Genomic DNA, 63,505 nt, shown 5'->3' with positions numbered 1-63,505 from the left:
AGTGAAGTGACTTGAGGAGAGGGGTGATATGAGTATATCGGTCAAGGCGGAAGATAAGACGTGCGGCAGAGTTCTAGATGGACTGAAGGGGGAATAGGTGGCTAAGTGGGAGGCCGGTGAGGAGTAGGTTGCAGTAGTCAAGGCGAAAGGTAATGAGAGAGTGGATGAGAGTTCGGGTGGTGTGCTCAGAGAGGAAGGGGCGAATTTTGCTAATGTTGTAGAGGAAGAAGCGACAGGTCTTGGCTATCTGCTGGATATGCGCAGAGAAGGAGAGGGAGGAGTCGAAGATGACACCGAGGTTGCGGGCAGATGAGACGGGGATGATGAGGGTGTTATCAACTGAGATAGGGAGTGAAGGGAGAGGAGAAATGGGTTTGGGTGGGAAAACAATAAGTTCAGTCTTGGCCATGTTCAGTTTCAGGTGGCGGTTGGACATCCAGGCGGCAATATTGGACAAGCAGGCCGATACTTTGGCCTGGGTTTCCGCAGTGATGTCTGGTGTGGAGAGATACAGCTGGTTGTCGTCAGCATAAAGATGATACTGGAAACCATGAGATGAGATCAGGGAGCCTAAGGAAGAGGTGTAGATTGAAAAGAGGAGGGGCCCAAGGACAGATCCCTGAGGAACTCCAACAGAGAGCGGGATAGGGGAGGAGGAAGATCCATGAGAGTGTACTCTGAAGGTACGATGGGAGAGATAAGAGGAGAACCAGGAGAGGACAGAGCTCTGGAACCCAAAGGAGGACTGTGTGTCAAGAAGTAAGTTGTGATTGACAGTGTCAAAAGCGGCGGATAGGTCGAGGAGGATGAGGATGGAGTAGTGACCTTTGGATTTGGCGAGGAATAGGTTGTTGCAGACTTTAGATAGTGCCGTTTCTGTCGAGTGTAGGGGGCGAAAGCCGGATTGAAGCTAAAACAAATGGGGGAGGGGAGACAGAGAGACTTACCCAGCTGGTGTAAAACAGCAAATTTCACCTTGTCTGGTCCAGAAAACAAAATGAGATAGGCACTGTCTAATAAAAAAGGAAATGTCCTCTGTGTTTAAAAATGCACAACTGCTAAAAGAGCATCTATACAATAGAATATAAAATCTCAAAAAAGAACTACTTACATGCTCACGTATCTGCAGGCATTTGATAAAAGTTCAAACAAACTTGCTATGACATCCTAGCTTATATGCCTTAAGATGTCATGCATGCATAATTATTGTAAAAAAAACAACAACAGTAAACCACTTCTTAAGACAAAAAAACTAATTTCTAGATAAAAGCCAATGTGAACCTTCTAAAAAGCAGCTAATAGACAGTGCTTATACCATAAAAAAAATCTGGTAACATTGAATTTAAAATGCTTAAAATGACCAGACTAAAAATGCTTAAAAACAACTTGAGATGTTCTAGAATCCATAACCATCAAAATCACTGTCTCCCCTCCCCCATTTATTTTAGTTGTTTTTAAACTGAGATAAGTGATTCCTGCATAGTTCTTTTTATTTTGCTATTATTTATTTGTCTTTATTATGCTTTCTTATGCTTTAGTATATAGAAGTAAAGCTGGTCACCGCATCTCAAAAAAGATATTGTGAAACTAGAAAAGGTACAGAGAAGGGCGACGAAAACGATGAAGGGGATGGGATGACTTTCCTATGAGGAAAGACTAAAGCGGCTAGGGCTCTTCAGCTTGGAGAAAAGACGACTGAGAGGAGATATGATAGAGGTCTATAAAATGATGAGTGGAGTGGAACAGGTAGACATGAATCGCTTGTTTACTCTTTCCAAAAATTCTAGGACTAGGGGGCATGAAATAAAGCTACAAAGTAGTAAATTTAAGACAAATCACAGAAAATGCTTCTTCACTCAACAAGTAATTAAACTCTGGCATTCGTTGCCAGAGAATGTGGTAAAAGCCGTTAGCTTAGCGGGGTTTAAAAAGGGTTTGGATAGCTTCTTAAAGGAAAAGTCTATAGACCATTATTAGGATGGATTTGGGGACGATCCACTGCTTGTTTGTTGGAAAGGCAGCATAGGATGTATTGTACTGTTTTGGGATCTTGCTAGGTGCTTGTGACCTGGATTGGTCACTGTTGGAAACGGGATGCTGGGCTTGATGGACCTTCGGTCTGTCCCAGTATGGCAACACTTATTTACTTATGTACCCCGGAGGGAGTGGACATCATGAAAAGTGACCTGAAAAAAATTAGAGGAATGGTCTAATGTTTGGCAGTTAAAATTTAATGTGAAGAAGTTCAAAGTGATGTATATGGGGTGTAGAATCCCAAAAGAGCTTGCTAGGAGGCGAGAGGTTAATAAGTACACCTTGGGGTAATAGTGTCAGAGGATATTATGGGGACAAAACAGTGTGAAAAGGTGTTGGCTGTACCCAGAGGGAGAGAGACATATCTAGTAGAAAGGAGGTGTTAATGCCCATGTACAAGTCATTGGTGAGACCCCATTTGGAGTACTGTGCTCAATTTTGGAGGCTGTATCTCAATAAGGACATCAAAAGACTTGAGTCAGTTTAGAGGCATATGAAAAAGACTTGAAGACCTGAAAGAAGGAATGGGGGGATATGAAACAGTCAATTAAATACTTAAAAGGAATTAATATGGAAACTAATCTTTTTCATAGATGAGAAAACACTAGAACTCGAGGTCATGACTTGATAGTGGATGCATGAAGGCTATTCTGCTACTTGGATAGCTGATTGCATTACTACACAGCATCTATCCAGATTCCAGATTCATACTTATGCATCTGTGGATCCTCGGCTCTTATCCCAGGGTTTCTTGATTTCTGTTTCTGATTTTGCCTTCATGCATCCAATATGCTTTCTGTGAAGAAATATTTCTTAATGTTAGTCCTAAGACTAAATGGCATTGTCTGTTTTCGGTAGATTCGTTTTCAAGTTTCCATATGCAACTCAATACCAATTCTTCCATTCCCCCATATCCTTTATCCTAAATCTGAACTTATCTTATTTCATTGGCCTCCATGTTTATCCGAAGCATGCCCAAAATCTATTAAAGTGATGGCCTACACCACCTCCCCTGTTAGGTTATTTTAGGTCTTACCATCTTCTGCTTTGCTTATCATACAAGACCTCTAGTAAGGGAAGTTCTCAAGCTACTTTCTTTGTCTTATAACCAGGATTTCTAATAATCCCCACTGCTGCCCAGGACTGTATTTATCAGTAGGCAGAGTAGATAAGTGCCTATAGGCCGCCATCACAGTGGGCAACCACCTCGCCTGTGTACGTCACATGTTATATGATTAAATATGTCACTCCATCACTGGGGCTGTTGGTCTTAAGAACATAAGAACAGTCCTCAGCCATCCCTGCATGTCCCGAGACAGCAGCTTTTGTTTTCTCACTTTTCTCACTTTTTGATTTTGAGATGCCCCTGGAGAGGGCCTCCAGACTGTGGCTTCTCAGCAGCAACAGTTACTGACAGGAGAACAGCTGCAGGCAACTGTACTAGCTCTCCAGGGCCTGAAGGGAGAGTCTGCTGCTGCCCTGGGCCAAAAGCTGGCTCTTTCCGCACACATATCCAGAGCAGACTGAGTGGAGAGGGCAGCTGGGTCCTACAACCTGAGAAAGCACAGGATTGTGAGTACACAGAATGTACCGTATATTATTAACAAAAACCATGTTGAAGTCTCCCTGTGATAATGGCATTCTTCCTGTGAGAGTAATAGACAGAACGTTCTGGCAATGATAGAGTCTCACTGTATTCTATATTCTTTACTGATTATTATGTTCATGGTATTCACAACAGTGAAGAGAATGAGGACCTTTAAACAACTTTAGACTGAGAATCACATACTTTAGGTGATATTTAAGATCAGAAAAAAAAAATACCCTGCATGAACAGCCGCTTTGTTATTGGACCTGTTAGCTTTTTCTGTCTCTGTGATATATATTTTTTTTTGGCCATGCATTTTATTATTTGCACTGTTACATTTTAGGAATTTTGCGTGTTTTAACCTGCCTGTATTATGAGTTTCACTATTTTGTTTTTGTTAACTGTAGTGCTTTGATATGCTAAGGGAAAGATTCAACAATAAACTAAACCAATTTTACACCACAGTACTAGATTTTCTCACCTTCAGCTGGTGATAAAAGCCTCCTTATAACACTCATCAATTTGAGTGATGGCTTTGTGTCCCTGCCATCATAGGAGCCAACTTTTCAAAATTATAAGGGGGTGCTAAGTCCAATGGAGCTAACCCCTTCCTGGACACATACAAGGAATTTTCTCAATTTCGGGGGTGCTCAAGCACCCACAGAGCTGGCTCCTATGCCTATCATGAGACTCCTGGTTCACATCTCTCTCTTTTTCCAAGCAATTATTCAGATAGTCTCCCTCACACAAGGACTACCACCGCTTGCAAATACTGTACTATAGAGGACTTGCTAATCCACTCCTACCCTAGCTGAGATCATTTTCATGTACCTTTCTGGCTCCATGTGCAATTTGCTTTAAGTTATACCCCTTATTCACTATCTAGCTCCTGTTACTCTATCTTACATTTCTCTGTGTCTCAGCTTCGCTCACACTCTATGCTGTCTATTAAGATGTTTTAATGTGTGTTATGTCAACATTCTAAGTAGCATGCTATGTCATAATATGTACTGATATTTGAATATTTTTCCTGTTGATATTGTCTATTGTCTATGTCCAGCTTGATCTTGTTGTACACTGCCTTTGTTGAATTTCTCCTCAGATCTAAGGGTTGTATGTACCAACATGCATTAACCGATTAATGTGCATTAATGCATGTTAATTCGAGTTAATCACACAGCAAACAAACCCCATAGAGTAGGGATGGGCAATCTTGGTCCTCGAGGGCCGCAACCCAGTTGACTATTCAGGATTTCTCCAATGAATATGCATGCATTTACACCAAATAACTTATCCTTGATTCCTTTTACTTTTTTTACATATCTTTATTCATTTATTACCTTCAAAATCTTAAATTCACACAATCTGTAAAAACTCCCTTATGCTCACTGCTTCACACACATTGCATTCATACAACACACTACTTTCTTTCTCTACTTTACTCAATACACAGTAGTACAAACTGATTGCCTTTGAATGAAATCGAACCTTTACATATACAATGCTGTCTTTTACCGTGGTCCTAATGACCCCCTCTATTCATAAAATAGTTCTTAATGTGACCTTAAAGGCACATGAAACTCTCCTGTATGTTTATAATAGTCTCTTATCTATAGTTGTTTTTAATCTCCCTGGGGTTTTCAATTGCCTCCTTCTCTGAAGTTCTCTTTCTGGGTCATAAGATTTCCAGCCGAGGGCTGCTGTTTCTGCCGTTTCACTTTGCTCACTTTTGCACTGCTGTTTGTGCTTTTGCTAAGCAGTTCCTCGTTTCTCAATGTCACTGCTCATTTTCTACATCACACTGTGTTCTTTGTTAATCAAGCCCTTGAATCAAGCCCAGCACAATTGTGTTTCGCTCTAGGCATCCTCAGGGGCGAAGGCTGAGATCAAACAAACAGTGAGGATTCTTCCTTTGCTTCATATCAATTTACCCTCATAGATTTGTGAATCTGTCTAAACAGCTAGAACAGGCAGTGACACAAATGCAAATAGATGACTCACTAATAATATCTAGAGCAGATAAGGGAGGTGCAGTAGTAGAGCAAGACAGGGAGAAATACTTAAATGAGGCAGCAAGACAATTGGATGATAAGGGGTTCTATGACAGATTGGGAGAAGATCTGACCGGCATACTTCAACGAGAGAGATACGCTCTTTGTTGATAGTGGCAAGTGAGAGGGGTATAATAACTAACAAAGAATGTAAATACTTGTTTAAACAGTTTCCAACAATCCCCAGAATCTCTTTTTTTCCAAAAATTCATAAAAGCTTAGAGAGTCCACCGGGTCGCCCAATAGTCAATGGAAGGGGGTCCCTGTTGGAGCCCCTGTCCCAATATGTAGATTTTCATTTGTGGAGAGGTCCCCAAAATCAAATCATATGTAAGGGATTCGTCACACTTGATGCAGAAGTTAGATTAACTTCATCCCATTGACAGCTTCATTCTAGTGACTCTTGATGTAAATTCATTATATACAAATATACCACAAGGGGCGGCCCTGAATTTTATAGCAGACACACTGGAAGGGTTAGATTTATCATCAGCAAAGATAGAATTAATTAACAACTTAGCCCGGTTAGTAATCACGAAAAATTATTTTTGAAGATAAGTTTTTCTTACAAACGAAGGGAGTAGCAATGGGGGCTACTGTTGCCCCCACTGTAGCGTGCCTGTATATGGCACAATTTAAAGAAAGATTCGTATATAAAAGCAGGTATGCAGGTCAAGTATTCCAATGGTACAGGTTTATAGATGACTAGTAAGAAAGGCCCATTTCTGAGGCCAATGAAACGGGCGCTAGCAAGGCGCTTTCCTTACCATCCCCCTCCCCTTGTTGCTGGACTTACCCTCCATGTTGATCGCGGCGGATCAGGTGTTCAGATGGCACTACGTGTGGGGGGGGTGGAGGATCTGCGTAGGTCGCTGTTTTTCTGTGTTCGTCAGGGGGGTGGAGCGTCGGAGGGCGGTGGAACTGGGGATTCGTTGAGTGTCATAGCCCCGCCCCGAACATCATCACGTTGTGACACGAGGGCGGGGCAAGCACTCATGGTGGAAAACTGATTTGGACCATACTACTACTACTACTACTTAACATTTCTAAAGCACTACTAGGATTACGCAGCGTTGTACAGTTTAACAACAAAAAGGACAGTCCCTGCTCAAAGGAGCTTACAATGACAACTTAACTTGAAATGCAGGGTAAGTTTGCCTCATAGAACATTGGTGGTGCGTTTTATAGAGAGAAGATATTTTTCTCATGGGGGCAGGCAACCTAGAAGAACTGAGGGAGTTCTTAGAATATCTGAATAAATGTGATAGTAATATCACTTTTTTCAACATGCGTGGGAGGAGAACATTGTGAATTTATGGATATGAACATCAGATATACAGAAGGGTCTTTCACAATGAATGTCTTCCGGAAGCCCACTGACAGAAATACCCTGTTACACTACACAAGTCACCACCCGACTCCACTAAAAAAACGGCATCCCGATAGGTCAGTTTCTTCGGATTCGCTGAATTTGCACCAATAAGGAAGACTTTTTAGACCAGGCAGAACTGATGTGACAGCGGTTTAGACAGCGGGGTTACCCTAAAAAAACTGTACATAAAGCATTTAAAAGAGCATATGATGTACACCGGGAGTGGATGTTTGAAAAGGGGCGAGAAGCCAGAGAACATAGAATATCATGTATCCTTCCATATGTAGCTAACATCGAGGGAGTAAAGAAAATTGTTCAAAAGCATTGGACAATGCTGGGGGGTCCATAAGATTTTTCAGAATACTCCACGATTTACATACAAGAGGGGATGGAATTTGGGAGAGAAACTAAGAAAAGGAAGAAATATTCTAAAAATAAAAGGAGGTCATCGTAAATGCATAGGATGCAGATATTGCCCTTTAGTTATAGAAGGGGATTGGATTGAGGTTCCTAATCAGGAAAAAGAGAAGAGGTTTTACTTAAAGTCTAATACAAATTGTGAATCTGACTTTGTAATATATGCGATTCAGTGCCCATGTGGGTTCATGTACATTGGACAGACTATAAAGAAAATTAAATATAGAATTGCTCAACATTTAAGCAACATTAGATTGGGTAAAATAGAAACCCCATTAGTGGATCACTGGATAAGGCAGGGACATAAAGTGGATGATTTAAAATTTATAGTTCTGGTGCAAATGGACACCACTAGGGGGGGCAATATACTGCAAAAGATGCTACAGGTAGAACACCTTACCATTCCTGATACCTACACTGACTACATAGTTTTTACCTTTAGATTGTAAGCTCTCTTGAGCAGGGACTGTCCTTCCCCATGTTTAAACTTGTACAGCGCTGCGTAACCCTGGCAGCGCTATAGAAATGCTAAGTAGTAGTAGTAGTAGTAGTAGTAGTAACAACCTCTGATATTTCAGTGGAAGACTGTTCCCCCCCCCCCCCCCCCCCCGACAGGGTTAAATAAAGCAATAGAGTAGCGGGTCTATAAAGGTGAAGGAATTGAAACCAGTGAGATGCATGTGTGGCGTTTGAAGGGAACTCAACGCCATTTTGGGCAGGCTGGTGTGTGGCCCGACCTGACAAAGCTGAAGAAGTAAAGTTTAGCTTTCATTATGATAAAGTATGTTGTAGAAGTTAAAAACAGCTCATTATCTGATTTAAATTTATATGAAGCAAAGGAGGAATCCTCACTGTTTGTTTGTTTGAACTCAGACTACGCCCCTGAGACACCTAGAGCGAAACACAATTGTGTTGGGCTTGATTACTTACAAGGGCTTGATTAACAAAGAACACGGTGTGATATGGAAAATGAGCAGTGACATTGAGAAACGAGGAACTGCTTAGCAAAAGCACAAACAGCAGTGAAAAGTGAGCAAAGTGAAACGGCAGAAACAGCAGCCCTCGGCTGGAAATCTTATGAACCAGAAAGAGAACTTCAGAGAAGGAGGCAATTGAAAACCCCAGGGAGATTAAAAACAACTACAGATAAGAGACTATTATAAACATACAGGAGAGTTTCATGTGCCTTTAAGGTCACAATAAGAACTATTTTATGAATAGAGGGGGTCATTAGGACCACGGTAAAAGACAGCATTGTATATGTAAAGGTTCGATTTCATTCAAAGGCAATCAGTTTGTACTACTCGCACTGTGTATTGAGTAAAGTAGAGAAAGAAAGTAGTGTGTTGTATGAATGCAATGTGTGTGAAGCAGTGAGGATAAAGCGAAGATACATACCTGTAGCAGGTGTTCTCCGAGGACAGCAGGCTGATTGTTCTCACTGATGGGTTGACGTCTTGGTACCTGAGATCGACCGGTTGCACCGAGTACACTTCTTGAAGCCGCTGGGAGTCCTCGATGTCATGGATGGAAAAATAGCGGCGGCGAGATCAAAGTTCGCGATTGTGCCAAAAAGGAGAGCACAAAAAAGAGAAAACCGCGTACGCGTGGCCTAAGAGGGCCGCGGCAGAAGCTAAAGGAAATTTAACAAGGGCAAAAAACTATGATGTAAAGGACTTCTTTTTTTCTTTTTTTAAAGGCAAGGTAAGGAGAAATAAAAAAGAGAAAATCTCCGAAAAAACGGCCGAAGGCTCTTTCCAAGGGCTCAGAAAAGACAGGAAAAATGCTGCCTCTCTTCACCGTGGAAAAAAAGGTAACTGAGTGGGGACTCTCGCGCGACGGGCGGGAAGATGGCTGTGCATGTGCAGTGCGCGCGTCCTGTGCGCCAGAAGGCTCTGGCAAAACTTTGTCTATTTTTGCTGTGAAAAATTGCCATTCCTGGGCCGCCGTGGACGTCGACCCATCAGTGAGAACAAGCAGCCTGCTTGTCCTCGGAGAAGGGAGTTTTTACAGATTGTGTGAACTTAAAATTTTGAAGGAAATAAAGATATGTTAAAAAAGTAAAAGGAATCAAGGATAAGTTACTTGGTGTAAATGCATGTATATTGTAACTATTTGAAGATATTTCTCACGAGGCTTGGATACAATGAATATGCATGAGATCTATTTGCATATAATGGAGGCAATGCACATAAATAGATCTTATGCATATTCATTGGGGAAATCCTGAAAACCCAGCTGGGTTGTGGCCCTCGAGGCAGGGCCAGCATTAAGGGGGGACAAACAGGGCAGCTGTTCTGGGCCCCACAGATCCAGGAGGCCCCAGGGTCCAGGCATCTTTCCCCCTTCTCCCCACCACAATCTGTCTCCTCCTCTCTTTAAAAATTTATTTCCCTTATCAGATGGACCCTCACAAGCTGCCTGTGCAAGCTTTCCCTCTCTGCAGTGATTGCAATGTCCTGCTTCCGCCTGGGCGGATCATGGCAAAGAGTGGGAAAGCTTCGGGGCAGCTAGAGGCAGCTTGTGAGGATGGCTGCTGCACCAGGGCCCCTCTGAGAAGGGAAATAAATTTTTAAAGAAGACCACAAGGTGAGGTGAGTGGAAGGGAGGGAGACAGATCATGGTGAGGAGAAGGGAAGAGATGCCCAGACCATGTAGTACCAATGCAGATGGGGAGATCAGGGGGAGAGGGGAGGGGAGGATATTATCAGGGGCCCCCGCCTTACTTTCTGCCCTGTCTAAAAATGGCCCTGCCTCGAGGACCGAGGTTGCCCATCCCTGCCATACAGAATACTGGGGCTTCTATTATTTATGTGCTTATTTCTATTAAAGTGCATGTTATTAAAATGTATTGATAACATCAGTTTTTTCATTTACTTACTGCAGTATAACAATAGAAAGGAGAGATGTGTTGGAAATTAAAAGAGATGTCCAGTCTTACTTATTAGGAGTTTGTCACTCATTTGAAGACTCTGAATCTGTTCCATCACTCATTAGATCCTCAGTGTCAGTGCACTGATATTGATCACAGCTTTCATGAGAGGCAAGCCTAAAAGAAGAAAAGCCAAATGGAAGAAAATTCTAAGCATCCTTTCTGTATACTTTGGCCCCTCAGAAGTTCCTGTATGTTTATTGCCCCTGCTTCTCCCCTCAGTGGTTCCTGTATCTCTGTTTATTGTCCCTGCTTTTCCCCTCCTGCCCTTGCGCTCTCTCTCTCTCTCTCTCATTAGCAGTTCCTATATCTCTGTTTATTGTCCCTGCTTTTCCCCTCCTGCTCCTCTCTCCCCTTAGCAGTTCCTGGATCTCTGGTTATTGCCTCTGGTTTTAACCTCCTGCCCTCTGTCTGGCCCTCAGTTTATTGTGTCCTATTAAATCAGAATAAGTAACACAAAAACAACCTTGCAAAATCCAGTTAAGAAAATACTGAAACTGAAAAACAAGCAACTCCTAAAATTAAACTTATTTCTATTTTTTTGTGCCTCAGTGACTTCAGCTTACAGCTTTTAGAAACAGATGCGCCTCTGTGTTCATCCCTCACCTAAGTCATCAATAAAAGTTGTTTTTAATCTTGCAGACAAATAGATTTTAAAAGATTTTTTTCTCAGTCACCATGAGGGGCATAATCGACCAGAAACGCCTATCTCCATGGGCGTTAATCTCCGAGAACGGGTCCGTGAAGGGGCGGAGTGAACCGTATTTTTTAAAAAAAATAGACGCCCATGCTTTATTCGCCAAGGTGTGAGCTGGGCGTTTTTGCTTTTCACCGATAATGGAAAATGAAATCGCCCAGCTCAAAAACGAATAAATGCAAGGCATTTGTTCGTGGGAGGGGCCAGGATTCATAGTGCACTGGTCCCCCTCACATGCCAGGACACCAACCGGGCACCCTAGGGGGCACTTTTACAAAAACAAAAAAAAGGTAAAAGAGCTCCCAGGTGCATAGCACCCTTCCCTTGGGTGTTGAGCCCCCCAAATCCCCCTCAAAACCCACTGCCCACAAGTCTACACCAGTACTATAGCCCTAAGCGGTGAAGGGGGGCACCTACATGTGGGTACAGGGGGTTTGGGGGGGTTGGACGACTAGTAGCATTAAGCAGCACAATTGTAACAGGTAGGGGGGGATGGGCCTGGGTCCACCTGCCTGACGTCCACTGCACCCCCTAACAACTGTTCCAGGGACCTGCATACTGCTGCTTGGGAGGAGGGTATGACATTTGAGGGTGAAAGTAAAAAGTTGTGAAACATCATTTGTTGTGGTGGGAGGGGGTTAGTGACCACTGGGGGAGTCAGGGGAGGTCATCCCCGACTCCCTCTGGGGGTCATCTGGTCATTTAGGGCACTTTTTGGGGCCTTATTCGTCAAAAAACAGGGTCCAGGAAAAGTGCCCTAAATTCTAGCTACAAACGCATCCATTATCGGCGAAGGGCGCCCATCTCTGTTCGGGTGATAACCACGCCCCAGTTCCGCCTTCACCATGCCTCCGACACTCCCCCGTCAACTTTGTCCGCATCCGCGACGGAGTGCAGTTGAAAGCGTCCAAAGTTCGGCTTTCGATTATGCCGCTTTATTTGTTTTTGTGAGAAGAACGCCCATCTCCCGATTTAGGTCGGAACTTGGGCGTTATTCTCGTTCGATTATAAGCAGGCATGTGTCTTTCAGAAAGTAACATGTTTTTTTTTTTTGAACTGATCTCTTTCAAAATTATTTGAAGGAACTGAGAAACCACGGGGTTGACATTCTTTAACCGATTTGTGTCGAAAGATGGGCGTCCTTCTCTTTTGAAAATAAGCCTGTAGGGGGCCAATGATCAGAAACAAATGTGGGCACTAGCACCGTGCTTGTCTGCGCCCCAGGATCAGAGCTGGTGAGTTCATGAAACAATGTGCTCACCAGCTCTGATCGCTAATTGCTTTCAAATGCATTTAAATGAGGGTCTCCTGCATTCCTCCCTTAAGATCAGTGGGCAGCGTGCCAAACAAGGGCGCTGCTTCCGCTGCAAACCCTACGCTGCAAAGAAGGAATGGGGGAGACCAACAGAAGAGGTTTGACAGCTCAGGAATTTTCTCCCGGACCTGTCAAACCTAAGCCCCCCCCCCCCCCTCCAACACAAGGACTGGAGGTCTGGTGGACCTTTAGGCCCCCCCTACCCTCCAAACACTAAAAAGATTCTGGTGGTCCAGTGGTACCGTTAGCCCTCCACACCTTCAGCAGCACCCTTCCCCCCCCCCCCCCCCCCCCCCCACAGCCTACCTCGTAGTTGGAGGAGGGAATGACTACCACTCTCTCTCTCCTCTGTAGGCACCCCTCAAAATGGCAACCTGGGATGCACTGGGTGGAGCTTAACTTCCATATAGATAGTATTAGGCCCTACAGTCATATTTTCAGCTCAATACTATCCATATAGGTTCTGAAAATAGACAGTGAAGTTATATGTTAACTGGCTTCTCCTGAATATATAACTCAGGGGCCTCTTTATTAAACTGAGTTATGCAGCTAACACAGCATTACCAATGCAGTAGACAGTACTTCAAGCCCACTGTACAGTCTACTGCACTAAAACAGGGGCCTTCAGTTTGCTAGCTTCCTAATGTAGGAGTGGGTCAAGTCTGGCCATAATAGGGGTGGGAGGAGGTACGTCCATCATGGGTCTTTACCATGTGCTAGCTGTCCTGACTGCTGATAGTGCAGCTGAACCTACAGCTACCTCAAGAGGCAGCTAGCGGCAGCTGACAGGTCAATAAGTGCCACAGCGGCTCAGCCCCCAGCACCTCTGATTCCAATAGCACTGCCCCTTCCCTATCCCCAACCAGCCATGTTAAAACCCTCCTGGGGGGAATGAAGAGAAGATAAACAGGTTACTGCAGGAGAAAGGGTTAGGTGGGGGTTGGGAAGATAGACTTAGGGTTAGCCAGGCACATAAGTGTAATGAAATAACCAGGTTTTGGGCAATCTTTTGAATTTATGGTATGACTGTTCGAGCTTCATATCTAGAGGGAGAGAATTCCATAACTGGGGGCCAATAGAACAAAAAGCAGAATGTGTTCTGCTGTCTAGGCATAGTTGGCTGTGAAACAGAAGAGGCATCTGGGAGGATCGCAAGGATGGGAAGGGACCTAAAGTGGGGACTACCTCTAGGGATCATTGGTGCCATTTCAGATTTTGGTGCCAATCCAGGTGACAGCAGAGGGTAACCACTGCTGCCTGGGTTCCCTTGAACTACCAATGTGGCCCCAGGTAAGTCCCAAGGAAGGGAGGTGCCTGGAAGGGCAGGGCTTGACCTGAGGGGGGGGGGGGGGGGGGGATCATGGAGGTTGTGACATGTTAGGGGATATTGGGGATTGTGACATGTCAGGAGAGGGTTGGGAGGGGTTGTGACATGCAGGGCTTTTTTGAGGGAGTACTTGGGGGTACTGAGTACCGGCACCTTTACCATTGTGTGCTGAAATTGGCCCATGGTTCCCAAGTTTTAATGAAAGAGCTCAGGCTCTACACACCAATTCTGCCTTGTCATAGATTCTGTGACTGGTTGCAGGGGGCCTGGCCATTGTGGGGTGAGTCCCTCAGTGATCACCTCATCCCTGAAGGGTGGCCTGACATTTGAATACCGGCACCTTTTTTGCTAGAAGAAACACACTGGTGACGTGTCATGGAGGATCAGGAGGATGTGACATATCAGAGTGAGGATCAGGAGGGGTTGTGACATGTGAAAGGGATTGGGGGGGTTGTGATATCAGGGAGGGAACCAGCATGCGCACCACTGCCCATGCCTGTTCTCCTTTCTTTCTTTGTTTATTTCTAGTGAGCTTGAACCACATTACATAGAGTGCCTAATGCATTATCAGTCACTGCATATAACTAGGTGCTGTGTGGTGACTTGGTGCCCTATGAGGTAAATTCAGGGCAGATGCTGGCCATTCACCCCTAAGTTTACTGCACAGGCTTTGTATTTACCACATGGTAATTTTAGCGTTAATCGTGCGGTAAATGCAACATTTACACACTTTAGTAGAAGAGTCCCCTAGTTTGAATATCAGGACAATATGAAAGTACTTTGTAACTTATACATGTAAGTGATGGATTTCCTAAAATAACTATTTATACATATGTGTTTATATTCACTTATAAATCCACTTTTTATCTGTACTACTCCAGGGGAATTCTATAATAAAATTAAAATTCTGTTTAAAAAATATAAAATTCAGTACACTAGATTTGAAAATTCTGAAAAATTCTACAACTTCCTGTTGTCAAAATAGCACAATATAATCATTGTCTAAGTCACAATGAATTAAAGTATGACACAGAACAATAATTTTATTTCTCTGGAGTAGTGTAATAAATGCAATCAACCCCCTCCTCCCCCAAAAACACTCCCACACAGAAACCCAGCAAAGACAAAAAAAGGTGGAAATGACCACAGAGAGACGAACCAAGTCCTTTATTCAAATTGGTGGATGACAAGCATGGAGGAGGAACACTTCTATGCACCACAAGCAGAAGCTCTGGCTTTCATGGATTTTTCATTCTCAGTCTGTAGAGATCAAGGAAAACTTTGAGTTGCTGGTAGTGCCAAATTCTTGCATGTCAGTACTTGTGGTAACCATGGTGTCTCTGGTTAGATTGTAAGCTCTATGAGCAGGGACTGTCTTTCTTCTATGTTTGTGCAGCGCTGGGTACGCTTTGTAGCACTATAGAAATGCTAAATAGTAGTAGTAGTAGTAGTGGTTGTAGTGCTGCAGGCATGGATTAAAATGCAGACAACTCATCTCATTCATTACCCTTACTCTTTTCCCCTACTACTTCAACACATGCATGTTTTCTCTCTGGTCAGTTTGTCTTCAGTCTCTTCCCAGTTAGCTATTCACCCCCAACAAGTCAGTCCAATCCCTTTAGCCAGACAAATAACCAGCCAACCAGCACTCCCATAAACAGTAAGCAGTACCCAAACCTGTCAGCCTGCACCTTGTTTCCCCTTCCTCAGACAACCAGATTGCCATCCTTCAAATAGCCAACCATCTCCCTCAAGCAATAATTCAGCTTGCATCTCTGATTCCCTCTCCAATTCCCCTCTGCCTCTTCCTGCCCCCTTTATTTTCCAGCTTTTAACCATGTTTTTATTTGTTTAGTTACAGACAGTTACTCACGAATCATTAACCTCTGGGGGTAAACCGTCACCCCACGATGAGAATAGCTGGATAAATATTTAAAAAATCAGGAATAACCTGATACTCTTTCACAGAATAAACACGTGCGCTCTGATACCCCATCAGTACAAAAATAAAAACATAAATCCTGATCCCTTATCTTAAAATGCATAACTTGATACCCTTCCTGACATAAATCCACAAACTTTTACCTCATCCCACACTGAAACACACAAATCATAACATTCCAAAACAAATGCACACACACATTACACACCTGTAGACCACTTTTCACATATACTATGACGTTCTTTTTAAATCACACTCTGGTGTTCCTTCCCAACTCAAACAGATTATGACATTCCTTTCAGTACAAACACACAAACCCTGGTACTTCTTGTTTCTATCATCAAATACAGAATCTCTGACATCCCTTCCCTCTGCCAACACTAAAATCCTGTTAACTCTTCCCAACAAATATCATCTTCAGTCCCACTTGGTATATTTTCCTAATAAAACATACAAATATCCCTCGACATCTTTATATCTTCAAAACAAACACACATACCCTGACACTAAAACATATACATACAATTTGATACTCTGTCCACTACAAGCTCACAAACGCAGCACTTGAAGTATTAAAAATCCAGGTTTCAATTGTGTTTTAGACCTAAATGACCTAATGTTTATTTTAGAACGGTAATCTAGGTCCTAGGACCATTTCCAAGGTTTGTTTGGACATAACTTAATACATTTGTGTTTGTTTTGAAGATATAAAGAGATGGTAAGGGATATTTGTCTGCCACGTGGGACTGAAGATGATATTTGTTGTGAAGAGTTAACAGGATTTTAGTGTTGACAGAGGGAAGGGATGTCAGAGATTCTGTATTTGGGGATAAAAACAAGAAGTACCAGAGTTTGTGTGTTTGTACTGAAAGGAATGTCATAATGTGTTTCTGTTGGGAAGGAATACCAGAGTGTGATTTAAAAAGAAGGTCATAGTATATGTGAAAAGTGGTCTACAGGTGTGTAATGTGTGTGTGTATTTGTTCTTGAATGTTATGATTGTGTGTTTCAGTGTGGGATGAGGTAAAAGCTATGTCCAATATGAGGTAAAAGTTATGTCCAATAAAAAAGGTTTCATCTTATTTTCTTTTCCATGTTTTATTTTCTTTTATTTCTATTGATTACCTTTAAAAATGGACTACCACGGCTACCACACCTCTCTACTCAAGGTTTGTTTGAAATCTCCTCCAGCTCTAAGAGGTCACACCTAATGTCCCTAGCATTGTGGCAAAGCATTTAAAATATCTGGGTTACCTGCTGTGAACAATCATCATTGAAAATCATCTTCTGTCAGTGAAGCCACACCAAAACAGCTATAACTTAGCTTATTCTCTGCTCTCAAAATGTTTTGAAAGTGTTTGTTTTGTACGGCCCTTACAGGTTATTCAGTTCTGCCTGATCACCTTTGCTCTGCCCACTAAGTGTCACACAACACCCAATGTAAGCTGTGCTGGTGTTTGACCAACTTTATAAAACAAACTTATCTGTGTCGTTTCATGATGCACTGGTGCGCCCAAGGAGCAGGTAGTGCTCTTTGGGTGAGATTCCGAGGGGCGAGCTCAAAGACACAAACCAAGTACTTGAGATCTCCTACTCTTACAATGATGAAAGTTCTTCCTCAGTTCATGCGGCTGTCTTTGATAGTGCTTATCAATACATCTGCCTCCATATTGTAAACTTTAAAATGCAGTAAGTTATTGATTTTTTTATGTTTTCTTAGATTATATCTTAGGGAAAGCAACACTGGACCTTTGCAGGGGGAGGGGAGGAAGGAGAGTAGGAGAGTGACACTGGGCATCGGGAGGGAGGAGAGAAGAAGAATGACACTGAACCTCGCAGGGGCAGCAGTAGTGGAAAGAGAGAGGGAGATGCCCCACCTGTGGATGGGTAGGAGAAAAAAGATGCGAGATCACAAGGGTTAGGGAGAGGAAGCAAGAGCTTGGATGAGGAGCTGGGGAAAAGAAGGGGAGAGACATGCTGGAATGGGGAGGGGAGAGAAAGATTGGATGTGTGGGGGTGGTGGAGAGGGACAGATTGGGAAAGATACTGTATCCAATGAGGGGGAAGGAGGAGAGAGAGATGCAGTACCATGGGGAGGGGGCATGGGAGAGAAGAGAGAGAAGAGAGAGACATGCTGGCCCTGGGGTGGGAGTCCAAGAGAAAGGGGAAAGAAGGGGGAGAAATGGGATGGGGAGGGTTGGGAACACAGCAGGTACTGAATAAGATAATAGGGACAGGGACACAAAGGGGAGATGCTGGACAAGACAGATAGGGACACAGAGGGAATGACGGTGTACATGGAGAAAGAAAAAGGTGAAAAAGGTGAAATTGGAGATACTGGAAAGCAGAAGATGGATGGAACTGGGGAAAGGGGAAAGGAGCATAAGACGGATGGGACTGAGGGATGGGGTAGAGGGAAAGAGCACAAGATGGATGGGACTGCAGGGTGGGGACAGAGGAGTGGGGAAGGGGAAAGGAGCATGAGATGGCTAGTACTGCAGGGTAGGGCAGAGGGGGAAGGAGTAGGAGATGGATAGGACTGTGGAGTGGGGGCAGAGGAGTGGGGGAGGGGAAGGAGCAGGAGATGGATGGGGTAGAGTGGAGGGGAACAGAGCGGAAGATGGATAGGATAAGGGGTATGGGTAGAGGGCAGAGGAACAGAGCAGAAGATGGAGGTGGCTAGAGGGTGTGGGTGGAAGGGAGAGAAAGTGGAACAGTGCAGGAAATTATGGATAGGAGAGATGGAGTAGGAATTTGAGGGATAGTGAATACTTGGTAGTTTTAGATATGAGTAGGATGCATGAGTGAGTTGAGAGAATGAGTGAGGATATGAAATGAGAGATATGAGAAGAAGGGCAAGAAAAGGGGATGACATGGTGAAAGGTTGAGATAGAATAAAACAGTGAGCTGGAATAAAGCATTCCCTATATAAATACATCTTCTCACAGTCCCCATGGTATTCCGTCCTATGGTATATGTTTCTCAGTCCTTCTCATGTGTACTCCCTACTATACTTATAATTTGTATCAATAAACATATACAGTTAGAAAACGAACAACATTATTACTTGAGACCGGTATTTAAAATGATTGTATTTTAGATTCAAAATACCAAAAAAGATAGTTTTTCTTTTTTTTTTTTTAAATCTTCTAGTGCATCTTAATACATCCTATTATATAATTCACAGAAGCAGGGTTGAAAGATTGAGTGGAACACCAAGAAGCGAGTCGGTGTTTGTTGGCATTTAGAAAATTTGCATATATTTATACCTAAATAATAAATCTATACTAGGTCGACAGAACGGGCAATTTGGTATTTGTGTCATCTTTTACTATATTATTATGTTGCTATGAATTAATAAACTGGTCCAAAGCATCAGTATTATTGACCAAAATACTGAAGTGCATTACAGTTCTTATGGAATGTCATACAGGAAAAATCAGAAAATTCTAAATATATACATTTATCACTTTTTTATATGACTGTTTTTTGGTGCTGCTAAATGCTTATATTTCTGATATTATATCTTGTTAGCAAAAATATTAGGATTCAATTTCCTGTCCAAGTATATCTCATTTACTGTAGTTATGCTTATAATTTCAATTTAATTATAATTTGTTTATGCTGTTAACAAAATTGTAAGTTTTATGTTAAACTGTACCTGCTGTACACCACCTTGGGTGAATCTCTTCATAAAGGAAGTTAATATATCCCAATAAATAAATAAATTACATCACTTTGGGTTAACCATTTTGAGCTTAATTTGTTTCATAAAGTGGCAGCTAGGAAAGTTCATCTGCTTGAAAGATTTAGGAGTTATGGAAATCATTCCTATTGCAAAATATATTGCTTAATAATTTACAAATCTGTTCTGTCTCTGTTCCTAAAAATAGCTGAGCGTTTGTCCATTTATCACACTTTGATGCGCATGCGAAGACACCACTTTGACACTATGACCACCCAACTTCTGTGTTTGACCTTCATAGCCCTTACTTTCCAAGGTAAGTAACAAATTTGTTGTATATTGTAGACCAGTGGAACTCAAATCTGTCCTGGGGTCCACCAGCCAGTCAGATTTTCAGGATATGCCTAATAAATAGGTCCCAAAAACCAGGAAGGCAATCAATCTGCAAGTTCCAAGATGGAAACGATAAAAGCAGATCAGTAATAGATAAACATAGATTTTTATTCGTGCAAATAACAATCTCCTTACATTGTCCTGGTGCCTTCTCTGAGGATGCGATGTAAGGAGATTGCGAATAAAAGTCTATGTTTATCTATTACTGATCTGCTTTTATCATGTCTATCCCTAATAAATATGCATCAATCTCACAATGCTATCTTAGGTTAATTTCAATAAATAGTTGCAGCAAATTTATATAATGTACTCAACAACTGTTACAATTATATCCATCTTTATTACATATTTAAATATCATATATCTAACAATTATTGTCTAAAATTCCCAATATATCCAATCATTCATCCACTCACACAATCTTAAATCCCTAAAATCAGTAACATTAATATACCATTGCAGTGCCCAGAATAATTGTGTCACTCATAATTTCACCAAAATTTCAATAACAATATTATTATAGAGCCTGTCAATTACACAGTCAGTCAGAGAAAACTTTTCTTCATTAACATATTCTCTCAATCCACTTGTTACCAGTCTTTGAATTTCTCTATATATCGGATGTTGTTTTATCTTGCCTTTCAAAGACCAGCCCGCTGCTCATATAACAGTTCTCCACCACACCAGGCTCAAGCCAAAGTCAAGCAAGGCGCAGTGCCCCAACGGGTGCACGGAGCCGCCAGTAACATGGCGCCATGCCCCGACGGGCCTGCGCATAAGTGCCAGCGGGGTGCGGGCGAGGCGTGGCGGGCATGTTCCCGCCGACCAAGGGCACCCCACTGTTAAAGGGGGAAGGGCTAAGCGGGGTTTAAAAACCCTTGGGAGGAGCCCGGACGACCTCTTCAGGCGTCCGGGCACCAGCATGCACCCAGCCCCCCCTCCCCAGTTTATTGTGAATTGTACCAGTATATATCTTGTCGCAGCGTTAGCGGGGTACCCAAGCCTGATGGTATAAGCTAGGCAGCTGAGATAGCTGCGCTTACGGTCAAGCCCCCTTGCTGTACGGCGGGGAGCTCTGGTTACGATTGGTCAGTCTTGCTATGACGGCGGACTGGGTTGGAAAATGAGCCTGAGGCTGGATCGGCTTGGGTTTACCTAGGGTTAAGATGTTTTATATATAAATAAAGCTGCGGCCGAGTTATGCCATGTTAAGAAAATACCATGTGTCGTGTTATTATTGTGTTATTATTGTAAACATCAGATAACCTTTAGGCCCGAGGGGTCTCGGTTGCCTATGTTATTGCTTCACAGCGTGAACCACTGCTGATTCACTGTTCTCTGTTATAGCAGGCTCACAACACAGTTTCTCTCACAGCCTGACTCCAATCTTCAGGGAACTACTGCTGAATCTTTAATCAGTAATTCTTTCCTTCAACTTCATGCTGCCTCTCAGGAGCTTACATCACTTGTAACATCTCATTTGCTCATTGAGGTAGTATTGTACAGACCCTACACGATCGTGTTTCGCAAAAAGCGTCTTCAGGGGTCATCAATCTAAATAAGCAACAATAATAACATCCACTTATTTTTCACAAACATTAACTCATCCGTTTTAAAAGCCAATACTATAAACTCTTACCAGCTCTACAGGTGGCCAAACACTCAGCAGTCATGGATGTGCTGGTGGCAGCATCTCAAAAGACCGCCCACACATGCGCATATGGAGGCTTCAAAGAGACTGAGTTTAAATACCCTGGCACAAGTTTAACCACTCCACCTCCTTGTTTAACCCATTAGGGCTCACAGTATTCCAAAGGTAAATTAACCTTTGCTCTTTTCTTAATAACATAAGAGGCAAATTCCCACCCCTGTCAGGACTGATTTGACTTAAAACTACAAATCTAAGATCCTGAACTTCATGTTTAGCATCTACCCAATGTGAAACAAGTGGGGCTTCCATTCGTCCTGTGCGAAGATTACTTAGATGCTGAGCTATTCTAACCTTAATCTTTCTAGTGGTTAAACCGATGTACCATAACTCGCAAGGGCATTTTATCCCATACACACAATTTTCAGTATTGCAATCAGTATGAGCCTGCAAGCGATATATCTTTCCTGTAAGAGGGACACTCACTTCTTTAACTTGCATTGCATAGCTACAATACACACACCGGTTACAGCACACGTGGCCATACTCCTCATATCTCTGACTGACTGTGTAATTGACAGGCTCTATAATAATATTGTTATTGAAATTTTGGTGAAATTATGAGTGACACAATTATTCTGGGCACTGCAATGGTATATTAATGTTACTGATTTTAGGGATTTAAGATTGTGTGAGTGGATGAATGATTGGATATAGTGAGAATTTTAGACAATAATTGTTAGATTTATGATATTTAAATATGTAATAAAGATGGATATAATTGTAACAGTTTGTTGAGTATATTATAATAAATATGCATGAGAGAAATTTGCATATAATGGAGGTGACAGGCATGCAAATCTCTCTTATCCATATTCATTAGGGTATACAAGGCAACCAAATTCAGTTTCGATTCAGCACTGAAAGTGGCCTATAATCCAGGTTCAGGTTTCTGCTGAAAATGCCAGTGCATTTTCGACAAAAAACTGAACCCCCCCCCTCCCCCTGCAAACACTCTGCGATCACTCTCTGCCCCCCCCCCCCCAACCTGGCCAACCACTCGTAGGCCTCCCTGGGCCTATCTTAAGAGTCCCTGGGGTCTAGTGACTTCTCCTGGGCAGGAACAAACCCCACTTGGTTCCTGCCTGATGCCGCTGCTCAGCAGAAATGGATGCCAAGACTGCCATGGGAGGTCCCAGCAGCCATTTTGAGATTGGAATCAGCACGGGCGGGAACACGTCTCCTGCCCGTGCTGGTACCAATCTCAAAATAGCTGCCGGAACCTCCAGTGACAATCTTGTGATACTGCCATTGAAAATAGCAGAAGCCATTTTGCCTCGAACCGGGCCATGTATAGGAGTGAGGGAGGATGCTCCCTGCACCCACTACTCACCAACAAAAAGGTAGGCCCCAGAGGTGGCTGCTGCTGAGGGGGGAGGGAATCAGGAGGGAGGCTTTTTTGGTTGAGTGGGGGGAAGAAACTGGGAGCTGTTGGGGGTGAGTAGTTTTGGTTCCTACTGAAACTGAGTTGCTAAATTCGATCACAGATTCAATTTTGGCAAGAACCGAAGATCCTGGTTTTGGTTGGGCTCTATTAGGGATATCCTGAAAACCTGATTGGCTGGTGGACCCCAGGACAGGTTTGAGTACCACTGCTGTAGATTATGTTCCATAGTCTTACTTTCAGTGGATCCTCTCTTGAGGTCCCTTCTAAACCTAGCTTTCTATTAAGGGCCAGACCAACACTATATTAGGCCCTAGGCAGACATATATTTGTAGGCCACCCTATCATGAACAACCCCCCCCCCCCCCCCAATTTATTTCTTTTCTCACCACTGCCCCCGTCTAAGATCTTCATTCATGGCCTTCCTTCCCCACACACATTTCACTTCTCCAGTAGTAGAAGGAAAACATGCAGTGCCTAGCTCTGGGCATGGCAGCAGTAATACTTTCCAAGTGAGCATAGGGACTAGATAAGCATATATTTTGAATGGAGTGGCTTAATGGTTAGAATTGGAGAACTGCTAAGTTACCCAGTTTCAGGAGGGAGATTTCAGGCCACTCTGGATTTCTAACAACCCTATCCTGGTACATTATCAGGGGCATTTTCGAAAGAGAAGGACACCCATCTTCTGACACAAATTGGGAGATGGGCGTCCTTCTTTCAGGGTCACCCAAATCAGCATAATCAAAGCCAATTTGGGCGTCCTCAACTGCTTTCCATCGCGGGGAAGACCAAAGTTCATGGGGGCGTGTCGGCAGTATACCGAAGGCAGGACGGGGGTGTGGTTAAGAGATGGGCATCCTCGGCCGATAATGGAAAAAAGAAGGGCGTCCCTGACAAGCATTTGGCTGACTTTATTTGGTCCATTTTGTTTCACGACCAAGCCTTGAAAAGTTGCCTGAACTGACCAGATGACCACCGGAGGGAATCGGGGATGACCTCCCCTTACTCCCCCAGTGGTCACCAACCCCCTCCCACCCAAAAAAAAAATAATTTTTTTTTTCAGCCTCTATGCCAGCCTCAAATGTCATACCCAGCTCCATCACAGCAGTATGCAGATCCCTGGAGCAGTTTTAGTGGGTGCAGTGCACTTCAGACAGGCGGACCCAGGACCATCCCCCCCCCCCCTACCTGTTACACATGTGGTGGTAAATGTGAGCCCTTCAAAACCCATCAGAAACCCACTGTACCCACATGTAGGTGCCCCCTTTCACCCCTTAGGGCTATGGTAGCGGTGTACAGTTGTGGGGAGTGGGTTTTGGGGGGGGTTGGGGGGCTCAGCACACAAGGTAAGGGAGCTATGCACCTGGGAGCAATTTCTGAAGTCCACTGCAGTGCCCCCTACTGTGCCTGGTTGGTGTCCTGGCATGTGAGGGGGACCAGTGCACTACGAATGCTGGCTCCTCTCATGACCAAATAGCTTGGATTTGGTCATTTCTGAGATGGGCGTCCTCAGTTTCCATTATCGCCGAAAATTGGGGACGACCATATCTAAGGTCGACCTAAATTTCACGATTTGGGTGTCCCCGACCGTATTATCGAAAAGAAAGATGGATGTCCATCTTGTTTTGATAATACGGGTTTCCCCACCCCTTCGCTGGGATGTCTTTACAGATGGACGCCCTTAGAGATGGTCATCCCCTTTCGATTATGCCCCTCCACAGGACCTAAAACTTTGATTTCCAATGGGTATAATCACAAACTACAAATAGCACACTAAATTGGGATGTACGTTCAAAACCAGGACTGGCCAAAAAAACTCTCCTGAAACTGAGTAATGGCAGCTCTGTAGCAGTGGACTGAGAACTGGGGTAGCTGGGCAAGTCATTTTCACACTCCTTTGCCGCTGGCAGAAATCACATATGCCAAGGGTAGACTGCCCCGAAGAGTGAGATAAACAAAAATATAAAGGCAATGAGGGCTTATGGCAGTAAATTATTCTATGATGGAACTGCTATTATAGAACATTACCTTACCTCTGCCTCTAATGCTAGGCAAAAACATTCATGCCAGCTCAAACCTAGTATAAATGGAGGCTCATTTTCAAAGCACTTAGCCTCCCAAAGTTCCATAGAAACCTCCCAAAGTGCTTTGAAAATATGCCTCATGGTCACACATAACCAGTGGTATGCTGGAAATTTTTTTAACAACAGGCTCTCTCTCTGGGCATAGCCAGCCCTGCAATTTGGGGGGGCCCTGGGTGGACTAGGGGGGCAATGCATTTCTCTCTCTCCCCCTCCCTCCCCATGCGGGGATGCTAGACATACCTTTGTTGGCAGGGAGGCCGAGCCCCACCAGCCAAATAAATGGACCACCACCACTCCCTGCTGCTTATTTCTGGCGCTGAGCAGCATGCCAGGAATTGTTTGTTACATTTGTACCCCACGCTTTCCTACTCATGGCAGGCTCAATGCAGCTTACATGGGGCAATGGAGGGTTAAGTGACTTGCCCAGAGTCACAAGGAGCTGCCTGTGCCTGAAGTGGGAATCAAACTCAGTTCCTCAGGACCAAAGTCCACCACCCTAACCACTAGGCCACTCCTCCACTCATGCATGCTTGTGCGAGAAGTCCTGGCATGCTGCTCAGAGCCAGAAACAAGCAGCGGGGAGCAGTGGCACTCCATTTAATTTGGCTGGCGGGACTTGATATCGTTGCCAGCAAAGGTGGCCCATCTCAATGCTGGAGATTTACCACTGCTGTTCTGCTCATTGAAGACCAAGGAGTAAGGTTTTTCTTGTGGGCCCCAGGCCCCCAGCCATGTCTAAAACCAGTTCTGGCAGACACACATTCCAAAAACTGACATATTCTAAACAATAAATAGAAAATAAATGCCATTTTCTACCTTCATTGTCTGGTCATTTTATTGATCTTATTGTGTTGGTCCCAGTCTCTGATTTCTGCTTTCCTCTTTCTTCCTTAACTGTTTTGCCAGAGTCTACTTGTCCATTTGGCACTTCCTCTCTCTTCATGTCCACCATCCATCTTCTCTCTGCATCCCTATCTGTTTGACCCAGCATCACCCCATATCTTCCTACCATGTTGAGCATCTCCCATCTCTGTGTTCCTATTCTTGCGTTACATTTGTATCCCACATTTTCCCACCTATGCCCCCAGCCACATGCTAGCATCTCCCCCTCTCTCTCCCCCCAGAGGTCCAGCAAGTATTCTTCGCTCTTCCCTCACATCTGTTGTGTCTCCTCTTTGCAGGGTCAGCACTTCTCCCTCTTCCTTCTTTCCCCGCATGTCCTGGCACCTCTCTCTCTTTCTTGTCCTTCCAATCCCCATCCCCAAAGTCCAGCACCTCTTTCCCTCTCTGTGGCCCTTCTCTTCCTCATTCCCCTTACCTCACTGAATCTCTTTCTTTAGTACCTAACCTACTTATCCAGCACTTCTCTGCTTCTTTGCACCCATCTTGATGCAGCACCTCTGTCCCTCATTGACCCACCCCTTATTCAGCAACTCTGTCCCTCTCTACCCCTCCTGATGCAGCACTTCACTCTCTCCTTGCCCCCCTCCCCCCATGCAGTACCTGCAGTGGTGTGCTGGTAAATTTTTAACAACAGGCTCTCTCCCCGGTCCACCTCTGCGCCCCCCCCCCCCCCCCCGTCCACCTCTGCGCCCCCCAAAAATTGCAGAGCTGGCTATAGCGGGGGAGGGGGGCAATGCATTACTCTCTCCAGAAAAAAAAATTAAATGATCCCAGGTTCCAATCTAATTCATGTTTAATGTGGGATAAAATGCCATAAATAAGTAAATAAATATAAACTTTTAATGTTGAGCACCTGATTCTCAAAGTGAACATATTCCAAACACTATATTGAAAATAAAATGATTTTTTTTTCTACCTTTGTTGTCTGGTGACTATTTTTCTGATCATGCTGGCCCAGTATCCGATTCTGCTGCTATCTGTCCTCTTAACTCCGTTTCCAGGGCTTCCTTTCCATTTATTTCTTTCCTCCTTTCTTCTTCATTTCTGGTCCTCAGCTTCTGCCTATTTTCTTCATCCATGTGCAGTTTTCTCCTCTCTCCTTTTCCCTCATCTCATCTCCTTCCTCACTTTTCTCTCCCCTCCATCCATGTCCAGCATTTCTTCTCTCTCCCCTCCTCTCCCCTGCCCTGCATGCACCCATGTCCAGCAGTGACCCTCCTCTCCCATGCCCTGCTTGCACCCATACCCAGTGACCCTCCTCTGCCCTGCCCTGCATGCACCCAGATGTCTAGCAGTGACCCTCCTCTCCCCTGCATGCACCCATGTGCAGCAGTGACCCTTCTTTCCCCTGCCCTGCATGCACCCATGTCCAGCAGTGTACCCTCCTCTCCCCTGCCCTGCATGCACCCATACCCAGCTACCCTCCTCTGCCCTGCCCTGCATGCACCCAGATGTCCAGCAGTGACCCTCCTCTCCCCTGCCCTGCATGCACCCATGTCCAGCGACCCCCTCCATCCACCCATGCCCAGCAGCGACTCTCTTTTCCCCCCTGCCACCCCCTCCCGAGCTGTTTTATGAAATTCTTGTTCTCCTCCCTCCCTCCCGCCCTCCCGATCCGGTCTCTCACCGTGCGCCCGCTTGTTTTTTAAATTCTTCGCTTCCAGCGCCGAGTCGCCAACTGTCTGAGTCCTCCCTTGCCGATTCGCGCTTCAAAATGGCCGCCGAGACTTCAGCCGAAGTCTCGCGAGGCCGCCTCTGGAAGTCTCAGCGGCCATTTTTAAAGCGCAAATCGGCAAGGGAGGACTCAGGACAGTCGGCGACTCGGCGCTGGAAGCCAAGAATTTAAAAAACAAGCGGGAGGTGAGGTGGATCCGAAGGGAGGGAGGGAGGAGAGCCAGAGCCGGCTCGCTATTTGCAACAACCGGCTCGCAAACTGGAAGAAAATTTAACAACCGGCTCTTGCGAGCCGGTGCGAGCCGGCTCCAGCACACCACTGAGTACCTGTCTTCCTCATTGCTTCCTCCAATGCAGCACCCCTCTCCTTCTTTGACTCCCCATGCAGCAACTCTCTCCTTCCTTACCCCCCCATGCAGCACTTCTCTCCCTCCCTCCAACCTCCCCCCATGCAGTACCTGGTTGGCTGCCTCCTTTATTCCCCCCCCCCCATGATGCAGTATCTGTCTCCCTTGTTGCCCTCCCCCCAAGCAGCACCACTCTCCTGAGTCTCGAACCTACCCCTCTTGATGCAGATTCTCTCTCTCTCCCTCCTTCCCCTTCCACATGCAATACCTAGCTGGCTGACTCCCTTGTTGTCCCCTACCCCCCCAAGCAGCACCTCTCTGCTCTCTCCCCTCGCACTTTCTTGCCTCTTGCTCTTGCCCGTCTTCTGCGTTTAATTTTTTTAAGCAGTGTTAACACGTCAGCAGGAACAGGCTGCTTCAGCCAATCCCAGGGGCCTTCCTTCAGCGTGTTCCACCCCCGATAGCTGAAGGAAGGCCCCTGAGATTGGCTGAAGCAGCCTATTCATGCTGATGTGTTAACACTGCTTTAAAAAAAAAAAAAATTAAGTTCGGGTTCGCGCGAAGCAATAGAAGAGAGTTTATGGGGGAGGAGGAGAAACAGAGAGAAAGAGAAGAAGTGCTGCATGTGACGGTGTGAGAAGAAGAAGCCCAAAGCCACAGGGGACGCTGTTGACACTGCCAGGTGGGGACCAGAGCCCAAATTTTGGGAGCCGGTTGTTACAGTAGCTACTTTAACAACCGGCTCCCAAAATTCTGAAAAAATAACAACTGGCTCTCGCGAGCTGGTATGAGCTGGCTCCAGCACACCACTGCACATAACTCTAGGCAGTTAGGCACATATATGATAGTATTCTTTAACCTGCTTGATAAGCTCCTGACACACACATGCCCTTCCCATGTCCATTACCCCTTTGAAGTTGTGCGTTCTGGAACTAAAGGCAGATATGTGAGTAACTGCTAATTGGTGTAAATTAGCACCAATTATAGTCACATGCTGTCACCTCCAATTAACAGCTAATTATTGAGTTAAGTCACACATGCAACTGACTTTGTTCTATAAACTGCGCACGTAATTAGGGGGTTAATAGTTAGGTGCCATAGAGCTGTATAAGTGTTAGCTCCTAAGAGCTTCTTTTACTAAGCTGAACTAGCGATTCCTGCACAGCAATTGAGAGGAAGCTCATAGGAATTGAATGGGCTTCCTCTCATTTCCATGCCAGGAATCACTAGCGTGGCTTAGTAAAAGAGGCCTTAATTGTTGCAAATACATGTGTAACTTCTAGTATTCTATTCATTACACATGTGTGAGTCCAAGGAGGTTGGAGAAAGAACAGGAGACGGGTTAATGTCACAAAGCTGAAGCCGGTCCACTCAAGGAGGTTTTCATTTTCCCCTGTGCAGCTGCCGTCATCTTGATACACCCAGGACAATGTAATTGATAGGGCAACAAACTCCACCTACTGGCTTCAGCCCAGATAATGGGCCAAGCACACTCCTGCCATCTCCTGTCCTTTCTCTAACTTCCTTGTGTGAGTCCCACCTATGCTCCACACATATGTACACTGTGCACCTCCCTTGCAAATATACATTATATAAATTAAGTGAGTTTTTGCAGAATAATGCTTAGGTAGAATTTTTGCATTTACATGTGACTGTGGACATATACATGTGTAAATGCCATTATTATAAACATTTACACACGTAATGGGCATATAGCTGTTAGCACCTATATTATAGAAGTACTCCCATATGTCTGAGGTATAAATTTGCAAAGTTTTACATGTGAAAAAAGTTTCCAAAATGGAAGAAGTAAAATAAAATATTTAGATCTCTTTGGTGCTTCTGAAAGGATACAGACAATAGCATTACAACAGGTTTTGAAGGTAACTTAATAGTTAGCTGAGTAAGTTCCCCAGGCTGAAAACTTCCCTATTTAGTATCTGAGGACTTTTCCATTCCAGCCCAAATTTTCAAAGGGAAACTCTATTTATATGAGATTGTCTCTACCACAGATACATAAACATACATGCATGCACTCTCACTCTTCAGACAAAGAAGAGAATCTCTGCAGATATCCCAAGGAAAAACAGAAAGTGAAGACGGCTGAATAAATGGATATGTGGACCACGGGTCCAAATGGAAAGTCTTTATTATGCTGACACAACTTGGCTGTGTTTTAGTACAATGTTTGTATCAGGGGTCATTACATATGGTAGAAAGCTGATTTGTCCCTCCAGTGGGCAGCTGCTTAATCAGAGCATCTTTCTGTAACCTGGACGTGACACGTACTAGATCTAAATACGGACGTCCATCTTTTTAGACTTGGACTTCCCTTCTTCTGTGATCGAAGCTGGATGTCCATATTTTGGGCCCTCCCTAGTCCCATCCAAAAAAAAAAACGTCCAGGACCATGCCCCTTTGCCATATGGCTGCACTGCAGTGTTAGACGTCCTTAACCTGCCTTTGTAAAATTGGGATTTGAACATCCATGCAATATGGATGTCTAAATCTAATTTTCAGACATCCAAAGCTGGAATAGAGCTTCTAAAATAACCACCATAACTTCATAAGGCTGGGTGGTATGTCTTTCAGAGCTAAAGCTAAACCTCTGTGGTCCAGAATTATTTACATTTCTATTTACATGTTATTCATATTTCTGATCACACACATAACTGGTATTCCGAATTATACAATTTTTCAGTTTAGAATACAGTCACACCCAATCACACAATGTAAAATCCATCATGCTCCAAGCACTCTAAGCAGCTTAATGATAAACGTTAAGGGATCATTGGACTGTGATACAACAGAAGCTGTGAAACAAGTGTTGAAGAAGTCACTCTATCTCCCTTTCTTTTCTAATCCTTGGATTTGTCTGTGTATATGAGCTTTGGGGAATCACTTTTTCTAGGCTTATTGTAGCTGTCCTGATCAACCTAAGAGACAGAGAAAGCACCTGCATATAATGTGCACAGCACTGCGTATGTCTAGTAGTGCTATAGAAATGATTAGTAGTAGTAGAATTCTTCAAATAGTTAAAATTTTACAGTATGTGCCTTATACAAAATAGCTCCACACATTCCAGCATACAAAGCATTAAACATCACTGGCTATGAGAAATAAAGATTTTATTTATCAAATTCTTTTTTATGAAGTCTGAACAGTTCTCTTATAAGGTAGATTTTATTACATTCTTCTGTAGAAGTTGGTGACAGAGGAGAACCTCTTGGTCCATCCAGTCTGCCCAGTTGCATCCTGCTTCTGAGGTCAGCACAGACTACTTAATCTACATTCATTTCTACCTCTCCAACCATCATTACCTCTCTTTGTACTAAGCAGCAGTAAGCGCTAGTGCATGCTTACCATGGGATGTGTGAAGGGGCACAGGAGGCATTTTTTGTGCTAATAATCAGCGTATCCACATTTCTGTGTGCTAACCTATTAGCATAAGATTGCCATGGGAGCCCTCACCACCTACAAACTTGGTGTTGGTAAGTGCTCCCATGGTAATTTTTTTTAATGGTTGCGCATGGCGATTAATGGTGGAAATAGAAAATTGGCCATTTTCCGGCTGCGTAAATATGGCCATTGCACATGGGAAAAAACCCGCATAAGGGTGTGCTTAGGCCTACTTTTACCACTGCTTAGTTAAAAGACCCCTAAGTATGCTTGAAATTAACCACTGATTTGGTTGCTATCATCTCCACTAGTATGTCCTTGCCTAATGAGACGTTATTGTCTCTCTCCTGCCTTGCTACTTCTCTTTTGACATCAGGTTGTAGCCTCCAGCTGACAGTCACCCAACCAGAGAGTGCTGCTTTTAAAGACGGAACATTGGCCATCCTGAAATGCCAACTTGGAGGTGGAAAAATCCAAGACTTCCATGTCTTCTGGTTTCTGCAGAAGCCGGGTAACCCACCAGCTACCATTCTCAAACATGACAACGACAGTGGAATCAGCTATGGCCCAGGATTCTGTGAGCGTTTCCTGCCAGTAAGAGACAGCAGAAGCAATTCCTTCATGCTGCACATCCAAAAGGTGAAAACAGAGGAGAGTGCGATCTACTGGTGCATGGTGCAAACAAACTATTTTAACACTGTTATTTCTGGTGATGGCACCAGAGTCAGTGTGTTTGGAGGTAAGTAGAAATACAGTTACTCATTATGTACAGTATATATAACATAGTATTAAAAAATATATGTTGTTATAGATTAATACAGTCATGTATCTTTCTATGTAGTTGTTATGAGGGTATATATAAGAGAATCTCAATCCTACTTACCATGTTACTTGCCACATCACCTTTACAAAACCAGAGCAAGGAAACCTATTGAACAGAGTGCGGTCCCAATCTCGGAAGTATAAAAGACAGGGGTTAGAGAAAGTCAGAGGGAAGAGGAAGGAGCCTCCAGGACAGACCCTGAGATTACTTAGGACTGCAAAGTAGAGTGAGTATTATAGCCTGGATTCTGTATATGATATCAGAAACTGCTTAGCGAACCTTTTTGAGACTGAAATGGTAGGCCTGTTAGAATACTTGGATTTCTGTTGTTTTTGCACTGAATAATCTTTATGTAGGCCCTAAACTGACAGCCTAAAAAAGAAGACAGGCCTATATTTTGTGTTTTAACCCAAACCATACTAATAAAGACTTTTTGTTGCTTCTGAACTGTGGTTTGGTTGCTTGCGTACAGGCCCTGAGGGATGTGCTAACAATTCAAAGTAAAATTTGAATTTTAAAAATGTTTCATATCTTTCCAAGCTTTTATAAGCGGACACTGAAAATATTCTAATGAAATTCAAAGACTTCAGTCAAGAATTTCAAAAAAATATAAAACAAAACTGCTAATGCCATCAAATCAGAAGCACATCTCTTCAGAAAGATCACTAATTGTTTCAGGTTTGCAAGGTAGTCTTCCAAATCTATCTTGTAGGTTTGCATGTTTTCACTCAAGAGATGAAACATTGGAAGGGGTCTCAAGTGGTCATTTCAACCTGGGCCTTGGAAGTCAATTAGATTTTCAGGATGTCCACAATTAATAAGCACCAGTGGTGTACCAAGGGGGGGGGGGGGCGGTCCGCCCCGGGTGCCAGTGGGTGGGGGGTGCTCCGCTCCCGCCGCCTCCTTTAAACAAAAATCGGCGAAGCAGCGTCGCAGGCAGCGCCTCGCCTGCCCTGCTTGTGAAAAAATCAAATCTCCTTCTCCTCATCTTGACGTCTTTACGTCGACTCGGGCCTTCCAATCAATCACTATGTCCCGCCCTCCTCTAAGGTAAATTCCGCGAGGACGGGTGGGACATAGTGATTGATTGGAAGGCCCGAGTCGACGTCAAGACGTCAAGATGAGGAGAAGGAGATTTGATTTTTACAAGCAGGGCAGACAAGGCGCTGCCTGCCATGCTGCTTCGCCGATTCAGACAATAGTGAGAACGGGACTGAGGTGGGGAAGGAGAGGGGCGAAAGAGACTCGGGTGGGGGTGTTCAGAGGGGAAAAGGGGAGGGGAGAAGGGGACTGGGGTGGGGATCTCAGACAGGGGAGGGGAGAAGGGGACTGAAGTGGGGATCTCAGACGGGAGAAGGGGAGGGGAGAAGGGGACTGGGGTGGAGGTCTCAGACGGGAGAAGGGGACTAGGGTGGGGGTGTTCAGAAGGGAAAAGGGGAGGGGAGAAGGGGACTGGGGTGGGGATCTCAGACAGGGAGGGGGAGGGGAGAAGGGGACCGGGTTGGGGATCTCAGATGGGAGACGGGGAGGGGAGAAGGGGACTGGGGTGGGGGTCTCAGACAGGGGAGGGGGGAGGGGAGAAGGGGACTGGAGTGGGGATCTCAGACGGGAGAAGGGAAGGGGAGGGGAGAAGGGGACTGGGGTGGGGGTGTTCAGAGGGGAAAAGGGGAGGGGAGAAGGGGACTGGGTTGGGGATCTCAGATGGGAGATGGGGAGGGGAGAAGGGGACTGGGGTGGGGGTCTCAGACAGGGGAGGGGAGAAGGGGACTGGAGTGGGGATCTCAGACGGGAGAAGGGGAGGGGAGAAGGGGACTGGGGTGGGGATCTCAGACAGGGGAGGGGGAGGGGAGAAGGGGACTGGGTTGGGGATCTCAGATGGGAGACGGGGAGGGGAGAAGGGGACTGGAGTGGGGATCTCAGACGGGAGAAGGGGAGGGGAGAAGGGGACTGGGGTGGGGGTGTTCAGAGGGGAAAAGGGGAGGGGAGAAGGGGACTGGGGTGGAGGTCTCAGATGGGAGAAGGGGAGGGGAGAAGGGGACTGGGGTGGGGATCTCAGACAGGGGAGGGGGAGGGGAGAAGGGGACTGGGGTGGGGATCTCAGACAGGGGAAGGGGAGGGGAGAAGGGTACTGGGTGGGGGTCTCAGACAGGAGAAGGGGAGGGGAGAAGGGGACTGGGGTGGGGGTGTTCAGAGGGGAGAAGGGGAGGGGAGAAGGGGACTGGGGTGGGGATCTCAGACAGGGGAGGGGGAGGGGAGAAGGGGACTGGGGTGGGGATCTCAGACAGGGGAAGGGGAGGGGAGAAGGGGACTGGGGTGGGGGTCTCAGACAGGAGAAGGGGGCTGGAACTGGGGGCTGAAAAAAGGGGCAGAGAGAGAGATGGGACAGATCCTAGATGGAAGGGGGAGCGAGAGGGAGGGCAGACCCTGGATGGATGGGAGAGGGAGGGCAAATGGTGGATTGAAGGGGCAGAGAGAAAGGGCAGACAGTGGAGTGGATGGAAGGGAAAGGGCAGACAGTGAATGGAAGGGGCAGAGATAGAGGGCAGATGTGGATGGAAGGGGCAGGGAGAGAGGGCAGACATTGGATGGAGGGGACAGCAGAGAGGGCTGACACTGGATGGCAGAGAACGAAGACAGATGCTGGATGGAAGGAAGATGGTGAAAAGAAGATGAGGAAAGCAGAAACCAGAGACAACAAACTGTAAATAAAATATATATTTTTGTTTTTTGCTTTAGGATAAAGTAGTATTGTAGCTGTGTTAATAAATGTTTATAATAGAACATGTAAACAAGGTAATCTTTTTATTGGACTAATTTTAATACATTTTGACTAACCTTCGGAGAACAAAACCCCCTTCCTCAGGTCAGGATAAGATACTGTAACAGCACTATACTGTACTGACCCGAGGACGGAGGTTTTGGCCTCTGAAAGCTAAATGTATTAGTCCAATAAAATGGTATTATTTTACTTTCTATATTTGTTTTATTTCTATTTGTTAATTTGTAAAGTGGTGATTGGTACTTGTTAGTTTTTTTCAAATTTACATCTGCTGTCTTTATATTTTGCACAGTACTAGGGGACAGTTTCTGTTTCTGTGGTGTTGCATTGTATGCAGAGTCTGGCATTGGGGGTTCAGTTTAATTTTTGTCTAAATAGAAAGTTTATGATTACTTATCCTATAGTGGATTAGGGTGTATCTGTGTTTGTGAAAAAGACATGGCTTTCAGTTGGCATTGACTGTGCAGGATCTACGATCTGTACTATTCTGTCTGGTTTCGTTTTACAATAGGTGAATTTATGTTCTAGTGCTCACTGTAGTGTTTAAGATGCTTTCCTTTTCCTTGTGTGACTCGTAGAAATGACTGCTTTATGGTATGGTAGAATTGCTCTAAAGGTCCAGAGTGTTTTGTATTCTCGGCATGCCTAGTACTGGATTTTTTTTTGTGGGGGGGGAGGGGGGTGTTAAAAAATGACCGGCCCCGGGTGTCAACTACCCTAGGTACGCCACTGATAAGCACATTATGGTAGCAGCACATGAAAATAAATCTAATGTGTATTCATTATCATGGAAGCCAGACTGGATAGTTTTTTCCCAGCCTGAGAACCACTAATCTAGTCCCTTCCCTCATCTCTAGGCACAAAACTACGAAGTTAGATGTGTGTGTTTACTGGGCCAGCATTGGGGGGGGGGGGGCAAACAGGGCAGCTGCCCTGGGTCCCACAGCTCCAGGGGGCCCCCACGGTCCAGGCATCTCTTCCATCACCCCACCACAGTCCATATCCTCCTCCTTTCCCCTCACCTTCCCGATTTTCCTTAAGAATTATTTCCCTTCTCAGAGGGGCACTGTTGCAGCAGCCATCCTCACAAGCTGCCTCCCTCTCTCTCATGATGAATCACAATCTCCCCCCCCCCCCTCCCCCGATGCAATTTCCTGTTTCCACCTGTGTGGATTGTGGCAGAGAAGGAAAGCTTCAGGGCAGCTTGTGAGGATGGCTGTTGTGCTATGGCTCCTCTGAGAAGGGAAATAGCTCTTTAAAGAAGACCATGAAGGTGAGGGGAAGGGAGAAGGAGATGGACTATGGTGGGGAGAAGGGCAAGAGATGCCCGGATCACGTATTAGCAAGCAATGCAGGTGAGGAGATCGGGGGGGGGGGGGGGGGGGGGGGGGGGGGGGGGGGGGGGGGAGAGATGATTAGAAGCTCTCTTCTTAATTTCTGCCCTGGGCCCCATCATGTCTAAAACCAGCCCTGGTGTTATAAACATCCTATGACAAAGATTCTATCAGCTCTCTGCTAGAACAGTAACTTGTTCTAGCACTTAGCTATCTTTGCCATTAGAAATTTCTTCATAATTTCTAAACTAAATTTCTTCTAACATAACTTAAACTCAACACTTCTTGTCCTTTCTCCAGTGGCGATAAAAAAGATAAATAAGATAAGAGCTTATTGTTACAAGATTGTAGCCCCTTTAAATATATTAAGACCAATGCCAAGTCATGTCGCAATCTTCTCTTTTTCAAGCTAAATAAAACCATCATTTTCAATAGGTTATATCATCTCTCCCCTTTGATCTTCTTCCAGTATCTTTGTACTCCTTGAAAAGATGTCCAACAACTGATGAATAGGGTGGGATGATTACTTCTACCTTGCATGTGATATTCTTGTTAATATATCCTACTGTGGGGTTAGGTTTCCATTACTACTATGTGATTGACTCATATGGTTTGATGAAGATGAAAAAGCATCTAAACAAGGAGCCCTTTTACTAAGCTGCAGTAAAAGGAGCCCTGCGCTAATGGAAGTGTGTGTTTTTGCCGTGTGCAGACTCCCTTTTTACTGAGTGGGTAAAAAGATGGAAAAAAGAAATGGCTGTGCAGTAAGTTTGCACTTGCCACACAGCCATTTTGGGGGGAGCACTTACCGCCACCCATTGAGGTGGCGATCAGGTCTCCCGTGCTAATCTTGTGGTAACTGGACAGTGCCGCACCAGGTAATTACTGCGGTAAAAAATACAGACCAATTTTCCATAGTACTGGAATGGCGTGCAGTGGGGTGGAACTACCGCCAGCCCCAGTGTTAGGCCGGCAGTAGTTCCAGGTTGCCATGTGGCAACCCTTTATTAAAAGGGCCCCTAAGTCAGGAAGCAAAGCTAATGACTGAGATCAAGTGAGGTCAGGAGTAACATTACAAAGCGACGCCTACACGCATACTTCAATCATACACATTTACCTCTGTGCATGTGGGTGATTTTAGCCTCAGTTGTGACATGATAGGCCCCTATGTATCAAATAAAATAGGCTACAAATTAGGACCTGCTTACCCTCTCAACCTAGACCAATTTTAAATAAAATTACCCCCAATGTGTGTATTAGTTTCCTGTAGATTTAGCATTTATTATAAGCACCAAACTCACTCAAAAATATAATACTTTTAAAAAAAGCTTGAAAAATAACTTCATTTTGTTTTTTTATTTCAGGGACTGAAGCATTGCCTCCTTCAGTCACTCTCTTTACCACCACCCAGGATATTTCACCTCCCTCAGTATTCGATTTCTTGTGTTTGGCTGATGGATTCTATCCTGCCATCCTTGAGATCATGTGGATTATCAGTGGAAATATCACAAATAGTGCTATTACGGGGCCTGCCATCTCCATTGGTGATGGAGTCTACAGTCAGAGCAGCCTTCTGCAGCTTTCATATGAGACCTGGCAGACCATCCCTTCTGTGTCCTGCATGGTGCGCCATGACTCCACCCACACTGTCATCACCAAAAACCTTCAGGAATGCAGTGGGATGTTTACAAAGCATCTCTTGACCTCACCTTGACTTTTAATTTACATATTCAGTCCAGTATGTAATACTAGCTATAGCCATCAGGTAGAAGTCAAGAATATTCTAATTGTCTGTACTGGAATGCTGCAGGAAGAAATTCATGGTTGTATACCCTGTGACTGTATGTAACAGATGTAGATCTGAGCTCCTGAATAAATGTTTTTATTTTCTGCCTTCTTTGATCACACTGGGTAATAACACATAAAAAAAAACCTAATCCCTGAATACTGACCCCCCAGCACTAACCCTAACAAAGTCTCATAGCTATTTTTGATCTATTACCTGTATACACATCATTTTGATAGCTATGATAGATATACCAGGCAACATAATTTTTTCAGGTATGTTAGTGAAAGGCAGAAATGTAGAGGTAGGATTGTAAGACTGAGGCAAAAAAAAAAAAAAAAGGAAATATGTGAAGGCTGACAAGATCAAAAAGAAATGTTCAACAATTCTTTAGTTCAGTGTTCACCAAGGAAGGGACTGAATAAGGACCACTGAATGGTAGCTTGGGCAGTTAAGTAGGGGGCAGAGATGCCAAGTTACCCAGTTCCACGCTGGAGATTTTGGAACCTACAGCACTGATTTCAATGGACAGAATCAGGCACTACAAATCCCACAGTGCTTTGGGACATAAGTTCAAAACCAGGACTGGGCCAAAATCTCCAGCCTGGAACTGGACAACTTGGCATCTCTGCATAGGGCTGAGAAGGCTGCACATCATTTACAGAAAAGACAGTTTGTGCAGCACTAGCAAAACAAAAAGTGGGAAAGTGCGGGGTTGGATGGATACATCCTAGGGTAGTAAAGGATTTTAGAGAAGTTATTGAATCAGTCTTTGGCGTTTGGAGTAGTGTGATGGGATTGAAGAAGAGCAGATGTGGTAAAGGAGAAGGTTGGAAATTACAGGTCAATTAGCCTGTCTTCTGTCATTGGAAAATTTATGGACATCTTATAAAGGAAAGGATAGTGGCATATCCTGAATGTAACAAGATGCAGACTTAAAAGCAACACAACTGGAATGTGATAAGTTTAGATTTTAGTAATAGTTTTTAACACTGTCCTGAATAGAATAATCATAAACAAGTTAAACAGACTGGGAGTGAACCCCAAGATAGTAGAATGGATTGGAAACTAGATGAGTGATTAGGCAATGCAGATAAGAGATGTTGGTGGTACAAATAATTCACAGAAGGAATATTATTGAAGTTCAGGGAGTGCTTCTGTTCAGTATCTTTATAGAGAGATATTGTGGAGAGGTTGGAAGGAAAAGTTTACCTTTTTCTAGGTAATACTAAGATCTTCAACAGAGCAGTGGCAGAAGATAGCAGGAAAAATACTCTTAGAATTCCAGGTGGGTGATCAAATGATTGGCAATCACGATTCTGTGCAAAAACCTGCAGAATCATGCATTTGGGATGCAGAGATTCCAGGGAGCAACACAAAACGGGGCAGAGACACTAATGTTCACCTTTCAGGAAGGAGACCTTAATGTGATAGTCTGTTGATCTCAAGGTAGCAGCACAATGGTCACCTCTGGAACTCTTTTTAAAAATTAACCTATGGTACTTTGTGTGTCTAAGTGCTTTAAAATAAGCCCCCTGGTCTACTATGGTCTTTATTGCAATCTCACTATCGGGATGCCCTATTTTCCCTGTTTTGGTGATATCTTTCAAAGATACCTTGTTCCAAACCATGCGCTTTTGAGTGACTATCAACCTTCCCCCAGGTTCTAGATTAAAAGCTGCTCTATCTCCTTTTTAAACGTTGATGCTGGCAGCCTGGTTCCACCCTGGTTAAGGTAGAGCCCATCTTTCAGGTATAGGTTCCCCCTTTCCTGGAATGGTGCCCAGTTCCTAACAAATCTAAAACCTTCCTCTCTGCATCATCATCTCATCCACCCACTGAGAACAATTCAGGCCTGGTTTACATCTGTGCCTATGCTTGATGCTTCACACTGCAATCATTGTGCCAGTAGGGCCCCTTTTAACTTTTCTTTTCAATAAATAGCGAATGATACATACCTGTAGCAGGTGTTCTCCGAGGACAGCAGGCTGATTGTTCTTACGACTGGATTGACGTCCACAGCAGCCCCCACCAACCGGAACAAAAACTTCGCGGGTGGTCCCGCACGCAGGACACGGCCACCGCGCATGCGCGGCCGTCTTCCCGCCTGTGCGCGACCATTCCCGCTCAGTTGAATGACAAGCAAAGAATGAGTAAAACTCAACTCCAAAGGGGAGGCGGGAGGGTAGGTGAGAACAATCAGCCTGCTGTCCTCAGAGAACACCTGCTACAGATATGTATCATTCGCTTTCTCCGAGGACAAGCAGGCTGCTTGTTCTCACGACTGGGGTATCCCTAGCTCTCAGGCTCACTCAAAACAAGAACCCAGGTCAATTGAACCTCGCAACAGCGAGGGCATAACAGAAATTGACCTATGAAGAACAACTAACTGAGAGTGCAGCCTGAACAGAACAAGCGGGTCCTGGAGGGTGGAGTTGGATTCAAACCCCAAACAGATTCTGCAGCACCGACTGCCCGAACCGACTGTCGCGTCGGGTATCCTGCTGGAGGCAGTAATGTGATGTGAATGTGTGGACAGATGACCACGTCGCAGCCTTGCAAATCTCTTCAATAGTGGCTGACTTCAAATGGGCCACTGACACTGCCTTGGCCAGCCCAGCCTGGGCGTAAGTGAAGGAAATGCAATCTGCTAGCCAATTGGAGATGGTGCGTTTCCCGACAGCGACCCCTTTCCTATTGGGGTCGAAAGAAACAAACAATTGGGCGGACTGTCTGTGGGGCTGTGTACACTCCAGATAGAAGGCCAACGCTCACTTGCAGTCCAATGTGTGCAACTGACGTTCAGCAGGGCGGGTATGTGGTCTGGGAAAAAATGTTGGCAAGACAATTGACTGGTTAAGATGGAACTCTGAGACCACCTTTGGCAGAAACTTAGGGTATACGGAGCATGAGCTACCAGGGCCTGCAGCTCACTGACTCTACGAGCTGAAGTAACTGCCACCAAGAAAATGACTTTCCAGGTCATGTACTTCAGATGGCATGAATTCAGTGGCTCAAAAGGAGGTTTCATCAGCTGGGTGAGGACGACATTGAGATCCCATGACACTGCAGAAGGCTTGACAGGGGGCCTTGACAAAAGCAAGCCTCTCATGAATCGAACTACTAAAGGCTCTCCAGAGATGGCTTTACCCTCTACACGATGATGGTAAGCACTAATCGCACTAAGGTGATTCCTTACTGAGTTGGTTTTGAGACCAGACTCTGATAAGTGCAGAAGGTATTCAAGCAGGTTCTGTGCAGGGCAAGAACGAGGTTCTAGGGCCTTGCTCTCACACCAGACGACAAACCTCCTCCACTTGAAAAAGTAACTCTTTTTAGTGGAATCTCTTCTAGAGGCAAGCAAGACACGGAAGACACCCTCAGACAGACCCAATGAAGCAAAATCTACGCCCTCAACATCCAGGCCGTGAGAGCCAGAGACTGAAGGTTGAGGTGCAGAAGCGCTCCGTCGTTCTGCGAAATGAGAGTCGGAAAACACTCCAATCTCCACGGTTCTTCGGAGGACAACTCCAGAAGTAGAGGGAACCAGATCTGACGGGGCCAAAAAGGCGCTATCAGAATCATGGTGCCGTGGTCTTGCTTGAGCTTCAGTAAGGTCTTCCCCACCAAAGGTATGGGAGGATAAGCATAAAGGAGGCCGGTCCCCCAATGGAGGAGAAAGGCATCTGACGCTAGTCTGCCGTGTGCCTGTAGTCTGGAACAGAATAGAGGCAGCTTGTGGTTGGTCTGAGAGGCGAAAAGGTCCACCGAGGGAGTGCCCCACTCTCGGAAGATATTGCGTACCACTCTGGAATGGAGCGACCACTCGTGCGGTTGCATGACTCTGCTCAGTCTGTTGGCCAGACTGTTGTTTACACCTGCCAGGTATGTGGCTTGGAGAAGCATGCCGAACTGGCAGGCCCAACGCCACATCCCGACAGCTTCCTGACATAGGGGGCGAGATCCGGTGCCCCCCTGCTTGTTGATGTAATACATTGCAACCTGATTGTGTGTCCGAATTTGGATAATTTTTTAGGACAGCCGATCTCTGAAGGCCTTCAGTGCGTTCCAGACCGCTTGGAGCTCCAGGAGGTTGATCTGAAGATCCTGTTCCTGGAGGGACCACAGTCCCTCGGTGTGAAGCCCATCGACATGAGCTCCCCACCCCAGGCGAGATGCATCCATCGTCAGCACCTTCGTGGGCTGCGGAATTTGGAATGGACATCCCAGGGTCAAATTGGTCCGAATGGTCCACCAGTGCAGCGAATTGCGGCAACTGAGGGACAGGCGGATGGCATCTTCTAGATTTCCGGTGGCTTGGCACCACTGGGAAGCTAGGGTCCATTGAGCAGATCTCATGTGAAGCCGCGCCATGGGAGTCACATGAACAGTAGAGGCCATATGACCCAGGAGTCTCAACATCTGCCGAGCTGTGACCTGCTGAGTCGCTCTGGTCTGAGAAGCGAGGGACAAGAGGTTGTGGGCCCTCGCTTCGGGAAGAAAGGCCTGAGCCGTCTGTGAATTCAGCAGAGCTCCTATGAATTCCAGGGATTGGACTGGCTGGAGATGGGACTTTGGGTAATTTATCACAAACCCCAGCAGCTCCAAGAGTTGAATAGTGCACTGCATGGACCGGAGAGCCCCTGCCTCTGAGGTGTCCTTGACCAGCCAATCGTCGAGATACGGGAACACGTGCACTCCCAGCTTGCGTAGATACGCCGCAACCACCATGAGGCACTTCGTGAACACCAGTGGGGCAGAGGCGAGCCCAAAGGGCAGCACACAATACTGAAAGTGCCGTGTCCCCAGACGGAATCTGAGATACTGTCTGTGGGCTGTCAGTATCGGGATGTGAGTATAAGCATTCTTTAAATCCAGGGAACATAGCCAATCATCTTTCTGAATCATAGGTAGAAGGGTGCCCAAGGAAAGCATCCTGAACTTTTCTTTGACCAGGTATTTGTTCAGGCCTCTCAGGTCTAGGATGGGACGCCCCCCTGTTTTCTTTTCCACAAGGAAGGACCTGGAATAGAATCCCTGCCCCTCCTGCCCGGGTGGCACAGGCTCGACCGCATTGGCGCTGAGAAGGGCGGAGAGTTCCTCTGCAAGTACCTGCTTGTGATGGGAGCTGAAGGATTGGGCTCCCGGCGGGCAATTTGGTGGAATGGAGGCCAAATTCAGGGTGTATCCGCACCGCACTATTTGGAGAACCCACTGGTCGGAGGTTATCAGAGGCCACCTTTGGTGAAAAACTTTCAACCTCCCCCCGACCGGCAAGCCGTCCGGTACGGACACTTTGATGGCGGCTATATTCCCGTGGATCCAGTCAAAAGCCCGTCCCTGGCTTTTGCTGTGGAGGCGCAGGGGGCTGCTTAGGCGCATGCTGTTGACAGGAACGAGCGCGCTGGGACTGTCCCTGTGCCTGAGGAGGCCTTCGGGCCGGCTGGGTGTACCTACGCTTGTTGTAGGCTTAGGGTGCAGCCTGCCTGGCCCGGGAAAAACGTCCACCTGCTGAGGTGGATGCTGAAGGCACCCGGTGGAAGAGCTTGTCGAGAGCGGTTTCCCGCTGGTGTAGTTGGTCCACCAACTGCTCGACCTTCTCACCAAAGATGTTATCCCCCTGGCAAGGGACATCCGCCAGTCATTGCTGGGTGCGGTTGTCCAGGTCAGAGGCACGCAGCCAGGAGAGTCTGCGCATCACTATACCTTGGGCCGCAGCTCGGGATGCCACATCACAGGTGTCATAGATACCCCTGGACAGGAATTTTCTGCACGCCGTCAGCTGCCTGACCACCTCCTGAAAAGGCCTGGACTGCTCCGGCGGGAGCTTGTCGACCAGGTCCACCAGTTGCTTCACATTGTTCCGCATGTGAATGCTCGTGTAGAGCTGGTATGACTGGATGCGGGTCATGAGCATGGAAGATTGGTAGGCCTTCCTCCCAAACGAGTCCAGAGTGTGAGACTCCCGCCCCAGGGGCGCCGAGGCGGCATCCCTCGAACTCTGTGCTCTCTTGAGAGCAGAGTCCACGACCACCGAGTCATGAGGCAATTGGGGCCGCATCAACTCTGGGTCAGAGTGGATCCTGTATTGGGACTCCGCTTTCTTGGAAATGGTGGGGTTAGATAAGGGCTTCAGCCAGTTCCGAAGCAGTGTCTCTTTGAGGACATTGTGCAACGGCACCGTGGAAGACTCTCTAGGTGGTGATGGATAGTCGAGGACCTCGAGCATCTCAGCCCTCGGCTCATCCACAGAGACCACGGGAAAGGGAATGCAAATAGACATGTCCCTGACGAAGGAGGCAAAGGAGAGGCTCTCAGGAGGCGAGAGCTTCCTCTCCGGTGAAGGAGTGGGGTCGGAGGGAAGGCCCTCAGACTCCTCTGAGGAGAAATATCTGGGGTCCTCCTCCTCCCCCCACGAGGCCTCTTCCTCGGTGTCGGACATGAGCTCTTGCAGCTCTGACCTGAACCGGGCCCATCTCGACTGCGAGGAACCATGTCCTCGATGGTGGCATCGAGCGGTGGACTCCCGCGCCGGCGGGGATGAAGCTCCCTCCATCGACGTCGACAGGGATTCCACCTGCGTGGCTGTCGACACCGGTGCCGCAAGCGCAAGCACCCCCGGTGCCGGCAAAGCCTGGCGCACCAGCCCTTCCAGAATCCCTGGAAGGATGGCTCGGAGGCACTCGTCAAGGCCCGCTGTCGGGAAAGGCAGGGGGGCCGGTGTGGGTGTCGGTGCCGGAAGCTGCTCGGGTCCAGGAGACAGTACCGAAGCACCCATGGACTGGCGCAGCGACACCTCTTCGACCGAGGGGGAACGCTCCTCTCGGCACTGCCGCTTCCTCGGCGTCGAGTCATCTCTGGAGGCGCCGGAGCTGGCGGTCCCATGCGCCGTGGGCGACCGATGACGGTGCTTTTTAGCTTTCTTTCGGTGCCCGTCATCGGCGCTGGGTGGTAGAGATGAAGAGGAGGTAGAACCCCCCGGCCTTGAGGAATCGGGTCTGACAGGGTTCGGTCCCGATGGCCCTGGGTAGAGGGAGTGGCTGGGGCCGATTGCCCGCGCGGCCGCTCACCCCCGCCGTCGCCGGCAGACCGGCAGGCCAACAGTACCTGTACTCCTGGGGTCGGTGCCATCGTCGGTGCCGATTTCGTCGACATCGGTACCGGTACCGAAGATCCGGCCGTCGACACCGATGCCGTGGGCGTCGACGTTGAGGGGCCGGCGCAAGTTCCAAAAAGACAGTCCCGAAGAACTTGCCTCGCCACCTGTGTCCGCTTCCGCAAGCCGATACAAGGTGCACGTCTTGGTATTATGCTCCGGCCCAAGGCACTGGAGGCACCAAGCGTGGGTATCGGTTTGCGAGTCTGCCGGCCGCACCGACCACACTTCTTGAATCCGCTCGGGACCTTCGAGGACATCGATGGAAAAATCGCGTCGGCGAAATCAAAGTCATCTATGGTGGTGGTGAAAAGCACACCCGAAAAGAAACGACCGCGCGGCCACAAGGCCGCAACGAGGCGCCCCCGCGGTTAAAGACGACGAGGGGACAAACTTATCATTTTTTTTTTGGAAAAGAAATGCGAACGCGTACAAAAGAGAGAAGAAACTCAGAGAAAAACTCGCAGCTAGGCCGCGATCCGGTTTCCGGCGCGGAATCGAAAAAACTGAGTGGGAACGGTCGCGCACGGGCGGGAAGACGGCCGCGCATTCGCGGTGGGCGTGCCCTGCGTGCGGGACCGCCCGTGAAGTTTTTGTTCCGGTTGGTGGGGGCTGCCGTGGACGTCAACCCAGTCGTGAGAACAAGCAGCCTGCTTGTCCTCGGAGAACACTGTGGTTTGATTGAGAGACATCGGAACACAATGTTTTTCTTACTTACTAAAAGGAAAATCCTTTGCAAAAAGGTTCTCTGTCAGGGTCACTTTCCCTAGAAAATAATCTAATATAATAATTTGCTCCTCCAATGTTCCAATGAGGCTACCTGCATTCGTAACCATCTCCTGACGTCACGAATGCAGTGAGACACATTGGAACGTTGCAGAAGCAATGTTCCAATGAGGCTACCTGCATTCGTAACCATCTCCTGACGTCACGAATGCAGTGAGAGACATTGGAACGTTGCAGAAGCAGCTTCAGCCCTTCCTCCACAGGCACCAACATCTCCACCCAGGGCCGCCGAGAGACTGGGCCGGCCCCCCCCCCCGCTGCCCTCGCCCCCCCCCCCCGAGGTCGCCGCCACTGCCCCTCACCCCTCCACCCCCCTGAGCTCGCCACCGCTCCCCCCTCCCCCCGAGGTCGCCGTAGCCATTGCTCTCCCCCTCCACCCCCCCCAAGGTCGCCGCCGCTCCCCCCTCCATCCGCCACCGGGCCGGGCCCCCTTACCGGGTCGTAGCCACGGGTGGGCCTGGATGGGCCCAGGCCCGCCCACCCAACACTGACCTGCCAAGTCTTCCATGAAACACGTGGCACCAGCTCCCATTTCCGGCCACTGCTGCTTCTCCTGTTGAGCAGCAGCGGCCACTACAAAAACAAAAAGAGCTAATTAAACCACCAAAAATGTTTTTAAAAAGCAAGCGCGACACCGCAGGCAGCCATCAGGCACTGGCTGTCGGCTCTGCAGCTGCTCCTCTCGCCTCTCATGTCACTGCCCCTGGAGCAGAACCCCGGAGGAGCACAACGACGTGAGAGGCGAGAGGAGCGACTGCAGAGCCGACAGCCAATGCCTGATGGCTGCCTGTGGTGCCACGCTTGCTTTTTAAAAACAGAGAGGGGGAGGGGATCCTGAGCAGAGAGGGGGGTGGAGGGGGTCCTGAGACCAGGGAGGGTGTCCTGAGACCAGAGGGGAGGGGGGTTCTGAGACCAGAGGGGAGGGGGTCCAGAGACCTGAGAGGAGGGAGAGGGGAGGAGGGGGTAGGGGTCCTGAGACCAGAGAGGGAGGGGGGGAGGTATTTCTGTCACACACACACTCTCTCTCTCACACACACACTCTCTCTCTCTCTCTCTCTCTCACACAGTCAGTGTCTTTCTCTATCTCACTCTCACACACTGTCTCTCACACACTATATGTCTCACACTGTATCACATTCACTATGTGTCACACAGTCACTCTCAAAATCTCATACATTCTCTCGGTCTCGCAGAGAGTCTGTGTATCGAATACATACTCTCACACTCTATCAGGCTTATTTTCGAAGGTGATCGCCGGGCTTCTGACATAAATCAGGAGATGGCCGGCGATCTCTCAAAAGTGGCGAAATCCGTATAATCGAAAGCTGCTTTTTTTACACCATTGCCGCTTTCCCGTCGCCGAGCCGGCGAAAGTTCAAGGGGGCATGTTGGCGGCGTAGCGAAGGCGGGACATGGGCAGGCATGGGCGTGGCTACCAGATGGCCAGCTTTCGCGGATAATGGAAAAAAAAAGCTTTAGTAAAATACCCCCTTTATGTGGTAACCCATGGCTGCTTAAGTGGCACATTTACAGAGCACATACAAAAACATGGGCTGATGAGACAAAGTCAGCACGGATTTAGTGACGGGAAGTCTTGCCTCACCAATCTACTGCATTTTTTTTGAGGGGGTGAACAAACATGTGGACAATGGGGAGCCGGTGGATATTGTGTATCTGGATATTCAGAAGGCGTTTGACAAAGTGCCTCATGAAAGATTCCAGAGGAAACTGGAGAGTCATGGGATCGGAGGTAGGTATTACTATGGATTAAGAGCTCATGATCTGGTGCAGGGTGTAACAGTGCGAGGGCCACTTGATAACAGTGATCATAATATGATCAGTTTTGATATTGGCTACGAAGTAAATGAACTCAGGAAATCAAATACACTAGCGTTTAACTTTAGAAAAGGATATTACAATAAAATGAGAAGAACAGTGAAAAAAAGACTGAAGGGAGCAGCTAAAAGGGTAAAAAACTTGAACTAGGCATGGATGCTGTTCAAAAACACCATCCTAGAAGTACAGGACAAATATATTCCGCGTATTAGAAAAAGAGGAAAAAAGACCAAACGTCAGCCGGCGTGGCTAAACAGTAAGGTAAAGGGAGCTATTAGAGCCAAAAAACAATCCTTCAGAAAATGGAGAAGGGAACCAACTGAAGACAATAAGATAAAGCATAAGGAATGTCAAGCCAAATGCAAAAAGGAGATAAGGAGGGCTAAGAAGGACTTTGAAAAAAAGTTAGCGTTAGAAGCAAAAACACATAGCAAAAATTTGTTTAGGTATATTAAAAGCAGAAAGCCGGCTAAAGAATCAGTAGGGCCGCTGGACGACTGTGGTGTTAAAGGGGCGATCACAGAACACAAAGTCATAGCAGAGAAATTGAATGAATTCTTTGCTTCGGTCTTCACTGAGGAAGATTTGGGAGGGATACCGGTGCTGGAAAAGGTATTTGAAGCAGACGAGTCAGAAAGACTAAATGATTTCTCTGTAAACTTGGAGGATGTAATGGGGCAGTTCTGCAAACTGAAAAGTAGTAAATCACCAGGACCGGATGGTATTCATCCCAGAGTATTAATAAAGCTGAAAAATGAACTTGTGGAGCTACTGTTAGTGATATGTAATTTATCCCTAAAAACAGGTGTGGTACCGGAAGATTGGAGGGTGGCCAATGTAACGCCGATTTTCAAAAAGGGTTCCAGAGGAGATCCGGGAAATTATAGACCGGTGAGTCTGACGTCGGTGCTGGGAAAAATGGTGGAGGCTATTATTAAGAATAAAATTACAGAGCACATACAAAAGCATGGGCTACTGAGACAAAGTCAGCACGGATTTAGTGAAGGGAAGTCTTGCCTCACAAATCTACTGCATTTTTTTGAGGGGGTGAACAAACATGTGGACAAAGGGGAGCCGGTTGATATTGTATATCTAGATTTTCAGAAGGCGTTTGACAAAGTGCCTCATGAAAGACTCCAAAGGAAACTGGAGAGTCATGGGACCGGAGGCAGTGTATTATTATGGATTAAGAGTTGGTTAAAAGATAGGAAGCAGAGAGTAGGGTTGATTGGTCATTATTCTCAGAGAAGGGTAGTTAGTGGGGTCCCTCAGGGGTCTGTACTGGGACTGCTGCTTTTTAACATATTTATAAATGACCTTGAGATGGGAGTAACTAGCGAGGTAATTAAATTAGCAGATGACACAAAGTTATCCAGGGTCGTCCCGTCGCAGGAGGAGTGTGAAAGATTACAAGAAGACCTCATGAGACTGGGGGATTGGGTGTCCAAATGGCAGATGAAGTTCAACGTTGACAAGTGCAAAGTGATGCATGTGGGAAGGAGGAACCCGAATTACAGCAATGTTATGCAAGGTTCCGCTTTAGGAGTTACGGACCAAGAAAGGGATCTGGGAGTCATCGTGGATAGGACTTTGAAATCTTCAGCTCAATGTGCTGCGGTGGCTAAGAAGGCGAACAGAGCGTTGAGTATTATTAGAAAAGGGATGGAAAACAAGCATGAGGATGTTATAATGCCATTATATCGCTCCATGGTGTGACCACACCTGGAGTATTATGTTCAGTTCTGGTCGCCTCATCTCAAAAAAGATATAAAGGAATTGGAGAAGGTGCAGAGAAGGGCGACAAAAATGATAAAAGGGATGAGACCACTACCCTATGAGGGCTAGGTCTCTTTAGCATAGAGAAAATGCAGCTGAGGGGTGTTATGATAGAGGTTTACAAAATAATGAATGCGGTAGAGCGGACAGATGTGAAGCATTTGTTTACACTTTTTAACAATAATAGAACCAGGGGACACAAGATGAAATTAGAATGTGGTAGGTTTAAAACAAATCAGAGAACGTTTTTCTTTACTCAGCACATGTCCCCTCTCTCACCTGCCCTCCCCTCCCCTCTCCAAATCGCGACAAACCGGCCGGCAGTGAAGACAGCGCTACTCACTGAGGCAGGCACGCAGAAGACGCAGGGCGCGCGCAAGCAGGTTCGTCTTCTCTGATCTCGCGTTGCTTCCCTCTCAGCGCGTCCCGCCCTCGAAGGCTGAGAGGGAAGCAACGCGAGATCAGAGGAGAAGACGAACCTGCTTGCGCGCGCCCTGCTGCGTCTTCTGCGTGCCTGCCTCAGTGAGTAGCGCTGTCTTCACCGCCGGCCAGTTCATCGCGACTTGGAGATGGGCGGGCAGGGGAGAGAGGGGACATGTCGGACATGCAGGGCAGGGGAGAGAGAATTGCTGGCATGGAGGGGAGGGCAGGGGAGAGAGGTGAATCGCGACCAGCAAAATTAAATGGACGGGAGCGGGACCTGAAAAAAAAGATGCCGGTACGCTGTTCCGCCGCGTACCGGCACAAAAAAAGCACTGGCAAAAACACACTCATAACCTTAACAAACCATAAACAGCACTAATTCCAAGGACAGGATGAGCTAGAACCTTATGCGTGGCGTGGAAAGGCAACTGTAATTACACCAGACTCTAAAACACCAGTGCACAACCTAGTGAAAAAAAAACAAAACAAAAAGGGCTGCAAACTATACGCTAGCAGAATACTGCACCTTCCTTGATCACACCTGAAAAACACATGAATGCAAAATACTGAACTGGAAAGTTACCTCAAGAAGTCAGACTCAGCATGCAGCAATGCTACAAAAATTAAAACTTACATGAAAAATTTCACAGATGCACATTTCCAAAACTGACATATTCCAATTAATAAATCCTGAATAAAATAGTTTTTTCTACCTTTGTTGTCTGGTGACTTTGTTTTTCTGATCATGCTGGCCCAGTATCCGATTGTGCTGCTATCTGTCCTCTTAACTCCGTTTCCAGGGCTTCCTTTCCATTTATTTCTTTACTTTCCGCCTTTCTTCTTCATTTCTTGCCCTATATTCGTAAGTAAAAGCTAGGTCCTCCGCAGACCTGACTGTCCAGTGGATCCAGCTTCTGCCTATTTTCTATATCCATGTGCACTTTTTCTCCTCTCTTCCTTTTCCTTCACCTCATCTCCTTCCTCACTCTTCCCTCACCTCCATCCATGTCCAGCATTTCTTCTCTCTCCTCCATCCACCCATGTCCAGCGACCCTCCTGTCCCCCCTGCCATCCACCTATGTCCAGAGACCCCCTCCCCTCCATCCACCCATGTCCAGCGACCCTCCTGTGCCCCCTGCCCTCTCCTGCCATCCACCTATGTCCAGAAACACCCCTCCCCTGCCATCCACCCATGTCCAGTGACCCTCCTGTCCCCCCTGCCATCCATGTCCAGCAACCCCCCTGTCCCCTCCCCTGCCATCCACCTATGTCCAGAAACCCCCCTCCCCTGCCATCCACCCATGTCCAGCGCCCCTCCTGTCCTCCCTGCCCTCTACCTATGTCCAGAAATCCCCTCCCCTGCCATCCACCCATGTCCAGCAACCCTCCTGTGCCCCTGCCCTCCACCTATGTCCAGAAACCCCCCTCCCCTGCCATCCACCCATATCCAGCGACCCTCATTCCCCCCTGCCATCCATGTCCAGCAACCCCCCATCCCCTATGCCCTCCCCTGCCATCCACCCATGTCCAGCGACCCTCCTGTGCCCCCTGCCCTCCACCTATATCCAGAAACCCCCTCCCCTGCCATCCACCCATGTCCAGTGACCCTCCTGTCCCCCCTGCCCTCCACCTATATCCAGAAACCCCCTCCCCTGCCATCCACCCATGTCCAGCGACCCTCCTGTCCCCCCTGCCATCCATGTCCAGCAACCCCCCCAGTACCCTGTGCCCTCCCCTGCCATCCACCCATGTCCAGCGACCCTCCTGTGCCCCCTGCCCTCCCCTGCCATCCACCTATGTCCAGAAACCCCCCTCCCCTGCCATCCACCCATGTCCAGCAACCCTCCTGTGCCCCCTGCCCTCCACCTATGTCCAGAAACCCCCCTCCCCTGCCATCCACCCATGTTCAGTGCCCCTCCTGTCCTCCCTGCCCACCCCTGCCATCCACCTATGTCCAGAAGCCCCCTCCCCTCCATCCACCCCATGTCCAGCGACCCTCCTGTGCCCCCTGCCCTCCACCTATGTCCAGAAACCCCCCTCCCCTGCCATCCACCCATGTTCAGCGCCCCTCCTGTCCTCCCTACCCGCCCCTGCCATCCACCTATGTCCAGAAGCCCCCTCCCCTCCATCCACCCCATGTCCAGCGACCCTCCTGTGCCCCCTGCCCTCCACCTATGTCCAGAAACCCCCTCCCCTGCCATTCACCCATGTTCAGCGCTCCTCCTGTCCTCCCTGCCCGCCCATGCCATCCACCTATGTCCAGAAGCCCCCTCCCCATCCACCCCATGTCCAGCGACCCTCCTGTCCCCCCTGCCCTCCCCCCATGTCCTGTGACGCGAGTCTCCTCGTTCCCCTGCTGCTCCCCCTCCCTCCAGCCACCTGAGACCCCTCCTGTCTGAGCTTCCCCCCTTCCCGACCCGCCAAACGACCCTCTTCTGCCACCCGACCCGCCGGCACCTCACCTGACCCAGCATTTTTAAAAAACCTCCATGCGGCGGTGCCTCGCGTCTGAGAGAAGAAAGCTCGCTTCGTCGTTGGCCGGCCTTCCCTCAAGTCCCGCCCTTGCGGAAGTTACATCAGAGGGCGGGACTTGAGGGAAGGCCGGCCACATGCCCCGCCCCACCACACACCCTGCCCCGCCCCCTTTCACGCCCTCGCTCCGCCTCCTGTCACATTTTCCCCTTCCCCCTGTCACACACCCCGTCACTCCCCCTCCCCTCCCCATCACCCCCCTCCCCTTACCTTACTACTGCCCTGGTGGTCTAGTGACCTCTTCGGGGCAGGAAAGAGCCCCCTCTTTCCTGCCCGGAGCGCTGCCCTGCATGCATCCTTCCTGTTCCTGATCTCGGCGCTGATTCAAAATGGCTGCCGAGAGTTGAAGTCTCGCGAGGTCACTTCAACTCTCGGCGGCCATTTTGAATCGGCGCTGAGATCACGAACAGGAAGGATGCATGCAGGGCAGCGCTCCGGGCAGGAAAGAGGGGGGTATTGACTGCCCCAAAGGCAGAAGAGGTCACTAGACCACCAGGGCAGTAGTAAGTAAGGGGAAGGGAGGCTAGCTTTCTGCCCGTTTGTCCAGAAATTTGGACAAATGGGCAGATTGGCAAAACCCGCCCCATTGCCCGGACATGTCCTCAAAAAGGGGACATGTCCGGGTAAATCCGGACATATAGTAACCCTACTCAGAGTACTGATAGAACTGAAAAATGAGCTTGCAGAGCTATTGTTAGAAATATGTAATTTATCCTTTAAATCGAGTGTGGTACCGGAAAACTGGAGGGTGGCCAATGTAAAGCCGATTTTTAAAAAAGGTTCCAGAGGAGATCCGAGAAATTATAGACCGGTGAGTCTGATGTCGGTGCTAGGCAAAATGGTAGAGACTATTATTAAGAACAAAATTACAGAGCATATTCAAAAGCATGGATTAATGAGACAAAGTCAACATGGATTTAGAGAAGGGAAATCTAGCCTCACCAATCTACTACATTTCTTTGAAGGGGTGAACAAACATGTGGATAAAGGTGAGCCGGTTTTGTATCTGGATTTTCAGAAGGCGTTTGACAAAGTACCACATGAAAGATTCCAGAAGAAACTGGAGAGTCATGGGATAGGAGGTAGTGTTCTATTGTGGATTAAAAACTGGTTAAAAGATAGAAAACAGAGAGTAGGGTTAAATGGTCATTATTCTCAATGGAGAAGGGTAGTTAGTGGGGTTCCCCGGGGGTCTGTTCTGGGACCGCTGCTTTTTAACATATTTATAAATGACCTAGAGATGGGAGTAACTAGTGAGGTAATTAAATTTGCTGATGACACAAAGTTATTCAAAGTCGTTAAATCGCGGGAGGATTGTGAAAAATTACAAGAGGACCTTACGAGACTGGGAGACTGAGTGTCTAAATGGCTGATGACGTTTAATGTGAGCAAGTGCAAATTGATGCATGTGGAAAAGAGGAACCCGAATTACAGCTACGTCATGCAAGGTTCCACGTTAGGAGTCATGACCAAGAAAGGGATCTAGGTGTTGTCGTTGATGATATGTTGAAACTTTCTGCTCAGTATGCTGCTGCGGCTAAGAAAGCAAATAGAATGTTAGGTATTATTAGGAAAGGAATGGAAAACAAAAATGAGGATGTTATAATGCCTTTGTATCGCTCCATGGTGCGACTGCACCTCGAATATTGTGTTCAATTCTGGTCGCTGCATCTCAAAAAAGATATAGTGGAATTAGAAAAGGTGCAGAGAAGGGCAACAAAAATGATAAAGGGGATGGGACGACTTCCCTATGAAGAAAGGCTAAAGCAGCTAGGGCTCTTCAGCTTGGAGAGAAGGCGGCTGAGGGGAGATATGATAGAGGTCTATAAAATAATGAGTGGAGTTGAACAGGTAGATGTGAAGCGTCTGTTCACGCTTTCCAAAAATACTAGGACTAGGGGGCATGTGATGAAGCTACACTATAGTACATTTAAAACTAATCGGAGAAAATGTTTCTTCACTCAACATGTAATTAAACTCTGGAATTCGTTGCCAGAGAATGTGGTAAAGGTGGTTAGCTTAGCGGAGTTTTAAAAAGGTTTGGACGGCTTCCTAAAGGAAAAGTCCATAGACCGTTATTAAATGGACTTGGGTAAAATCCACTATTTCTGGGATAAGCAGTATAAAATATTTTGTACTTTTTTGGGATCTTGCCAGGTATTTGTGATCTGGATTGGCCACTGTTGGAAACAGGATGCTGGGCTTGATGGACTTTTGGTCTTTCCCAGTATGGCAATACTTATGTACTTATGTACTTAGCTCAAATTACCTGCAGCAGGGCCCATGGGCCCTGCAGCAGATAATTCAAGCTAAGCTTTAGTAAAAGACCCCCTTATGAAAAAATCCAACATAAGTAGGTTCGGAATTAAGTGAAAACCATTGGATTTCTACCTAACAATTCATCACTTTCCCAATCATAGGGTTATATGATGTAGGTGGATTAACTCATTTCCTACAGCACCCCCAAAGGAAGTTTTAAGAATGGATCATTCCAACATTTTCTACAGAGGTGTTTTGGAAGTAGTGATAATAGAGTAGTCATCTTGCTGGAGTTCAGAAGAAAAGGGCTCAGTCTTTTCTGCTCTGCCACTGCATGTAATTTTGTTGAAGGGCACAGTGAGTGTGTGATCTGTGTTGCATCCTGAGACTGGCTATAAACCCAGAGGATTTGTGAACTCTCGTTATCAGAGGATGAGCAGGATATACACTTACCCAATGGAGATGGTGTGATAAAACAAGTAACTGTTTTTTGAAGATTAGAGAGCTTTCTATCAAGCTCAACTGTAGGTGTGAGGGACTTCCCATGTCATCATCATCATTGCCACACAGGGCTGCTTTATGCACTGCAGTCCACTATCATTTTTCTTAAAGCTAGTGGTTCACTTCAACCTCCAAATTCTATAAAAAGGTGCTAAAAATTGCCTGTGCAAATTTGGCCATACACGTAATTTAATTGAATAACCAGCAATTCTTGGTGCTAATGGGAATGAATTAAAATCTATTCACATAAATTTAGGCACATGATCCATGTGTAAATTTTACATACGGTTCTAAAAAGTGGGTACAGCAATGGGAGGGTCATGGACAGTCTAGGATCATTCCTGGAATTTGTGTGCTCTATTAAAGAATAAGGGGGGGGGGGACCCATGCCTAATTCAGACATGCAGATTTACACCACTTTTCAGTTGGTATAAAGGCCACACCTAACTTTAAGCACCATTTACAGGGTCGTGCCTAGGGTCTCTGGCGCCCCCCTGCAGACTAGCAGTTGGCGCGCGCGCATGTGCACACGCGCCCCCCCCCAGACTTTTAAATTTACCTCCCTCCGACGTCTGCGCAGCGTCAGTGAAAGCGCTGCCTGTCTGACGTCTCTCCACCAGCCTTCCCTTCGCTTGTTCGTTCCCTCTGTGTCCCGCCTTCTTCTGACGTCATTTCTTTGAGGGCAGGACACAGAGGGAACGAACGAGTGAAGGGAAGGCTGGTGGAGAGACATCAGACAGGCAGCGCTTTCACTGCGCAGACGTCGGAGGTGGAGCGAGGTAAATTTAAAGCGCCGGGGAGTCGGGGATGGAGGGGAGCGGAGGAGTTTTTTTTTAAATACAACGTGACGGCGCGGCGCCCTTGAAGGCAGGCGCCCCCTGCGGTGCTTACCATGCTTACCGTGTTGGCACGGCCCTGACCATTTATATAGCATAGTGCTCAGCACTATTTTTTTTGCACCAATTTTTTAGGCATCATTTATAGAATCTTGTCCCAAGTGTCCAGGCAGATGACTCCCCTCCTGTAGTCCTTGAGGAGGATTTGAAGAATGGAATCAAGAGTGTGATGTGTCAATTCCTGCCTGAATTCTTTGCACTGAGACTGTTAAAATAGTGTGGTTGCCATGTGAATTCACTTTAAAGGTGATGAATAGAAATAAAACTAAACAAAAGAAAGGAAAATAAGGTGATATCTTTTTCATTGGACTAGCAATACATTGTTTGACAAGCTTTCAAGAATAGAACCTTCCTTTCAGGTCAGGTAAGAGCAAAAGATGACAATATCAAAAAGTGAATCATGCTTTCTCCGAGGACAAGTTGGCCATGTTCTCACACATGGGTGACGTCATCCACATCGCCCAATGCAGAGATTAAACAAGCTAATACAGCTTTAAGAGCATGTGCAGCATCCCCACTATGCATACATGAGTGCCTTTGTGCCTGATACTAGAAAACGCAATTGTCCCTCGCTCCTCATAGAGTCTGGTGCATGAGCATTGTTTTTCAGTTTTGTGCCTTCACTTTAGGGTTTTACTACTGCTACTACTACTACTTACATTTCTATAGCTCTACTAGATGTACTCAGAACAAACAAACAGGACAAATAAGGGATAAGGGAATTAATAAGGTGGGAAAAAATAAAACATATAAGGGTACTGAAGAAAGGGCATAGGGGTTAGGATTTAAAAGCAGCATCAAAAAAGTGAACTTTTAGCCTACGTTTGAAGATGGCCAGAGATGGAGCTTGACCTACTGGCTCAGGAAATCTATTCCACGCATATGTTGCAGCAAGATAAAAGGAACGGAGTCTAGAGTTGGCAGTGGAGGAGAAGGGTATAGATAAGAGAGATTTACCCAATGAATGGAGTTCCCAGGGAGGAGTGTAGGAAGAGATAAGAGTGGAGAGGTACTGAGGTGCTGCGAGTGAATGCACTTATAAGTCAATGAGAGTTGTTTGAACTGTATGCGGAAATGGATAGGGAGCCAATGAAGTGACTTGAGGAGAGGGCTAATATGAGCATAGCAACACTGGCCAAATATAAGTCGTGCATCAGAATTTTGAACAGATTGAAGGGGAGAGAGATGGCTTAGTGGGAGACCTGTGAGAAGCAAGTTGCAATAGTGTAAGCGAGAGGTGATAAGAATGTGGATAAGGGATTTGGTAGTGTGCTCAGAAAGGAAAGGACAAATTTTGGTGATATTATAGAGAAAGAAATGACATGTTTTAACAGTTTGTTGGATATGTGCAGAGAAAGAGAGAGAAGAGTCAAAGCAAACCCCAAGGATACAAACTGATGAGACAGGGAGGACGAGACTGTTATCCACAGAGATAGAGGAAGGGGGAAGGAGAGCTGGGTTTGGAAAGACAAGAAGCTCAGTCTTGTTGATGTTTAGTTTCAGATGGTGGTGAGACATCTAGGCAGCAATGTCAGGCAGGAAGGCTGATACTTGAACCTGGATTCCTGCTGAGGATCATTTTGGAGCTGGTTTTGTAACCCGAGGGGTTAATAAAATAAATAAAATTACCCAAGTTGTCCCAGAGTTCCATTGTGGCCAGCAGTGCAGGTCATAGAATTAGCTGAGAGCTGAGCTTCTGTTGGCTTAGCAACAGCTTTGCTGACTGTTACAGAGAGGCTCTCTGGCTGGCAGTTGGAAGAGGAAGCTTGGCACTGAGAGAGAAAGGTTATGCCCCTGTCAGCTCTGGGCAAGGGAGTGTGGTACAAGTGTAAAAGTTTTTTTAGAATGAGGTAAAGGTGAAGGGGAAATATTGAGAACTTAGTGTGAGAGAGGTTTGAAAGGAGTATGACTGGAATGCATAGCAGAAAATATGCGGTATGAGGAATAGTTGATGTGAGAGAGTGTGAAGAAAATTAAGTTTTTGAATGACACAGGGAAAGGGGGGGAAAGGGGGTAATAAAATAGAAAGGAGGAAAGAACTGTATTGAGTTAGGTTTGAGTGTGGTTTAAGAAATTCTATATTAGGGGGATGTGCAGTTGATGGAATGTTGGATGATCAAGTGAAAAGGAAGGGTTTGACTGTGGGTGAAGCATAGAGCCTGTGCCAAGCTCCTTTTTGCACCATTAGAATAGGGATCTCACAGTTAGAGACAGCTCTGGAAAGATAGTATTGCTTTAATTAAATTTTGTTTGAATTAGAAAGCTGGCCACAATGTAATTCACCATATCTTAAGTCACCTAATAAGCATTCCTGGAAGAGATAGGGAGATTAGGGTTTTGCTTCCCACTTGGTTTTCTTATTAGGGAGGTAAGGAGGAAGAATACAGCCGCAAAGAGGAACCAGTGAAGCTTCCGGACCAGCAACTAAGGGCCCCTACGCAAGCAAGCCAAGTTTTAAAATCTGCTTTCAGTGGGAGCATTGGACTCAGCTAAGTGATATTCGCAACAACACAAAATTGATAAAGTCTGTACTCACCTGGTAATAGAATGACTTTCATTTCACAGGAACCGAGTACCTACTGAAAATCAAAGTGCATAGGAAAGAAAAAGGAGAGAAGAGAAATATACTTACCTGAAAATTAGCCTGTGCACTGTAACTCCTGAAAAAGGGTTAAAGGAAATTCTGTAAAACAAGAATTTGGAAACAAAGAATCAAATTCTTAATATGAGTAGTAAAGTAAGAAATAATACAAAACAGAAGTGAAAAGTGACTTATTTAGGAGAAAATATATGGGAGTAGAATACGGGAAAAATGCTTATCTGACATGGGTTGGGAGATGAGCTTTGTTATATTCTGTGAATTGTTAAACACTGGGTAGAAACATTGTTGTTTAGTCTCTGGAATTGACTTAATTACTAATAAGTTATAAATGTTAGTACTTGATATATGAGGTTACATATTTGATTATTAAATGTTTTATTACTCAACTGAAGAGTGATCTGGTGTGTCTATTCCAAAATCAGGAAAGATCCCTACATTTAGATTATTTTCCTCTCGTGTCCTTTGAGGGCACGAGACGAGGTTAGTTTTTGTTGCTTTCCCTCCATTCCTGTGTGCTGGGTTTCTGGAAAGCTGCCATGATTACCAGCATCAGGCTAACTGGAACCCTGCTCTTATCTTACATCTCCTGCAGGAGTGAGGGGAAAGGCTACAGTTTACTATCTTTTTCTATGATGATGCCGGCATTTTGAAGCCTACAGTGCTGTCTAGATCTCTATGGAGCACCACAGTATTAAAATCCTGATTAGAGGCTACAATGAATCATCTAGAAGAGGAGAGAATTGTCAGGAGGAGCAGTGAAACATAGAAGGTTGCAGGGAGAGGATGCCAGGAAGAGAGAGAGAGAGACCTTCACAGGCTGCAGAAAAATCATTCTGAAGTTCTGGACAGAGGGATGCAGAGGGGAGACTAAGAAACAGAGGGTAGGAGGAGATCAAGAAATCAGCTTTGGAAGGGATGGGGGGACTGTGGTTCTTGGTGATAGGTAGATCTGGGAGTCATCAGCATAAAGGTGCTAGAAAAGGGGGAAATGGGGGGGACTGGAGGAGCAAAAGACAGAAATGGAAGAGATGGGGCACTGGGGGATAGAGGCTAGAAAATTGGGAGATAGGAGCACTGGGGGGCAGAAGATATTAGTTGGGGAGATGGGAGCACTGGGGGCAGAGGCTAGAAAAGGGTAAGATTGGGGCTTTGGGGAGGCAGAAGGGAGATGGATGGCGAATATGGAGAGAGAAGAAATGACAAATGGAAGGAGGGAAGGTGGGAGAGAGGGGGGGCCTTGGAGCTGGGAGAGAAGGAGGGGGCCTTGGAGCTGGGAGGAAGGGAGTTAGTTATACATAAAAATACAACATATCAATACTCGCCCGTTTTAACAGGCTTGACGGCTAGTCTGTGCATAAACAGAGCTTTGCTTCTAAGAAAGCACTTAGAAGCAGCTCTCAACTATACCACCTAGGACCTTCAGTGTTATGGATAGAGCTCCTCTTTACTCTCAGGGTGACTTCCTTACATCCATGGCCATCCAATCCCAACACCTCCTGGAAGGTTCTTCATGGACCATGCAACAGTTATGGTATGTATTATGTGCCCCCTGGTGCCTCTTGTGAGAATAAACACACTTGGTTAGCAGGCTTTAGATTCTATGCAAATTAGGGAACTGTTATGCAGATCATATTTTCCTAGCCTTCACTAACCACTTTGCAGGGGGGAATTCTTCAGACAGTTCATTTAATACTCTTCCAACTGAGCACTCTTTTACTGGAGAACTGGGGTCTCTGTTAAAACAGCCACCACCCTTTGGACAGGACTTAGCTTTCTCTATAACCATATGGTCCTGTCCTCCATCCCTTGCTGTTAGTCCAGTTCTTAGTTCAGTGAGCCCAGTGTTCTCTCACACTTGGATCCCTCAACATAGTTGCAGTACTTATATAGCACAACTTCAAAGTGAGTACCTTTTCTTGCTCTGGGATGTGGCTTTCTGCCTCAAGCATTCCCAGGCCTTCAGTAGAGATCCTTCTTTCTTGTCAGCAGCCAAGCCTCTTTAGGGGTCCTTGCTCAAATTCGCAGCCCATTCCAACCAGCCTCTTAGGTCACCTCCAGTACTCCATCCTTCTTGCTTTAGGCCCCTTCCCTTCTCTGGATACCTCCTCCCAGGAAGGGCCTTTTTATAGGGCTGCTAATAGCTCACCCCACCCCCTTCTGGGCACCTCCTCTTACTTCTAGAAGGGTCCAGAACTTTCTACAGGGTACTTCCTTCTTAAAGGAGAAATCATACCCTACCCTCTGCTATGGGTCCTCCTCAGCCCATGGATGCTGGAGCTCCCCCTGGTGGCCTCTTCATGGTGGGGCATTACCTATACTTATTACAACCAATGTAAATTCACTAAGAATGGCAAAGCATTGTCAAATCTTGATGTTTGACAGACAAAATGTGCTGCAGTGTTCTATAGTGTTTGTAATTTTCTTAGCACGTACTTATAACCGTATAAACCATGTTACAATAGTCTGACCCTCCTGTTTACAAAGGAGTTCTAGCTGCTGCTGCGCGGCAATACTGACACAGCCCATTAGCATACTGGAAGGAGAGCAGAAGCACCTAGTTTATACAAGGGCACTACAATTGGTTGTATAAAGGACCGTTTTATCATATACAGTATATGGCCTGTATTTTCATCAATACTTGTTCACAGGTTTGATGAACCCTGAGGCAGGCTCACATGCTAAAACACGGCCATGTTGGGTCCTTGATGTATTAACACTGTGACTCCAATAAAGGTCCTTGAAGTTTGAAAATCCTCTTTGTATTCATCTCACTTCTTTGGTGTCTACACATCCGTGAGGTTTTGACTTTGTCCTCCTTTCTTCTTTCCTAAGTAGTATACTATACCGCCTCATAATCGAAAGTGAAAGACGCCCATATTTCGACCCAAATCGGGACATGGGAGTCTTTTTCGCATGGGTGCCCAAATCGGTATAATCGAAAGCCGATTTTGGGCGTCTTCAACTGCACTCCATCGCGGGAACGAATAAAGTTGACAGGGGCATGTCAGAGGTGTGGTGAAGGCGGGACTGGGACATGGTTATCGGCCGAGGAGAGATGGGCGCACTTGGCTGATAATCGAAAAAGAGGCGTTTTTACCGCGATTTTGGGTCACTTTTTTTTACCCTTTTTTTCACGAATAAGTCCCCCAAAAGTGCCCCAACTGCCCAGATGACCACCGGAGGGAATCGGGGATGAGCTCCCCGGACTCCCCCAGTGGTCACTGACCCCCTCCCACCAAAAAAACCCCACTTTAAAAACTTTTTTTTCCAGCCTCTATGACAGCCTCAAATGCCGTACCCACCTCCATGACAGCAGAATGTGTTCTATCCTGTGATAGCCTTTCCCTGGTTCTGATGTGGCTCTCCGGTGAGTGTGACACCTTTTCTGTTATGCGCACTGCAGAGTCACACCAGCAATGCATTGTGGTGGGTGTAGGGTATTGGGCTCCGTGATTCCACTAGCTTGTAGTAAATGCTCACGATGTTGGTATATGGTAGGCTCTACTCCCATGGTGCTTTTCCCTCTGCTTACTGGGTCAGAGTGTGCCCTGTTTTGTTTCCGGTAGTCCATGAGGTAGTGGCCATTTTTGTAAGCCAGTTTTAGATCCCTTTCATGTGTTAGCCATGTTACAGAACCTAGTTCTTACCTTGAATGTTGCTGAAAGAGGGCATTGTACAGCATTGTGCCAGCTTTGACCTACTGCTAATCTCAGTACCAGGGAGACTCGTTGCCAGTGGGGCACAACCTCTGATCTGCAGTTAACTGTGAGTAAACGTGCTTATTCCAATAAAGGACGTTTTCGGACAGATTAGTCTTCAGGTGTCAACTGGTGTGCCAAGGTTATACAGCAGCAACAAGTCCTAGAGGCCTGCGTGTATGCAGGTCCCTAGAGCACCTTTAGTGGGTACCGCAGTGCACTTCAGGCAGGCGGACCCAGTCCCATCCCCCAACCTGTAACACGTGTGCTGGTAAATGGGAGGCCTCCAAAACCCACTCTACCCACATGTATGTGCCCCCTTCACCCCTAAGAGCTATGGTAGTGTTGTACATTTGTGGGTAGTGGGTTTGGGGGCTCAGCACCCGTGGTAAGGGAGCTATGCATGTGGGAGCTATTTCTGAAGTCCACCGCACTGACCTCTAGGGTGGCCAGTTGGTGTCCTGGCATGTCAGGGGGGGCCAGTGTACTATGAATCGTGGCCCCTCCCATGACCAAATGGCTCGGATTAGGACGTTTTTGAGCTGGGCGTTTTTATTTTCCATTATCGCTAAAAAAAAACAAACGCCCAGCTCAGAAATGAACAAATCCATGGCATTTGGTCCGTACAAACCGTATTTTCGAAAAACAAAAAAGACGGCCATTTTTTTTCGAAAATATTGTCTGTCCCTCCTCTTCACGTACCCGTTTTCGGACATAGACGCCCATGGAGATAGGCGTTCGCGTTCGATTATGCCCCTCTATGCCTTACTTTGTATTGTTGTTTGAATATTTTTACTGCTGTAATTATCTGTTGCTTACTGTATGTTTTATTTCTTCTTACTGTACACTGCCTTGAGTGAATTCCTTCAAAAGGCGGTAAATAAATCCTAATAAATAAATAGTAGGGGATAATTGAAAGTGCCCCACCCTTTCTCTTATCCTCTACTTCTTATTCCTTGCCCTCCACCCCCTTTCTAAATCATATTGCCTGTTTAATCATTTTCATTCTGAATTGTTCTTAAAAATCTAAAATCTTGCCTATGGCCAAACCACACAGAATGCG

The 63,505-nt window shown here is 46.4% G+C and overlaps 1 protein-coding gene and 1 pseudogene across 1 annotated transcript; both read left to right on the top strand.

Moving 5' to 3' along the window:
• Positions 1 to 2,869: 2,869 nt before the first annotated feature.
• Positions 2,870 to 38,086, top strand: LOC115461982 (immunoglobulin lambda-1 light chain-like). Its single transcript, XM_030192031.1, has 6 exons — positions 2,870 to 2,888; positions 3,310 to 3,606; positions 9,162 to 9,275; positions 19,569 to 19,676; positions 31,632 to 31,994; positions 37,556 to 38,086. Exons 1-6 carry the CDS (start codon positions 2,870 to 2,872, stop codon positions 37,903 to 37,905), a joined length of 1,251 nt encoding a protein of 416 aa, XP_030047891.1. The 3' UTR covers positions 37,906 to 38,086.
• A 25,392-nt stretch (positions 38,087 to 63,478) lies between these two features.
• Positions 63,479 to 63,505, top strand: part of LOC115463869 — a 119-nt pseudogene continuing 92 nt past the window's right edge.

Source organism: Microcaecilia unicolor, chromosome 2 (genome assembly GCF_901765095.1).
Source record: "Microcaecilia unicolor chromosome 2, aMicUni1.1, whole genome shotgun sequence".
NCBI classification, from domain to species: Eukaryota; Metazoa; Chordata; class Amphibia; order Gymnophiona; family Siphonopidae; genus Microcaecilia; species Microcaecilia unicolor.
The sequence above is the reverse complement of the archived record's forward strand: the minus strand, read 5'-3'. Positions and strand labels throughout refer to the sequence as shown.

Bases quoted from the DNA above. Each gene is read 5' to 3' on its own strand.
- LOC115461982 (XM_030192031.1), top strand. The intron at 3,607-9,161 runs GTGAGTACACAG...CTTTTTTTAAAG, and splicing joins ACCTGAGAAAGCACAGGATT to GCAAGGTAAGGAGAAATAAA. The intron at 31,995-37,555 runs GTAAGTAGAAAT...TTTTTATTTCAG, and splicing joins CAGAGTCAGTGTGTTTGGAG to GGACTGAAGCATTGCCTCCT.